Raw genomic sequence first — 57,034 nt, 5'->3', positions numbered from 1 at the left:
AACCAACCCCTATTTTCCCCCAAATTGTAAGATTTTCACTTATATCACCTCGAGCCTAAGTTGCGTCGGTTTATCCGGTGAACCGTAGACCAAATCATATAAACCCGAAATTAAACAAATTATGACTCGATCCTTACCCAGTTACGACCCAATTCCTTACCCACAAATTCCCAATTTTCAAAAATCACGAACCCTACAATCAACTTGGCATTGTTCTTCTTCTTTCTTCTTTTCTGGGTTTCCATTACCGAATTCGAGCTTCAAAATGAGCAATTTATCAACTAAGTCGACCAGATCATCCAGTTCTCGTGCGAGAGGAAGAGTGTTTGGTGTGCCAAAGAGATGTTGGTGTGAGGAAGCTGTTGTAGCTTTGATCTCGAAATCTGATCAGAATCCTTAGCGGAGATACTACCGTTGTAGTTTTGATGCAACAAATAAGGTAAAAGTTATGCTTTTATCCTCTTGTTTCATGATTTTGGTTGGTTCTAAATATTGGGAAATTGGTAGCTTCGGAATGATTAACACACGTTCAAGTGGGTCGATGAAGCTTTGCTGAATGAGGTAGATGCATTGGCTACGAAGAATGCTGGACTTGAGCAACAGCTGAAAGAGCTTAGGACAGAGAGGTTGGAGTTTGAGAAGATGGTTTATGAGAAGATGGAGAAGGAGGTCTTGGAGAAGGTTGAAGATGGTTTAGGTGAATCCAAATCATGGAATAAGAAGATGATGAGTGTTATATTGTTATTTTGTATGGTCATGATTGGACTAAGCAAAGTAGTTGGTTGAAGATGGTGTAAGCTCACGGTTGTAACCTTTTGTGTTAAGACAATTTGTATTTCAAACCTTTTGTGGTAAACATGAAGCTCCATTTGTGTTAAACATGAAGCTATGCATTCTTACAAAATACAAAAGAGATAGGGAGCAAAGAGATGAAATTCAATGTCATAAACGTTGAAATAGATCATACAATAGAGATAGGAAAGACAAGAGTTGATGTGGTCAAAAATACATTATAGGCAACCACAAATTTCACCATTTGAGACAAAAGAAACTAAGCGACCTAGGGGAAGACAAGAGTTTATGTGGTCGAAAATAAAATCTAGGCAACCACAAATTAGCACCCTAGTTAAAAGTAGCTACTTGATCATTCTTGGGTTAGTGAACCTTGACTTGGTTCAACTTGAGAAGGCTGTCGAGAAGGCTGCAAAAAAAATTAGAAATTTAGTTAAACCATCAAAGTTAGAAATTTAAACCAACAAAACAATGCATCATACCTTGGCAAATTCAGACTTATGGAACCTAGAGTTATGGTTAGCTTCCCCACAAATGCCACAATGCATTATTCTTTTCTTCTGTTTTGGTTGCTTCTTAGTAGGTGACTCATTCACACCCTTCTTCCTTTTCTTATCAGCCTTGGTCTGGTTTTCTTCAGGTGGTTCTGCATACATTTTATTCCCATTTGTACAAGGCCAAAACTTTGCACTTCTTTGTGGAGTTAGACCTTCTTCATAATTTCTCCTCCATATAGCTGCTCAGAACCACTGGCAGGCGTAGTCTTCAGCCGTTAGCTTCTTATGAATGATGAGACCATATGCATGCTCAAATGGGATGCCACATATTTGCCACTTCTGACACGTACAAGTCATCTTCTTTAGACAGACACGGTGAGAGTCTCCACTGATTTTGACTTCAGATTTGCCATTTGTGCTTGTTGATACCTTAGCCATAGATGCTTCTTTGTGCTCAGCCGCAAGAAACTTAACAACATATGGAGTACAGATCCCTGCAAACATTTGTGAAAAACATGAGAAGTATAAACACAACAAATAATACATAAGCCGTAATGATAATATATGTTTTACATGTGTGAGAATTTGATAGGGCAGACCTCTTTGCAATTCGCACCATGGCCAGTCGTCTTATTGCCTCTAACATGGCAACAAAAGGCTTCTCTCTTGCCTTGTTGATGGAGCTGTTAAAGGACTGAAAGGACCCAACTTTTTTTTTCTTTTAAATAATAATAATAATAAACTACGACTAGTGGTCCCATACCCACTAGCCACCAAACCACAATCACAAACAACAGCGGAAATAACAATACCAATTAATATCCAATAATCCAATAACCAATAAAATAATATCCATTATTTTCCAATCATAAACTAATGATCCAAACAACATAAACCAGAGAACCAACAATCCTAAACAACATTCTAGAACTCAACTCTAGCAACCTAACAGAAGCCAGACAACCAAGCGAACCAGTAGAACATCCTCCTCTTCATTGCCTTGATTCCATGATCACACTTTGCCTTTACCTGCACCACAAACACAAATTGCAATGCATGAGTATTTTATAAACACTCAGTAAGGAAACTCTCCCATCTACTAGGCTATACACACAAGCAATAGAGACATCTCTAACCATCAACCAACAATCAACAATCAACAATAACAAACCAGGACACTGCATCGACCGACACCAAGCATGCATCGACCGACAACAGTTGGGGGTTGCCTCGACCGACGCAAGATCTGCATCGACCGATGCAAGGTTAAATAACATCGACCGATGCTCCCATTGCATCGACCAACGCATGCTCGACATAGCACGAAAACTCTAGAGTTTTACGTGCCATCCTTGCATCTGCATCGACCGACGCACAAAGTGCATCGACCGATGCAATGCCGAGCATCGTTTTCCCCCGAAGCTTCTCGCCGGATCTTCGTTCCTACAACCACAAAACTCGATCCCAAGCCACAAGAAAGCTTCCTAACATCCCAAATATCAATCTAACAAGCCTAACAACACCTAACAAGCAAATCAGAGAGATCTCCAGCTTAGATAAGCCATGGTCATGCACTTACCTTTGCCAAGACGATTCTGAACCTCAAACAAGCAAGAAAACACTCCTAGCAAGCTCCTACAACATTCTAAGCCTCAGATCTCACCAGGAAACACCACAAATCTCCAAGAATCTCCCAAAACGCTTAAGAACTCTTTTCCTCTCTTATTTTCTCTCAAAAACGGCTAAACTCGTCTAATGAGACAAAAAAAACACGAGTTAAGGGTTTTCCTTAACCCAAAACGCAGCGTTTAACTTATCTTGTCCGTAGAAAAACCAACCATGCATCGACCGATGCAATCCCTAAACCGGGATTTCGGTTCGCGGATGAAACAATTCTCACCCAGCAATCTAGATTCGTCCTCAAATCTCAACAACCATCAGCCAAGGAGTCCCATGCTACCGTCTCTACGGCCCGCACTCCTCCGACTGATCTACGAAAGGTCACCTCTAGGCGATAGACTCACGCTCCAGGCGTTATTTGCTCTCGACTTTTGGACTTTCCTTTACTCATAGGCCTAAACCTTGAGTTTTATTGGCTCATCATCAGACCTAAGTCTGCATGCCATAATGTTGGCTCCTCACCGGGCCTAAGCCCGCATACCATAATATATAAGAAAAATCTAATACTCGTCTCTCGGGTTTCCACCCTACAGCGCGCCCCCGGATCGTCATCCAAAGTCGATATACCAACCATACTCCCAAGCCACAAAGTCTCAGAATATGGCAGTACTAGGAGAACCAAAGTCCCCCAAGAGTCGCGAGCAAACAATTTTGAGTCTTTACAGGTTTTATAGGTTTTCTTCCTGTGGCTCACGTAAGACATCACAATGTCCTACCAACCACATATCCCGTCATTGGAATACCTCATGACCACACAAGGATCATATACATGCCACAAGGTGATATGCTCAAATTAACCCTATAGCTACTCTCTCAAATTAAGAGATCACTGCAGTACTTAGAGGTCGAATTCCACAAGGACTCAAGACTACACAATAAATTATAGAGTTTTATAATTATGCTAAAGAAATTGATTTGAATTAAAATGAAAGCAATGCAAAATCTTAAAATAAAACTGTTGTAAATTCAGGGGATCAAAAAGCTAGGTCTAGGGAATTTCTCAGGAAATTATGAAATATTAAATCAATCAATTAAATTAGGATTCAGGTAATTAAGAACAGATCTAGAACTCTAAACACTTTTGTAAATTAAATCAGTTCTCACTGCAAATAATATCTAAATTTAAAACCAGAAAATCCAAATCTCTTTGTAAAATTCTAGGTTAAAAATCAGCAATAAAATAGGTTTAGATTGTTCACAAAATTATTAAATCAAATCTCTTTGCAAGAAGTAATTTTGCTCATCAAAAGGTTTTATCAGGAAAATCAATTATATTCTCATATCAATTTATTTTCCTAGGTTATTAATTCTAGATGGCCAATCAAAGATTAATATGAAGAACAACCTATGATTAAGATCTAGCAAGATAGTGAATCCTAAATAAACAGATCTAATAATTCATAAAAACCCTATGAAAAACCCTGAACCTAACAAGCAAACTACTCAGACATATTCAATAAAGAACAAAACATAATTCTGAATAATAAGCAATAGATATTAAAAGAGTAAGAAAGAGTTCAAGAATTCTTGTCTACAAAGCAGATCTCTCTCCCCCAAAAGCTCTTAAAATCTCACAGGGTTGCAGAAAGAATAAAACTTGCTAAAATAAAACTTAATGGTTTGGAAAACCTAAATATACTATTTATATGTCCTAAAACACGTCAGGGACTTGTGTTGCAAATATGCAAGACTTCGGGCAACTTTTGTAAAACTTCCAATTTTGAAGTCTTGTGTCGGATCAACTTGGTGTCGACCGATGCTCCTTGGGTGTCGGTCGATGCTCTTCATAAGATCAGACTCCAAATTGATTTCCTTCGGTTAAATGCTCCAAAACGATACAAATTGCTCCATTTTGCTCCTTTCATGCCAAAATCCTATAAAACCTGTAAAGACTCAAAAACATCCTAGAAAACACATCAAAAGACTTTAAAAGACTCCTTATATCATGGTTAAAAACCACAAAAACTATGATATATCACAAGGCCAAACAAATGTCCTAAACAGGACCGCCGCAAAGGCCAAACAATCTGTCCTAAACAGGACCGTCACAAAGACCAAACAATCAGTCCTAAACAAGACCGTCACAAAGACCAAACATTCTGTCCTAAACAGGACGGTCACAAAGACCATCTGTCCCGAAGGACCGTCACAAAGACCATCTGTCCCGAAGGACCGTCACAAAGACCATCTGTCCCGAAAGACCGCATAAACAAGCACTCTGGCTAAACAGCCCGCCACAAAGGTCACACATCTGGCTAAACAGCCCGCCACAAAAGCCACACATCTGGCTAAACAGTCCGCCACAAAGGCCACACACTGTCTCGAAAGACTGCCACACACGGGCACAATGACTCAAAAGTCTGCCACTAAGGCCACACAAGCCCCTCGAGGGCTCCCCACCACTAAAATGGACAAATTCTAACTCACATAAAACTTTCCATTTTTAGCACTTTCTTTTTTTGGAAACTTTCTACATTAGGAAACATCTATTTCAGGAAACTTTCCTCAAAAATCCTGCCTCACAGAAACTTTGTACCCCGAGCACCACCTCATCTTGTTACTGAGTCGCACAACCAACCACCCCAAGCGACCAAGTAAACAAGAGAGATGGGCTGGAATACTCCATTCCCGCTCCAGCCACGGATTATAGATGGGACCAGGCTAGACATGCTCAAGTTGCGGCTTGCTTCTCATACCACTTCTTAAACCTTGCCTTCATCCTCGCCTCAGGCTCCCAAGTCTGCTCCTCCACACCATCACAGTCCCAAAGGACTCTCATCAAAGACATATTCTTCTTCCGAAGTTCCTTGATCCTCCTCTCAAGAACCCTCACTAGTCTTGCCTCCAAAGTCATGTTAGGCTGAAGATCTTCAGGAATCTTAGCCAACAACTGATCATCCTCACGGAGACACTTCCACAACATAAAAAAATGAAACACCTTGTGGAACGCACGCATAACCTCAGGCAACTCCAGCCTGTATGCTACCGGTTCAACCCGCTCAATCACTCTAAACGGACCCATAAACCTCGAACTCAACTTAGTCTCTGTCAATGACATGTTTGGACCCCGCAACATTGCCATCTTGAGGTACACTATGTCTCTTATCTGAAACTCAAGATCTCTCCTCCTCCTATCAGCATAACTCCTCTGCCTATCCTGAGCCTCCTTCATGTTCAGCTTGAGAACCCAAATCTTCTCTAAGGTCTCCTGAACAAAATCTGCCCCGAACATGCTCCTCTCCCCCACCTGAGTCCAGCATAATGGTGTACGACATGGCCTCCCATACAAAGCCTCATAAGGAGCCATCTTAATACTCGCCTGATAGCTGTTGTTGTAAGGAAACTCTACCAGGTTCAGGTGAACTGCCCAATGGCCACCCCAATCCAACACACATATCCTTAACAAATCCTCCAGCGTCTGGATCGTCCTCTCTGACTGTCCATCGGTCTGAGGATGATAAGCTGTACTCATATGCACCTTAGTGCCTATCTCTGCCGGAAATGCCTTCCAGAACACCGAAGTGAACTTAGAATCCCTACCAGACACAATACTCGTTGGCACCCCATGCAAATTGACTATCTCCTTCACATACTTCTTAGCCAAGACCGCTGCTCCATCAGTCTTCTTAATGGGCAGAAAATGTGCTGACTTAGTCAACCGGTCCACAATGACCCATATAACATCAAAAGTCCGAGACGCTGGCAATCCTACCACAAAATCCATCGTGATCATATCCCACTTCCACTCAGGAATAGGTAGACTCTTCAGTAACCCGCCTGGAACCTGATGCTCAGCCTTTACTAGCTGACACCCATCGTACCTCGTGACCCAACTAGCTACATCCTTCTTCATCCCGACCCAGTGATAGTACCTCTTGAGATCACGGTCCATCTTAGTCGCTCCTGGATGATTAGAAAACTTGCTCGCATGAGCTTCTCTTAGGACCTCCTGCCTCAACTCCTTATCCTTGGGCACACAAATCCTACAGTGCACCAATATAGTACCATTATCAGAGACCTGATACTCTGAATCCACATCCTATGAGGCATTCACCAGCCCCAAATCCTTCTCCTGAGCTAACCACATCCTACTCAGAAGATCTGCTCTATCAACCACCTCCAAACCCAACGGTTCTTGTGAAACAGCATACAACCTCAAAGCACTAATCTCTCCTACCAGAAACTCCATTCTCCTGCTCCTGAGCCGAAGCTACCCTCTTCCGACTCAGAGCATCTGCAACCGTGTTAGCCTTACCTGGGTGATAAGCGATCTCCAAATCATAATCCGCCACAAGCTCCCACCGCCTCTGTCTCAAATTCAGCCCAGGCTGAGTGAATATATACTTCAGGCTCTTATGATCTATAAACACATGCACCTTTGCACCATAAAGATAAGATCTCCAAATCTTCAGGGCAAAAACTACAGCAGCCATCTCTAAATCATGAGTAGGATAGTTGCCCTCATGCTTCCGCAACTGCCGCGAAGCATAGGCAATCACCTTCCTATGCTGCATCAACACACACCCTAAACCAACTCTAGATGCATCAGTGTAAACCACATAGAGTTCTCCCTGCTCATGCAAAGCCAACACTAGTGTAGTAGTCAACATCTCCTTAAGGCTTGCAAAGCCCTTCTCATACTCTTGTGACCAACCAAAAGGAACATCCTTCCCTGTCAACTTAGTCATAGGGCGTGCCCTACTTGCAAAGCCCTGCATAAATATCCTGTAGTAACCTTTCAAACTAAGAAAGTCATAAAACCCATACATCGTCCTTCTTCTACTCTTACAACACCGACGCTCCCCACGGTCAAGTTATAGGACGAAAGAGTCCCATGCTCAACAAATCCTCTGGTTACTTCCTCAGCTCTACTAAACTAATAATCAAATATGCCAACATCAACTCGCTGCCACATGAAATCACCAATCAAAGATCCTTGAGAACTGATCATCTCATATGTGACCCCTCTTCAGGTCATCCATTAAACATTTCGCCTCTCCGGCATTTCAAATCCCCTTTCCAAAAATAGACAAGTCCTAACTATTCATAGAACTTTCTATTTATGGAAACTTTCCTTTTCTGTAACTTTCTATTCTTCCTTTGCAACGACACTTTCCATAAATAGCAAAACTCTAACTCCCTCAACACTTTCCATATTTAGAATCACATAATCCCTTAACCTATTCAACATCAAGATTTCATAAGAACTAATCATCTTATTAAATCTCTTCCAACAACATTGTCAGTAAATCCGCAATACGGTCATCCCGGTCTTAGCAAAACCTTTCACCACACTCACAGCACCCGCTAGACCTCCAGCAACACCAGTAAGCACATCGGCTAAACAACTAAAATCAAAGATTAGACCACATCAATTCTAGAGGTCTACATTCTGTTGTTATGTTTATACTCATGCCTAGGCATTGCTTACTCCAAACTCCTCCACCCTTAGGTCGCAACCTTCAGGCCCTACCAATCTCACTTTCAGACTAGCGTCTTCGAGTTATACTATCTCACTCTTGGACCATAATCCTCAAGGTCTCGGTATCAGGGGAACTACTCATCCCCTCAAGAACATAATCCCCTGCGCCACTCTCGGAGCCCCCAGCCCCTTGAGCTATCGGTATTCAGGGGAATCACCATCCCCTTAGGAGCAACAATCCCTAACGACTATAAACATTTCTCGACAAAAAGTACCCCCTGAGGTCCGAGTATAACATTGCAATGTTACACCTGCCCACACAACTTCTAATATCCAACTGGATTAACCACCAAAGAGAGAAATATCTGCTCTAACAGCATATGTCCATCTATCCGCCTCTCTAGGCCCGATACCTCTTGAGAATAATCTCATATCGGTCATCTACAACTGCTCATCCTCTTAACATAAGATCGAAACTCCTCAACATCCGCAGCCCTCGGCTGCACCCCGCCACATGCGGTACAACTGGAGCCTGCACTGGTACCCCTCTCGGTAACTGCTCCAACAGCACGCCAACAGATCCGCCAAGCGATCATATCGACCCTGGGCTCCACCTGCTGCAACCCCACACCTGGGTTCCTAGCACCCCCGGCATTCTCACCGTCTAACCCTCTATGGTCCCTCCTGATACGCTTACGACCCTCTAACGTACCTCCTCGTGGAACTTTGTACCACACACTCGCTGGCCTCGGGACCCGCCCGACCATGACTATGACCACGTCCCCGTCCACGACCAACAACTCAAACACCTTTAACCACTGCACTTCTAAGAACAGAGGCTAACAAGCAATCTTAACATAACACAAAAACACAAACTCACCGTGGAATCACACTGTAGGCTCAAAGAAGATGTTCTAGGACTCCATGCCACACACAATTGACTAACTCACATAATCAATCAAAGCATGCAAATCACAAAAATCTACAGCACAAAGCCTAGTGAACCCAAACCTAGAACCGTAAGGGCTCTGATACCAAACAGAAAGGACCCAACTTTTTTTTTAAATAAAAAATAATAATAATAATAAATTACGACTAGTGGTCCCATATCTACTAGCCACCTAACCACAATCATAAACAACAACAGAAATAACAATACCAATTAATATCCAGTACTCCAATAACCAATAAAATAATAACCTGTATTAATTCCAAAGTTTATTGTTTTTTTTTTAAACTCAAATTTTTAACTATGTGGCATTTCTCCACTTAATAACATACAACATTCGAGGTATATATGTTATGTCAGTTTGCTTTCATTTCCATGAATGTAAATCATCCTTTTCTACTTATTTTTTTCTTAAATTATGACTTTTTCTCTACTTTAGGTTTGTAACTACTTATGTAAATCCACTCTGTTTATTAATGTTATTGTTTATTTATGAATTATCTTTTCTCTATTTTATGTTTCATAGAGAAAAGATAAGTAGAGGCACATCGCAATCATGAACGTCATAATATAAAAACTGTTTAATTTCGATATATATACGAAATTTGGTTGAGTTGTTTCCAAGTATTTCATCGTCATTCTCCTTTTTACATAAGTGGATTTGGATTTAAACTCGATGAGTTATTGATAGTTTCGTAAGACATGTTTTCTTAGACACGAGTTGGGACCATCAGGTATTGTAACTGAGATCGTGGTCTCATATGCTTTTTGATCGGCCCGATATTTTGTGGGAAACGTCGTGACGTCTAGGGCTAGCTTTTCACCGGAGGGATTCAATAGTTAACGGTTTTTTTGTTTTTTTTTTTGACGATCAAAATTTTAAGATTTTTAAGATTTCGTCTTTCAGACTGTTCTTTTCTAATGTTTCTGTCCAGTTTGCTTCAAGGTTGGTTTTGGTTGTGTGACTTGTTGTAGGACGTTTCTGGACTGTTTCAGACACAAGGAGAGTCTCTCCTGGTTATATTTGTTGTTAGAATCAGCTTGTTGAGGTGAATGCGTGACCATGAGCTTATCTGAGCGATTGAGTTGTACGATTGAGTCTCTCATGGTGAATATGTTATCGGATGTTCTTATCAATGATTGGTTTGTTATATTTTATTTATGGTTTTACTCTCGATTTGCATGTGTGTATAGCTCGTAGATGGGAGGATCGCCTCAATGGGTATTTCTGGTAATACTCACGCATCTCATTGTGTTTGTGGTGCAGGTAATGTGTAGCGTGGAATCATGGCAATGATGAGGTGGATGATCTAGGGTCTCGGTTTTGTGATGTTGGTTTTTAATATTTGTGTTGTTGGAAGCTGGTTTAGAAGTATATTAGGTTGATGGTTTTGATTGGTTATAATTGATATGGTATTTATATTATATTGGAGTTGGCTTGATATGTCTTCCGCTGTGTATGTTGGTTAATTATTGATAGTAATCTTTTTTTTTTCAACCTAACATTAATTAAAAGAAAACTCCTAGATTGGTTGCCCAAAATTGATAGTAATCTTATGGGGTATTTAATTATATTTTTATTATATATTATTGTTATTAAAAAAAAATGGGTCGGGTTGTTTCAGTTTGGTATCAGAGCCCTTACGGTTCTAGGATGGTTAAGTGGATTGTTTAGAGCGGTTTCAGAATTTAATTGGTTGAATTATTTTCCTGTTGTTGGATGCATGATGTTGTGTGATGGAATTGATTATGAGTAGGTAGTCAATTTGTTGTGGTATTGAGTCCTAGTATCATCCTCTTCGAGCCTTCAATGAGATTCCACGATGAGTTGTGTTCTTTGTGTAGTTAGGAATTGTTTTGTTTGCTTAACTTTCTATTATTGGTGGTACAGATGGTTAGAGGTGTGGGTGTTGCTGGACGCGGGCGTGGTCATGGTCGTGGTCGTGGTCGTGGTTGTGGTCGTGGTCGTGGTCATCGGCGTGGTCGTGGATGGGGTCATGTTCTCGAGGCCAGTGTGAGTGTGACCCAGAGCATGGCCAGTGAAGAGGTGGCAGAGTCACAGGTTCATCCTAGAGTGTTTGGAGACCAGGCTAGTTTGGGTGTCGGCAGGGCTGATGGGCCCGGTGTCGATCACGGTGTTGCCTCCGGAGAGGGGATTTAAGCGGAGGGTGCTCCAGGTAGAGAGGATGTCCTGATGGGCTTGCTAGCTCAGGTGTTGGCGCGGTTTCCAGCAGCAGTGCCGCCAGTGGTTGGTGGACAGGTTCCAGCAGTGCCGCCAGTAGTCGGTGGGCAGGTTCCACTGGTGCCGCCAATGGTTGGTGGGCAGGTTCCAGCGGTGCAGCCTGTGGCTGGAGTGTAGGCAGGCGTGCAGCCGGGAGCCGGGGTAGTGGATGCACAGTATGTTCAGATGCTAGTGCAACTACGACAGGTGGTTGTGGGATCTTTCTCGGGAGCCCTGGATCCGTCTGTGGCGGATGAGTGGAGGGAGTGGATGGAGGATATTTTCTAGTCGCTTCGGTGTTCCCACCATTATAGGGTAGATTTGGCAGTGCACTACCTGACAGGAGATGCACGTGTGTGGTGGAGGTCGGTGACAGCAGGGAGGGTGCAGCAGGAGATAACTTTGATGGATTTTATGAGGGAGTTCAACTCCAAGTACTTTCCACAGGAGGCGCTTGATCGCATGGACTCGCGGTTCTTGGGGTTGAAGCAGGGGAACTGTACGGTGCAGGAGCTGGATGTGGAGTTCAGTCGGCTTGTGGTGTATGCAGGCCGGGCTTTTGACCTAGAGTCGGCTCAGGTGCGGAGGTTCTTGTTGGCTCTGCGTGATGACCTGTGGACTCGGTGCCGGCTGAGGAGCTACACTACGAGAGTAGAGCTGGTGGAGACTGCAGCTGGGATAAAAGATGACTTGAGGTCACATGTAGAGGTGGTTAGCCCTACTGTTCAGACAGAGGAGATATTTGAGCAAAGCATTCCGAGCAAGGGTAGCAAGTCGGAGCAAAGGCATAAGAGGAAGTGGGAGGACACGTCGGTGACGAACCAAGGTGGTCAGGGATGCTACGGGACGCAAGAGAACATTCAAGTGTGATTTTACTGTAAGGAGGTGGGACATATCAGGCCATAGTGTCCGAGGTTGCAGTAGTTGACAGTGGGAGGGGTGCTGCCACAGGAAGGGCTGGGCACCAATCCCGGAGTTTAGATTCTTTCTGTTTTGATTGGATTTGTTAAGTTTTTCCTTTCGTTTTGGAGTTGTAAACGTTTGTTGCACTTGAGGATTTAATAAGATGATTAGTTCTTATGGAATCTTAATGCAAAATGGTTTAATGTTTATGCGATTCTTGAAATGGAAAGTTTCCATAAATAGAAAGTTTCTTAAAATGGAAAGTTCTATGAATAGTTAGGATTTGTCTATGTGGAATGCCGTAGTGGTGGGAATGTTGAGTGGATGACCTCAAGAGTGGTCACAGATGAGATGATTAGTTCTCAAGGATTTTTGATTGGTGATGTCACGGTGCTAAGAGAATATGCGGGTTCTAAAAATGGGAAGTTTATGAATAGTTAAAGCTTACCTATTTATGGAAAGTGCGGTTGCAAACAAATAGAAAATTCTATGAATAGTTAGAACTTGTCTATTTTTGGAAAGAGCCTGTGTAAACGCCCCAATGGTTGAGATGTTTTAGAGTTGGCCTGAAGAGTGGTCATGGTGGTGGTGATATTCCGGTGAGGGAATATGGTGGTTGGTAGAACATTGCGTTGTTTTATGCGAACCACAGGAGGTAGTCCCGGTCGGGAGATGCTTATAGACGTTAGGACTTGTTTGCTCATGAGGAGATGATTAGTTCTCCTGGGGAGATGATTAGTTCTATGGAGGAGTCGATTAGTTCTCTTGGGGAGATGATTAATTCTCCTGAAGGTGATGATTAGTTCCCCTGGTGCACCGCGGGCTTGACGGGTTGCGACCCTGAGAGCAGCAGAGGAGATGATTAGTTCTCCTAAGGGATGATTAGTTCCCCGGAGAGGATGAGTAGTTCCCCTGGTACCGAGATCTCGAGGGTGACGATCCGAGAGTGAGACAGTATTGCTCGAGGACGACGGTCTAAGAGTGCAGGTGGTGCAGTTCGAAGGTTGCAACCTGAGAATGTATCAGTGAGGGAGCAAACAATGTCTAGTACGTGGATATAAGCATAGTGACTGGATGTAGACCTCTGTGGTGGAGAGTGATATCGGGTTTTGGGTTGTGCTGACCAGTGAGGTCAGGGTTTTTTGGACCGTTGGGTCATGGGAGTGTGTGGGCTGTTACGACAGTTGCATGGGGAAACCATGGCTGACGTTGTTCAGTCCGGTCAGAGGATTTGCGGCCGTGGTCACGGTTGCACATAGATCCTTGGCGGATGGACGGTGTTGCGGGATTCGAGGACGAATCCTTGTTGGTGGAGGAAAATTGTAACATCAGTGTTCCAGAATTATATTTTGGCTAAAACACTTTAAGTTTTTAGATAGTTTGGGTGTTTCGAATAATTTAGACAAATTTGGATACTAAAATTTTGGATTTTGAGAACTTCAGTTAATCAGAATTAAAACCTGAAATATTTGATCCGAATCTTAAATCTAGAAATATCCAAACAGGTCCTATACTTCTAACCCGAAAATCCAAAATACTTGATCCAAACCCAAATGCCCAAGTGTAACTTTAAAGTAGGAAAATAATATATATCTACTTATAATGGCAAAAGAAATAAATAATATATATTGATCAATACGCAAAGGATTTGATTATCTTTATGGAAAAGTTATGGCTATGAATGGATGCAGATTTTTAATCCAGTTTTTATATTTGGTGTTTTTCTTAAAAACTCAGAAAAATAGATTTTGGTTTTTGAGAAAATTAACATAGAATGATTACCTTAATTCAAGGATGTGTATGCATGTTTTGAGTATCAAATAAGTTATAGTGCTCTAATTCAAGGCAAATGAAACTATAAAATATTGAAATCTAGTATCTGATCAGTTGAAACTAATAATTTATTTCTTGTTCCTGCTTAATTTTATTATAATTTATTTATAAATATTTTCTGTTGCCCTTCTCATAAATCTCCTCTTAATCCTACAAACGGCTCATCAGAATATTTTGCGTCTTACGAAAAAAACCATGACAACAAGTCAAGCTACATGTGTAATTTCCGAAATTTTTATGTCCACGAGGAATGCATCCATCATTCCTTCTCGTCATAAACATCCTCTTGATATCACATTGTATATCAACCCATGCTATTGTTATCATATTTATCCCTTCTGTGCATGAGAAACCCTATGATTATTACCGAACCTGAGGCCCAGACGCATGAACTCCACCAAACAGTAGCGGTTTAGTTACAAAGACGAGTAATGCGACCGATGTATATCAAAGGTCCAAATTTTTTGTTTGTATGAACAAAAAGAGGTAAAAAAAATAAATAACATGAATAAAAGGATTTTTTTTGGTCATCATTGAATCAACAAGATCCGATCTACAGCTAATCCCTACTACGTGGGGTAACGCGACTTACTGAAGTCGAACTCCGACGGAATAGGTCGTAGAGGTGGTGCTGTAACCACTTGACTAAATACACTTCCAAAAAAAAAGGAGAATAAGTTGGTTGTCAGGGACATGAAAAATATCTGGTTTTGGAGGGATAAATAATCGATTCATATGCCACATTGTAAGTTGGTAGCAGGTAATATACCAGAGGATCAATGTGACGTTAAAAGTTGGAATTTACGGAGGAATGAGTCAGGTTGGGATCCGGAGAAGATCACTCCGTACGTTGTGGATAGTATGAGGCTCAAGCTCAGATCAATGGTGGTGGATACGTTTATGGGCATGAAAGACAAACTCTCTTGGGGGAGTGTTCAAATTAGCAATTTACTGTGAAGTCAGCAATCCAAATAAAGCATGGGTTTTTTTTTATCGGATATGGCGTGTGGTGGCTCCAGAGAGGGTAAGAGTATTTTTTTTGGTTAGTAGGACATCAAGTCATAATGACTAATATGGATCGTGATCAAAGGTCAATTAAAACCTAATGTGCACTCTATCACGATCTAGTGGTGTCGTCGTAACACTTCAGGATCGAATCCACAGAGACCAAGCAATTGCACTATGAAATTGTGAAGATTGAATATAGCTAACACAAAATAGGAAGTTTGTGAATCAAATAACTAATCAAAAACGGAAAGTAAATAAGTTGTTTCTAAATCAAAAAGGAAATATTGGGCGCAGGGAATCTATAGGGAATATGATCTCAGACTAAAGTGGTTAGATGGGGATGCATTAGACACCGTTCTAGAACTCAAATCAGTATTGTAAAACTAACCTACTTCCGCAGCGTTAACTATCTAGGAAATGAATTTACTAAACCCTAAACCGTCGTTTGGATCTAGCAAACCAAGCAAGCAATAAAAGTTTAAGTTTGATCTGTTCACAAGGTGCCTTAACTTCAACTTCCATTGGCTAAGGATCACCTTGCTCACCTAAGTTCTTTTCTAGCAACTCAACAACACTTTTGGTGCCACGATGAATTAAACCTAAAATCCGAAACTACGTAGCTAATATAGTTTAAGCTTTAAGAACAAAAATAGGTGAAGAACAAAATAGATCAATCCCAAATCCAAAACACCATCGTTAGAGAATCATAAACCCCTTTGAAATCCAAACCCAATAGGTAAACTACTCAGACATGGAGATAAAAGAACAACAAATCAAAGATGAAGAAAACATAATTGAATTGCAAAAGAATAGAAAATAGGGTTTAGAAATCTTTTCCAAAGTGTCAAAAAGGATTAGAGATCTTCTCCCCCAGCTCTCAATACAGAATAGTCTAAGAAAATAAAGCTTATGTCTCGGGAGGTCGAGCCTCTAACTTAAATATCAAAATAAAACCCTAAAAGTCGGTTTAAAACGAAAAAGGAAAAGTTGCTTCGGGTACGGGACTGGTCGATCCCGAATGAGGACCAATCGATCCTGAATGCTTTTTCTGTGTTTGCTCCATCTGCTTGCTAGTCCAATCAGTCTTCACCAAATTGGCTCCAGATGCATGTTTTCATCCCAAAACACTCAGTTTCCTTCCAAAGTAGCCTAGAACTTGTACAAACTCTCAAAAGACCAAAAAGACTCTAAAAGCACACTTTGACTCAATAAAAGACTCAAAACAAACCTAAAAACTATGGTTAAAACCTATAAAATACAGACACATCAATTCCCCCAGACTTGAATCTTTACTTGTCCTCAAGCAAGAACAGACAAAAACTCAGGAACAGAGAAAAGTTTTGAAAGTGGAAACTCACATATTCTTGGGAACCTCTTCTTTGTACTCTTCATCACATCAAATTAAGAACTACTTATTGTACTCTGCCCATGATTAGGATCAACACTCCCTACTCTGAACTCCACAACCTTATAGAACCTTCAACATCCCAATTGTTGTCTCTCTAAATCAAATTAGTGAAAATGTGTGTTCTTGCCGAGGGAATATCGATCACTAAACTTTTTGACTCCTTCAACCCTTTGAATGCCCAAGACTTCTGATATATCATGGTTTTTGTGGTTTTTAACCATGATATAAGGAGTCTTTTAGTGTCTTTTCATTTGTTTCTAGATTGTTTTTGAGTCTTTACAGGTTTTTAGCATGAAAGGAGCGAAATGGAGAAATTTGGATTGTTTTGGAGCATAAATCTCGAAGAATCAATTTGAAGTCTGATTATATGAAGGGCATCGATCGACACTAGAAGAGCATCGGTCGACACCCATTGCAAATCGAGACAAGTCTTCAAATTTGGAAGTTTTACAAAATTGCCCGAAGTTTTCCATATTTGCAACACAAGTCCCTGACGTGTTTTAGGACATATAAATAGTGTTTTTAGGTTTTCCAAACCCATAAGTTTTATTATATCAAGTTTTATTTTTCCTGCAACCCTGAGAGATTTTTGAAAGCTATTGGAGAGAGAGATCTGAACTGCTTTGAGAGAAGAATTCTTAAACTCCTTTCTTACTCTTTTAATCTCTATTGCTTATTATTCAGAATCATGTTTTGTTCTTCATGGATTATGTCTGAGTAGTTTGCTTGTTAGGTTTAGGGTTTTTCACAGGGATTTTTATGAATTATTAGATCTGTTTATTTAGGATTCATTATCTTTCTAGATCTTCATCTTAGGTTGTTCTTCATATTAATCCTTGATTGGCCATCTAGAATTAATACTTTAGGAAAATAAATTGATATGAGAATATAATTGATTTTCCTGATAAAACCTTTTGATGAGCAAAATTATTTCTTGCAAAGAGATTTGATTTAATAATTTTGTGAACAATCTAAACCTGATTTTATTGCTGATTTTTAACCTAGAATTTTACAAAGAGATTTGGATTTTCTGGTTTTAAATTTAGATATTATTTGCAGTGAGAACTGATTTAATTTACAAAAGTGTTTAGAGTTCTAGATCTGATCTTAATTGTTTGAATCCTAATTTATTGATTGATTTAATATTTCATAATTTCATGAGAAATTCCCTAGGCCTAGCTTTTTGATCATCTGAATTTACAACAGCTTTATTTAATATTTTGCATTGCTATTTTTAATTCAATTTAATTTGTTTAGCATAATTATAAAACTCTACAATTTATTGTGTAGACTTGAGTCCTTGTGGAATTCGACCCCTAAGTACTGCAGTGATCTCTTAATTTGAGAGAGTAGCTCTAGGGTTTAATTTGAGCATATCAAATTTTGGCGTCGTTGCCGGGGACTCTCTGATCTACCATTAGATTTGAGTTTTAGATTTTGTCTAAACTTTTCTTTTTTTTTATTTTCTACTTACACGTTTTTGTTTTTCTTCTCTTTGGTGTTTCAGGTGCATGCCTCCTAGACCTCACACAAGGAGCAGTAAGTCTGGTCCTACTGTGAATTTGTCAAACCAAGAGTTGGGAAAACTTGAGCGTGAGAACAGAAAAGCAGCTAAATCTTTGAAGATGGTTAATATGATCATTCTGATGTGTGATGAGGCTGGTGTTTTGAGGGATCAAGAGGGCCACTTGCGCAATGAGCAGGGCCAAAAGCTTGATGCACAAGGAAATGTGATTCCTGAACCTGTTGTCATCTAACAGGCTGTCGTGAACCAGCAAGCTGGTGTTGTTGATGATCCGGATCTTGGTGTTGATCGACACCAACCAGGTGGCATCGATCGACACCCAGCTGCAGACGTGCGTGGAGCTGCCAACCACGTACAGAACCCTGTTCGACGACAGGAGAACAACCGGGATCTGATCAGGACCATTGCTGACTACAATCGAGCTGATCTGGTGTATGAGAACCGGTCTGCTATTGTTCCTCCCCCTTTTCAGAGGAATGATTTTGAGTTGAAACCTGCATACTTTCAACTAGTTGGGCAAAGACCTTTCTCTGCTTTGCCCAATGAGAAGCCCTTGGATCACATTGAGCATTTTGAGGATCTGGTGACTAGCATCAAGGCTAATGGGGTGACTGAGGACTACATCTTCTGCAAACTCTTCCCTTACTCCCTTGCGGGAGAGGCATCTCAGTGGTTGAAACAGCTGCCTGCTGGATCATTGACAAGCTGGCCTGATGTCAAAGTGGCTTTCCTCAACCATTTCTATGATGATGCAATGTCAGATGAGTTGAGAATCAAGCTGTCTTCTTTCAAGCAAAGACCAGATGAAGCCTTCAAAGCAGCTTGGGTGAGATTCAAGGCTTACCAAAGGGACTGTCCACACCATGGTTTCTCAAGGGTTCAATTGCTAAGTATCTTCTTCAGAGGGTGTGATTGGGAGTATCAATTAGCTTTAGATGCTGCAAGTCATGGGAATTTCAAAACAAGATTTCCAGAAGATGTTGAAGTTTTGATTGAGAATTTGGCTTCTAGCAATAGCACTAAGGGAGCAGATGCTGAAAGGAAGAGATTACATGGAGGATATGATTCAAATCAGCTAGCTTCTGTTAATGCTAAGCTTGATTCAGTGCACAATCTTCTTGTGGGAAAGAAGTCAGTCCAATTTGCTGCTGAAGTTGAGACATTTGAGCCAGAGCCAGAGAATTCAGAGGAGAATGTCAACTATGTGTATGGAGCTGGGTATCAGGGACAGAGATTTGGTAATCAGCAAGGAAACAGACCTTACAATGGTGACCAGAAGCAGCAACAGAACAATGGCTATACAAGAACCTATGGGAATTCATCTTATCACTCTCCACCTCCTAAGACTTCTTCTGAGAGTAGAATGGAGGCCATGCTTGAGCATCTTCTACAAGGTCAAGAGAATTTGATAGTGACATTCAATGGAAAGATTGACAATGTCTACACTGAGCTGAATGGAAAGATAGAAGCATTGAATGTTCATGTTAAGAAGCTGGAGGTTCAAGTTGCACAGACTGCTGGGTCTGTAAAACGGCAAGAGAATTATCTTCCAGCAAGAACTGAGTCAAACCCCAGACATGCTTGCAATGCCATATCAGTGAGAGATGAAGATGCTGTTGAAATTGCTTCTGCCGAACTGGGTGAAAAATTGGCCAATCTCTCGGTTTCAGATGATGGTGTCGATCGACACCACCTGGGTATCGATCGACACTCATCTCAGACGGAACCAAAAGCTGCGAAATCTCAGGTTTCAACAGTTGAAAGGGTCTACAAGCCTAAGGTTCCTTTTCCAAGCCAAGAAAGTCTAAGCAAGAGATGGAGGAAGCTAGATGCAAAGCAATGATGGACAAGGTGATGATTGAGATGCCTTTAATTGATGCAGTAAAGCTTTCACCACCTTTTAAGCGGTATGTGAGGAGAATGGTATCCAATGGTTTGAGCCCTGAAGAAGGAGCACTTCTTACAAAAGATGTCAGTGCAATTCTGTTGAACCAGCCTGTACAGAGGAAGAAAGAGAAGAAGCAGGAGGTGGTTGTCTCTAAGGAAGTGAGTGCAATCATTCAATGTAAGACTGCTAAGAAGTTACCAGATCCTGGAAGCTTTGTACTTGATTGCTCTATCTCCACAGGAAGGTTTTCACACTCACTTTGTGACCTTGGTTCTAGCATCAACTTGATGCCACATTCTGTTGCTGTGAGACTTGGGATGACAGAATTCAAGCCAACTCAGATTTCTCTAATCCTAGCTGATCGATCCCGAAGAATTCCTGAAGGTGTTTTAGAGGATATTCCAGTTAAGGTTGGCAACTTCATGATTCCCACTGACTTTGTGGTGCTGAAGTATGATCAAGAGCCTAAAGATCCTCTCATCTTAGGAAGATCTTTCTTGGCTACAGCTGGTGCCATCATAGATGTGCAGAAGGGACACATAACACTGAATGTGGATGGATTGAGTATGCATTTTAAGATGGATAAGCTGAGGAGGGCTCCTACTATTGATGGACAGACTTTTTCTGTTGAAAAAGTTTCTACAACACGAGCATCAGGCTCAGTGTCGATCGACACCAACCAGGAGGCATCGATCGACACCCCACCACATCCGAGACAAAGCTTGTCCAAAGTTGAAGCTCCAAGACAGAAACCTGTTCCCAAACAGAAAGTCTCCCATTCCACCCTCCAGAGTCCTCAGGTAAGGCAAAGGTACACCTCTTCTGCACCTAATCCTCCTCCTATCATCAACAAGAATTTCAAAGAGAGAAAAACTGTTTTGCAGTTAACCAAGCCACAAGATTATTGTAGAGTGCTTGTTTCTTCTGTTGATGATTTTGCAGGACATAAGAGATACCCTCCCATACCTAAGTTCCGCCATGGTCCTGTTCCTCACATTCTTGGAAGACCTCATGCACCTAAAGCTTATACACCACCTTGGATGAAGAGGACTTCAATGCCATGTTTTGCTCCTACGGATGCCTGAACTCCACCACAGTCAAGCTAATGACTGAAAACAAGCGCTTAGTGGGAGGCAACCCACTGGTAGGTTTTTATTTTTCTTTTGATTTTGATTTTTGTTTATTTTTATTTTTGCTTACCTCTTAGTTGATAACACTGGGGACAGTGTTGTTTAAGTCTGGGGGAGGTTAGTTACTAACTATGTTTTCTGTTTTTGAGTTTCAGTTGTGTCAGTCAAAACCATAAAGTTTGAGTCAAATTTTTCAAAATTTTTCTTTTTTATCTTTGGGAATTATGATCTTGACTAATGATTTCTCTTATTTGGCTAACACTCTAATGATTATTTGTTTGTGCTTGATCTCAGAACTGAAGCTTAGAAAGACTATGAGCCTTATCAACAATCCTGAAAGCCCTTATTCAATGGATATCTGATTGATCTAACGTTGTCTCAACTTTTATCAGGATTTTAACCGGACTTAATCTCTTACTTTGGGGTTGGAAATCAGTGGACTAGACTTCTTCTTCAGGCCATACAAGACAATGCAATTTTTCAAAGTATGTTTCCCCTCTCTCTTCCCTTCAGTGCTTTAAAAAAAATAAAGAGAATAAAAGATGAGATGATTTTGATCAGTTTAGAGAGGTAGGTAAATTACCAGTGACCTCATTATTCTACTCTTGAGTCAAATGATCACACAAAGCTTGGAAGCGAGGGGTAGGTAAATTACCGATGACCCCGGTATTCACTTACACCTTTGATTTAAAAAAAAAAAAAGAAGAAAAAAAATAATGGAAGTGAGAAAAGGGAGAGGAAAGGAGATGTAAGAAGAATGTATTGGCCTGAAGAGAATCCATATGCCACTATTCGATACACCCAAGGTAAGAACTCACCTGTACTTGCTTTAATTTATATATTGAGATGACAATGGAGATTTCAGAGATTCCAAAGGATTGTGGGATTTGAGTAAGGAATGTTGATGCTTATCATGGTTAAGTATAAGAAGTAGGTTCTTGAGTCAGCTAAATGAAGAGTGTGAATAAGAATCATCATGCAGTTGAGTGAGTTCCCTGTTTTCAAACCTCTTTCACAGGTCTAAGCTTATGTTTTGCTTGAGGGCAAGCAAAGGCTAAGTCTGGGGGGAGTTGATATATCATGGTTTTTGTGGTTTTTAACCATGATATAAGGAGTCTTTTAGTGTCTTTTCATTTGTTTCTAGATTGTTTTTGGAGTCTTTACAGGTTTTTAGCATGAAGGGAGCGAAATGGAGCAATTTGGATTGTTTTGGAGCATAAATCTCGAAGAATCAATTTGAAGTCTGATTATACGAAGGGCATCGATCGACACTAGAAGAGCATCGGTCGACACCCATTGCAAATCGAGACAAGTCTTCAAATTTGGAAGTTTTACAAAATTACCCGAAATTTTCCATATTTGCAACACAAGTCCCTGACGTGTTTTAGGACATATAAATAGTGTTTTTAGGTTTTCCAAACCCATAAGTTTTATTCTATCAAGTTTTATTTTTCCTCCAACCCTGAGAGATTTTTGAGAGCTATTGAAGAGAGAGATCTGAACTGCTTTGAGAGAAGAATTCTTAAACTCCTTTCTTACTCTTTTAATCTCTATTGCTTATTATTCAGAATCATGTCTTGTTCTTCATGGATTATGTCTAAGTAGTTTGCTTGTTAGGTTTAGGGTTTTTCACAGGGATTTTTATGAATTATTAGATCTGTTTATTTAGGATTCATTATCTTTCTAGATCTTCATCTTAGGTTGTTCTTCATATTAATCCTTGATTGGCCATCTAGAATTAATACTTTAGGAAAATAAATTGATATGAGAATATAATTGATTTTCCTGATAAAACCTTTTGATGAGCAAAATTATTTCTTGCAAAGAGATTTGATTTAATAATTTTGTGAACAATCTAAACCTGATTTTATTGCTGATTTTTAACCTAGAATTTTACAAAGAGATTTGGATTTTCTGGTTTTAAATTTAGATATTATTTGCAGTGAGAACTGATTTAATTTACAAAAGTGTTTAGAGTTCTAGATCTGATCTTAATTGTTTGAATCCTAATTTATTGATTGATTTAATATTTCATAATTTCCTGAGAAATTCCCTAGGCCTAGCTTTTTGATCATCTGAATTTACAATAGCTTTATTTAATATTTTGCATTGCTATTTTTAATTCAATTTAATTTGTTTAGCATAATTATAAAACTCTACAATTTATTGTGTAGACTTGAGTCCTTGTGGAATTCTACCCCTAAGTACTGCAGTGATCTCTTAATTTGAGAGAGTAGCTCTAGGGTTTAATTTGAGCATATCAACTTCCTTTATATGCTCCCTTTCCTCTCTCTTTTCTCACTTCCAAAGGATCGATTTTTCCCTAATTTTCTAGGGTATCATTGTTTTGTTTCTATCGATCCCTTGCTTTTTTTTTGGACAGGTTTCCATGAATTTCGAAGGATGCACGGGTTTAGGCACAACCCTCGGTTCACTTCTTTGCCACCTATATCCTCTTTTTTTTTCTTCTCTTCTTTTGTTTCTGATATCCTTTTTTTTTTATTGAGTATTGAAGGGAAGAGAGAGGGGACGCATACTTTTGTGAGGAGATGCATGTCTTGTAAGGCTTAAGGGAGGAGTCTTGTTTGATGTATACCATGTCCCAAGGCAAGAAGTTAAATCCGGTTAAGTCCTTTCAAAGCTAGAGACAACGGCGGATCAACTTAATGTCCTCTTCGGTGAGGGTCTTTTGGGGTGTGTTGATTCTGCTCATGTTTGTTCCAAGCTTCATTCTAAAATCGAAAGTGCTAAAGTAATCATAAGAATGTTAGTTCGAAGCAAAAGATTCCTAGAAAAGCTCATAGTTTCCAATTTTTTACTCGATAAAATGACTCAATTAAAAGAAAAAATCAAAAGAAAACGACATTAGTAACTTGGAGACATCCCTCACCCGGACTTACTTCATACCGTCTCGGTGTGAAAGCAAAGCCAAGAAAAGAATGAACCCCACAAAGAAAATAAGAAAACATAAAAAAGAAAAAGAAAGGAAAAGAAACAAAAACCTGTGATCTCGCATCTGTTGTTGTAATGGTGTCGGCAAGGGTGGGGACTGATCGGTCTCGGGATGGGATAGACCGATCTGCAACATTATTGATCTTTGAGACACCCGCAGAAAACCACCAGGATCGATCGATCTGTAAGGAGGACTGATTGATCCTAAGCTCCTGGACCAAAAAAGTTTTGCATCTTGTGCGTTATGTACCTGATCCTGAAAATACTTAACACCTGACGTGATTTCACCGTAATAAATTCTAAAACAAAACCAAGATCCTAAGACAAACAAAATTAAAGGATAAGCCAGCACAAACCCCATGGGTTGCCTCCCAGAAGCGCTTGTTTAAGGTCTATAGCTTGACCGCTCAACACAAAATATTAATCATGACTATCAAAAGGCTGAGCCAAAGGACCTTTAGTCCTTCTCTTGTTAGTGCAATAAACAATTTGTGTCAAGTAACACACAAATTATCCATGGCAAAACAATAAAATTCACATCAAAAGGAAGTTTACTACAAATGTAGCATATACTTTGAAATATTCCTTGATGGTTGGATGCTCATGAGAATCAAATGCATTTAATGGGAAAATAAAGTCAATTTCAGGTTCAAACGAGGTTTTCACAAAATAATCAACTTCATCACCATTAATTTCATAAAACACAATATCCTCATTCATATAATCAACCTCAGGGTCTTTTGTTTCATTCAAAATTGTATCAATATCAAGAACACACCCTAGGTAAGATTCTTCAAGAAGAGAACTAGATACATCAAGCATTGAAAACTTAAACTCGAGATCATGAATATTCAAAGCACAATGATATTCAATATCAAAACATATCTCATGATAATCCCTAGCAAGTTTTTCTGCTCTTAAAATGTCTAGACGTTGAGGCTCACATATCAAATCATAGCATTCATCAATGAGCAATGGAGTATCCAAACTAGAAGTCACATCTTCAATGCTTGGCATGTGAACATCCTCAAAATCATCAATTTCAAGGGTGGAAACGCATGTACTTTATATTTGGCTTGGTGGAACCCAATATATTACCTTCTCGCAAGCATGAGCTTCCCTAATCTCTTTGAAAGTGGGCTCCCTCCCTTCAAGTACTGCTCGATGTGAGATGAGATTCAACCGGATCATTGCTGCTAAGTTCCTCCTTGTCGTTGTTGGATGCTCCATATAAAGTTCATCCAACTTAACTTTTTGATCCAGTGTAAGAACATTCTCATCAAACGGTGGCTCCACATAAGGCTCATCTAAAATGTCTTCATCAAATGTGGTCTCCTCTTCCTGTGGCCAGTCATCGTAATCCATGGCTCCAAAAACATTTTTCATTTTTTTTAATCTACAAAAAAAGAGAAAATAAAAATAATTAGTAAAAACAAAAAGAAATCTTAGACTATACTCCATTCTAAAATCTCAAAGGCAATCGTTTTGGTCCCCGACAACGGCGCTAAATTGATCAAATGTCAATTAAAACCTAATGTGCACACTACCACGATCTAGTGGTGTCGTCGTAACACTTCAGGATCGAATCCACAGAGACCAAGCAATTGCACTATGAAATTGTGAACATCGAATATAGCTAAGACAAAATAGAAAGTTTGTGAATCAAGTAACTAATCTAAAACGGAAAGTAAATAAGTTGTTTCTAAATCAAAAAGGAAACGATCTATGGGGATGCATTAGACACCGTTCTAGAACTCAAATCATTGTTGTAAAACTAACCTACTTCAGCAGCATTATCTATCTATGCAATGAATTTACTAAACCATAAACCGTCGTTTGGATCTAGCAAACCAAGCAAGCAATACAAGTTTAAGTTTGATCTGTTCATAAGGTGCCTTAACTTCAACTTCCGTTGGCTAAGGATCACCTTGCTCACCTAAGTTCTTTTCTAGCAACTCAACAGCACTTTTGGTGCCACGATGAATTAAACCTAAAATCAGAAACTAGGTAGCCAATCTAGTTTAAGCTTTAAAAGCAACAATAGATGAAGAACAAAATAGATCAATCCCAAATCTAAAACACGATCGTTAGAGAATCATAAACCCCTTTGAAAACCAAAAACGCAATAGGTAAACTACTCAGACATGGAGATAAAAGAACAGCTAATCAAAGATGAAGAAAACATAATTGAATTGCAAAAGAATAGAAAATAGGGTTTAGAAATCTTCTCCAAAGTGTCAAAAAGGATTAGAGATCTTCTCCCCCAACTCTCAATACAGAATAGTCTCAGAAAATAAAGCTTATGTCTCTGGAGCCCGAGCCTCTAACTTAAATATCAAAATAAAACCCTAAAAGTCGGTTTAAAACTAAAAAGGAAAAGTTGCTTTGGGTACAGGACTGGTCGATCCCAAATGAGGATTAGTCGATCCTAGATGCTTTTTCTGTGTTTGCTCCATCTGCTTGCTAGTCCGATCATTCTTCACCAAATTGGCGCCAGATGCATGTTTTCATCCCCAAAACACTCAGTTTCCCGACCAAAGTTACGGCAGAAGCAAAACAGTCGCACATTTACGACGAAGAAAATATAGTCGCAAAAATATCGCAATTTTAGATGGTTCAGTGACTGCAATTTATCAAAGACAAAGAGTCACAAATTAGCAACCTTTTTGCAACGTATATTCCGGTCACAAGTTTATTTATCGATAACTTGTTACAAATTTGCAAATCCTACTTTTTGCGATGAAGTTGCTACCACTTGTGCGACTACTTTGCAACTACTTTTGCAACTATTTTGCATCTAACACCTGAATTAGATACTGTTTTGCGACTGTTTAGCAACTTTCAATTTTGAATTTGAAATTTCACATTAGAGAAATGTTAACATGTTTCTATACATATTTCTACTCTAAATTGATCAATATCAGTCATATAAACTTTGTCAAAGCTTTCCATTTTAGTATTTAGACACAATAATTTCATAATATCTAAATCATTCTAAAGAGTTATATGTTATTTCATAAAAAGATTAGTAATTTTATGAAAATTTCAAAACAAAGATATCAAAACAATATTTTAAGCTCATAAACTATTTGATATACTCTATAATACAATCATGAGTCCTTATTGTTAAATGATATCAATACAACTGGTCAAAAATTATAGATTTCAAAAATTTTTTATTGTGACTATAGTCTAAGAGTTACAATAGAGTAACAATGTGCGACTAACTTGTTACGACTTTTGCAACTCTTATTTTTGGCGACGAAGTTGCTACCACTGTTGCGACTACTTTGCAACTACTTTTGCAATTGTTTTACGTCTAACACCTGTATTAGATACTGTTTTGCGACTCTTTAGCGTCTAACACCTGAATTAGATATTGTTTTGCGACAATTTAGCAACTCTCGATTTTTTGAATTTGAAATTACACATTAGAGAAATGTTAACATGTTTCCATACACATTTCCACTTTAAATTGATCAATATCAGTCAGATAAACTTTGTCAAAGCTTTCTATCATAGTATTTAGACACAAAACTTTCATAATATATAAATCATTCTCAAGAGTTATATGTTATTTCATAAGAAGGTTTGTAATTTTATGAAAATTTCGAAACAAAGATATCAAAACAATATTTTAAGCTCATAAACTATTTGATATACTCTATATACAGTCATGAGTCCTTATTGTTAATTGATATCAATAGAACTGGTCAAAAATTATAGATTTATATTGTGACTAAAGTCTGAGAGTCACAATAGAGTAACAATTTGCGACAAACTTGTTACGACTTCTGCAAATCCTATGGTTTGCGACTATTTTGCGACGGTGTTACAACGATTTCAATACTCCTCTGTGACCATTGTGTTACTCTATATGATAGTTGTCTAATTTTAAGTATTTTTTGCTAAGGTTTAGGCGCGTAATATCCCCACCCCCATATTTTTAGTATGTGTCTCTTTTGCGTCTACTTTGCGACTCCTCTTTGTTAATTACTAGGCAAAGAATCCATTTAAGGTTTCTTTACCTCTTTCTAATTTTCGTGTAAGTGCCAAAAACTCAGATCCGCTGGAGGTTTTAGGTTCTAATAGCAGATCCACTGGAGGTGTTCGGGTCTTCAATGGTGCGACTACAAGGGAACTCAGATCTGGCGCAGGTAATCGGGCCTCCAATAGTGAGACTTCACGCGGATGTCGAAGTGGTGTCGGAACGTCGTCTCACTCTTCGAATCCATCAGGCTCTCAGTCCGTGACTAATTCAATTAGAATTATGCCATCCCAGTTTCCACCGAGGACACAACCATTGCCTCCTGCTTCTCAACTACCGCCTCCTGGTTCTCAACCACTGCGGGGTTGTTCTCAACCACCGCTTTTTGCTCCTCAACCACCGGTTCCTGCTCCTCAACTCATATCAGAACAACCAAACCTAAATATGGAAGAGGATTACAACAAAGAACCCCCTAATCCCAATCCTGCCCAAGAAGAAAACCCTAATCCTAATCCAGCCCAAGAAGAAATCCCTAATCCTAATCCAGCCCAACAAAACTACCAAGATTTGTTAGATTATATGCTAGCTCTTCCAGGCCGACAACATCTACCACTTCTGTATGTTGAACCCATCCCCAGTGTTGAGACTCTATGGTAATTTCCCTTTGCTCTTAGTGTTAGGTTGAGACTGATTGTGTTTGGTTGACTAAGTTTTTGGTTGAGACTGATTGTTTGGTTGATTAAGTTTTTGGTTGTGTTTGATTGTTTGGTTGAGACTGATTGTTACATCAGCTTAGTGTTTGTATTTGTCATGAAGGATTGCTATGTTTGATTAAGTTTTCTTTACTTTGTTTGCTTAGTTGTCTTTAAGTTACATCTGCTTAGTGTTTGTATTTGTCTTGAAGGACGGATTGTTGCAATGTTTTTATAGAGACTAATACTCTGTTTTTGTTTTGTGACAGGTTTAACAGGCACAAAGGAAAAAATTCTCGGGTGATTGCTGGAATATTTAGAAGGAAATTTGATGGTCCTTACTACAGTTGGAAGGTTACTCCTACACCCATTCAAGAGAGATATTTCAGGACATTTGCAGTAATGTCATATAGCTTTCAAAGTTTTATTATCTATCATAACTGACTTAGTATCATTGCTAACTTAACTCAATTGTAATATGTAGCGGAAGTTCAATTGGGATAATGGGATTACTGAGCTTGTTAGAGAGGGGTTCTTAAAGATAGCCAAGAAACGAATGAAAGGAATTGTTAGTCAAGCTAAAAGCAGTGGTAAACAACCTGTTTTGATTAGTGGAGAACTGTGGGTTGAGATGTGTGCTCATTGGAACAAACCTGATGTAATAGAGAGGAGCTCAAATGCTTCACAGTGCAGAAACTCCGATCATGGTGGTCTTGGAGTCCACAAACACCTTGCCGGTCAGAAATCATATGTGAAAATTCATGAAGAAATGGTAATTTGAGACTTTGTACTTAAATCCACTTACATCCGATATTGCTTCCATGATTTTAACATTTTACAATTTCTTTGTAGGAGGAAGAATTGGGCCGTCCGATATCATTTGGCGAAGTGTTCATGAAGACACATACTCGTGCATACGGATCGTTTGTTGATCAAAAAGCTAAACAAGTAGCTGAGACTTATGAGAAAATATGAGAGGAGAGACTGTGTAAAGTGGACGATGATGGTCCAGAAAATTCAGGGAATTCTTCTGAACGTTCAACTCGTCGTACTCTCAGTATTGATGAAAAAAATGAAATCTTTCTTAAGTTAACTCCTTAGTTTCTTTATTTTGATGACTGTGTATGATTATTCTTAAGGTAACTCCTTAGTTTCTTTATTTTGATGAAAAAAATGAGTATTTTGCTTTCTTAATCCACATTTTGGTTTTCTTAATCCGTGTGGTTTCTTTATTTGCTGACCATTTTGGTTTCTTAATACTTGTTTCTAGCCTTGACTAACGAAATGCTTTTATTTTTCTTTGTTTATGTGTACTCAAACAGATGAGAAGGGAAACCTTTTTGGCCTTGGATATCTTGTTGAGACACTTAGGAAAGGGAAAAGGAAAGAAAGCTTTGCAGAATCTTCTCCATCAACATCAACACTTCGAGCTTCAGGAACAATTTCACCGCAAGATAGCTCATCTAGATGCTGAGAATGCACGACGTGATAAGGAGCATCAAGAAACTCAAACGAAGACCGATAACATTATCATCTACATGAAAGATAAAGATCCAGGATTTGCAACTTTTATGGCTTCCTTGCATACACAAACTGTACCAGCAACCACACCAGAAACCGCACCTGAAGACACCATACCTGAAGACATCATACCACCAGCCACCATGTTAGACACAACACCAGCCACCACATCCCCTTTCTCCACTTAATCCAAGTTCTAAACATTGTCTTTCTTAAAAAAACATGAATTGCTTGTTTGATGTTATTTCTTGTTTTGCTTTAGGATGATCTTTTTGGTTAATACAATCATTATCATAATCTTTCTGGTTAATGAATGATTATGATATCTTTCTTAATGATTTGGTTTTCAATTTTAATTTATTGTGATTCATTCCATATTTGGTAGATAAAACAGGTTTATTATATGCCAAAATATCACCAAATTGTGACCAAATTTATTTCTATGAAACTATCAGATTAGTGGCAAAATGGTTACTAATATACGAGGACTATTTTGCGACGACAGCTAAGGAGTCTTAAATTAGTCACACAATTTAATCACTAACTTGCGACTGACTTGTAACTATGTTTACGACCGAAGGTTCCAAATATAAAAAGTCTATAAAGAGTCGCTTATTGGCGACTATATAACGGTGTCATAATTCAGTCGTAAATTTGCGACCATTTTGAGACACGTAAATTTTGCGACCATTTTTTAGCGACCATCTGAAATAGTCGTTTATTAGTCGCAAAATAGGTATTTGCGATTGTTTAGCTACTATTATTGGACTCAATAAACGCAGGTTTTGTTTTGTTTTTTTTTTTCTGTTAACTCAGAGAGTAAATCCCCAGAGCTATGGAAGGGTCCGAGACTAATCTCTCTGGAGGAAGGGCATCCCACGGGTAGGATCCTCCCGGTTATGCAAATGGGTCGTAAGCAATGGGCCCATACCCATATGACCAAAGGGATAAAGCTAAATGATTCTTGCGTTTGGAGAGAATCGATCCCTGGCCTAAAGAAACAGGGCGACTTTTCCACCAAGACCTAGACCAACGCAGGTTTTGTTGTAGTGAGATAAAAAACTATTTCTAATTTCCTATGTTATGAATGTAGCCTTTAAGTTTTAACTGAATTTGATGACTAGAGTGAAAGGTATTGCGACAATAAGTACTGATACTGTCGCCAAAAAACGTCTCTTAATTTATACTACACATCCATTATGCATTTGCTAATCTACAATCATATGTAATTGGGTCAGTAAGTCATGTACAATCTAGGATTGACAATCTTTATATTTGAATCGAATCTGATGTGGTTATTATCTGCCAATAGCAAATTAATAATCTCCTTGGATTGAGTGTATTAAGGCTCATAGGATAAAATATGGGAACATCTACGTTTAAATCTAGGTTTAATCTCTAAAAGCTAGGTTTCCCATCATAGCAGCAGATATGCTTCAAATATCATATTTACATGACATCACCTACATCACTAAGTTCTAATCTAGTGGATTTTTTTGCTTAGATTTGATTGTTTTTTTAAAAAACGTGTAATCTTCAATGCAATAAGTCTTTTGGATACTGTTATGGCCGGAAAAAATAGATATGACCTCCTTATAAGATAATGACGTGCATAGCAAGAATTTTGTAGCAACGGTGGAATAACAATAAATATTAAAGTGATCTAATTTTTTATTGATTATAAGTCCTGTACAATCTAGGATTGAGAAACTTTATGACACATACGCAGACTGGAATTAACTTATTAAAATACACACAATGATTGAAAACAAGAAAAATAAAACTCTGAAACTTGGATGTGGTAACTTCATGGATATGCTTGTTTAGGCAGTCTCAACTTCAGTTGTAGAGCCCTTAGTGCAGAAAGTAGAACATGCATTTGCGCATTGTGCTAACGCTCCATTCACAATTTCACTCTCGTCTGCTCACCGAAACAAAATAGAATGGGTTAGCATTCTCTTATCTACCATTCCAAGATAAATAATAATATTATAATTAGTAAGCTTGGATGTTTCGTTTTACCAGAGCTTTGGAGTGTCTCCATGGCAGCGCACACAGAAGATGTACATCCCAACTTGCAGTATTCATTGACAGCATCACCTTGAGTAAATATTCAAAAACATTAAACATTGATGAAACAGAATAAAGCACATACAAAAAAATATATATACCTGAGTTTTGGAGAGTGTCATGTGGATATCCGTTGGGACATTTGCTAACGATTTTGCATCCACTGCGTGATGCACACATTGGTCGGGAGCCTCCTGCAAAACGGCAGACGTTATATATATTTCTAGCAGCCCTAGTCGGGCAGCAACTCTTTGCCTCCACATGAATTTGTGCCATGACCAAACTCATTATGAGCACACTTAGAATAACAGTTTTTCCTTCCATCTTTTGATTGATTACTTGTTTGATCACAATATATATTTAGCCTGTGTTGATGAAATGTGATGAAACAAGACTTGCTTATATACTAGTTGTTCTACAGTTTTCTACCACAAACTTTAGTTCACACCTTTCTAACAAGCAACATATTGGCTGGACCACCTTATCCCAATGACTACCACAAACTAGTTTACCATCGGCGAATTTGCTCAAAATAACCTTTTATGTTTGTTTCTACAAATTGCAATGTTTGGGAAAATAATAATTTATTCGTGAAATATTCTAAACATCTAACTATTCAATTTTTGGTTTGCATGCTTGCGCTAAGTATGATGTGTATGTTCCTAGAGTAACCGTATAATTTTTTCGTCACACTCTCATAATTTGGTGTATGAGAGAACATAAGTGGAATAAGGCATAGTCTTAACTCTTAAGTGATAGTGTTTGAAAGTATATTTTTATTTATATTTGATTTCTTGTATAGTTAATAGTTATTATTTTACAATACTATTTAGCTGTTAAGATTTCATTGGTACTTGGATCACATGAATTATTGTGTGATGTTTACGGATGAATGGGTTAAAAACGTTTACGGATTTATTGTAAGAGCCAAAATATCCGATAAGATTTTTTATGTTTGGCGTTGATACACTGGAAGAAGAATACGAAGGGATTAAAGAGGAAGGGACAAACTAGTTTTATCACAACGTGTTTTATGTTACCTCTTATAATTTACCCAAATCTTTTGTGGCTGTGGTATTTTTAAGGTTCAAAATCAATCTATACGAGTTGAGCTCAAAGGGAAATAAAAGCCTGGCCTAACTCATTACAACTACATAATCACTTATGAATGTAAATACATTATGTAACTACGTAACGTATTAATTAAATGAGATATGTTTATGCTGTTGTAAAACACTGGATTGTGGACTCCATAACCAAGCCCATACTCGGTCCATAAGTGTTTAAGACTTTAGGCCTGTTCGGCCAAGACCCATCGGCCATTACTTATTCTATGTTGGTTTAGACTTTGTCTTAGGGAAACACTATATATATGTAATCTCATTCATTGTTTATCAATAACAAGAACAAGAGATTTCGTTCCCTAAATCCTCTAGTTTACAACACATTTTCAGCACGATAGCCTCTAACCCTAAAACCCTAAGGCAGCCGCCGATTCTCTTCTCTCTTCCAAAACCCTAAACCGCCTTTGTTCTTTCTTCGAGAGACTTATCTCCTTTGTCTCTCGAAGTTCTCTTGGTGATCTACGAGCATCATCTAGCTCGTGATCGAGTTCTTCTCAAAACCCCATCGAGGTTCGCGGTTCCTAGACGTATCCGGACGAGAGCGGTACGAAAATCCGGACGATAGTGGTATGAGATTCCAGACGAGAGCAGTACGGGATCGGGACGAGAGCAGTACGCGAGCGGGACAAGAATCAGGTCGATAGCGGTATGTGGATCGAGATTTGTGAGAGATATCTGAGGTCTTTAGCTCCCAGATCAAAACCAGTCAGACCCTAATTGGTGAAAGGTAAATAAGATCTAAAATCCTCCTTAAAACCCTATAAATCGAATCTGAACCTTTAAAGCTATTGCACCCTAAAACATCCATGTACACAAACAAACAAATTTTAAGAGTCTCTGATCCTATAAAACTTTAAAATCGGTTGCATAGGATTGTTAGATTGTTTGTGAATTGCACCAAGAAACATCAAGCTTAAAACCTATTGATTGATTGTAATATTGCTTGATTGATTGTTGCATAAGAACCTAGAACTAAATTTGTTAGATTCATAAGAAAGATATTAATCAAACTGTTCTAGGATGATTAAAACTTGGTTGTTCATGCATCATATTAAAATCGGACCTTGTAGAGGATATTATAGAATCGGCTGCATGAACTAATTCTTAGGATTCCTTAAACATAAACTTGAACATAGATTTCTGTAAACTTCGGCCATATGAAAACATAAATCTCGAGCATAAGCTTGTTCTAGGATTATTAGGATAACTTCCATAAACCTTAGTCATTATCCTAAAATTTATGTAAAATTAACTTATTGTTCTAAGAGTAAATCCGATTGAATCAAAACTTTTGTTAAAATTCTATAAATTAAAACATTGAAATCAGAATTAAAATATTGATTAGGATAAGTTCCTAATTAATTATAGTAATTATCTAAAACTCTTAAAACAAAATTTACTAAATCCTAGAATGAATAAGAAATCATAAGAAAAGGAAATCCTATCTAGAAAATAAGAAATTTGTTGCATGCATGCTAGTTCCTATCTAGCTTTGTTGTTCCTCATGCATAATAAGCCATGAAATTGAGTATAATAAATGGCATGTTTCGGTCTCAAATACTGCATGACATAAGTTCGAAATTATGAGTAAAGGCAAGGCATGTTTCGGTCTCAAATACCGCATGGCCTAAAGGTTTAAATATGAAGGCATGTTTCGGTCTCAAATACCGCATAGCCTATGACTAAAACAATTCCATGGTTTGGTCTTAAATACCGCATGGCATGATCCAAATTAATTATATGGTTCGGTCTTAAAAACCGCATGATATAATTAGGTGCATGTTTTGGATTAAAATCAAAGGACCTATGTGAGTATATTGTTGATTATAATGATTGCACTAAGAAAATATAGACATCAAATGATTATCATGCTGAGAGCTTAGAAAACCAGTACCTCACGATAGATAATCTTATTGACCCTTTGGACAGAGCTTAAAAGCAAATATGGACACCAAAAGATGGTGTTCCTACCAAAGGCTCAATTCGATTGGAAAACCTAAGGAACCAGGACTTCAAATCTCTGGATGAGTATAACTCAGAGCTTTTAAAGATTGTCTCAATCCTAAGGTTGTGTGGTACTAAGGTCATTGAGAAGGAATTGTTGGAGAAGACATTCTCGACATTTCACACAAATAACATTGTGCTCCAGCAGCAATATCGCGAGAAAGGTTTAAAACCTATGCAGACCTAAAACTCTTGTTTAATGCTAGATGAGCAAAACAATGAGATATTATTGATGAAAAGTGCAATGAAGCCCACAAGGTTGATATGACTAAGAAAAATCCTCAAGAGCCTAAAGAGCCAAAAGAGACTAAGGAGTCTAACTATGTCCGTAGAGACAAGAGTGGCCGTGGCCGAGGAAGAAGTGGACATGGTGGTCCTGGTCGTGGGACTTACCAAAAACATAATTATGATGGTCAAGGCCGTAGAAACCGATTAGGCTTCGGCCGTGGTCGGGGTAGAGGCCGCGGGTTATCTAAACCCGCAACATAAGACCAAGTGCACTTGTAATAATAATTATGGTATAGAAAACCATTAGATAAAGACATGCAGAACTCCTAAAGCACCTTGTTGATCTCTATTAAGAGAGTTTGAAAATAAAGAAAATAAATCCAGAAAGCTAACCTAGTTCATCTCGATGGTAAAGGAAATTTCAACCATGAGAATGATGACTAAATTGGATTATGAGATTTGTAATTGCCTAAAGAAAAATATTTAAACTCATGTGGTGTATTAATTTAATTTCTATGCTTTTGAATTTGATTGAATTATTATTTTGGTTTAAATTCAATTATATTATTTCCTTCATTATATATTTGCTTGTTTAAAACATAAAATCTTGTCCATTATTGGAAATGGCTAAGGACAAGAACATAAGTGTGGTGGATAGTGGATTAAGCCACACAATTTTGAAATATTTTATGGCACACATTTTGAACTAAGTGTTGCATTATAATCACCCTGCTCTAAGAGAAGCTTATTGAGCTTTAAGGACATTCATTTGAATGGTTTCCATATTGAAATAAAGGGTGAAGGAAACAGAGAGTTCCTATATATTGAAATCACCCATGGACATAAGAAAGTCCTAGAGCCTATACCTGCACTAGCCACTGGTTTTTACCATGCTAAGATTAAAATAATAGAGGCTAATATGGCAATGAACAAGATGTTCAATAATTCACTTTATGGCATGACTGGATTGGCCATCCGGGTCCTAACATGATGCGTAAGCCGATATTAAAATGGGCACACTCCTAAAAGAGAGAAGAGTTATCCCTAAAGAATCTCACGTGTGTAGCATGTATACAAGGGAAACTCATTATAAGGCCATCACCAATAAATAAAGAGATTATCCACTTAAGACTATAAGTCTAGTCAGTGTTGGTGAATTTATATCCCAAGCGTTTAATAATTATGGTATGTCCATGGGGGGGGGGGGGGAAGTGTGGATCACCCTGTGACACATGAACATACAGAGAGTGGATTAGATGAATCCCTCATTAAACGTATTGCTCGACCATTACTCATGAGGTCGAAGCTTCTTGTGTCGGCTTGGGGACACACAATATTACATGCAGTAAAGCTTATACGCATCAGGCCATCTAGTGAGCATAGAATATTCACTATCCCAATAACTAACGGGTCATGAGCCAGACATATCCCATCTCAAATAATATTCGGGTGTGCCGTTTATATTGTATCATCACAGAGAACAAAAATGGGATCTTAAAGAGGATGGGAATATATGATGAATATGAAGTCTCCCACCATTATTAAGTATCTTGAGCCAACTATGGGTGATTTATATGTGGCCAGATACACGGATTGTCATTTAGTTGAATCCGATTTTTCTATGTTGGGTGGAGAGACAAACAAGCTGGTCAAGAAAATATTATGGAATCAAACATCCTTAAATTGGCAAGATCCTCAAGACTCTAGCATGTGATGTAGAGGTCCAACGATTATTCATTTACAGCAGCTAGCTAATCAATTGCCAGATTCCTTTGCTGACCCAAAGAAAATAAGAAAATCGTACATACCAGCTTGTAATGCACCAGTACGTATTGATGTTCAAAAGGAACACAATAATCAAGTTGCTACAGAGTCTAAATAGACCAATATGTTCCATAGAAAAGAACCTTCGGAAATTCTAAGAAAGGTGTAAAATAAACCGAGGTTAAAGTATAGACATGGCCGCGGCAAATCCTAAGGTACTAACAAGAACCTCAAGGTCCTTAAGGTATTGATAATAATAAGAGCTCGATAAACTATATCATGTCTAGAATAAAATGGAACTGCAAAGATGTCGACATTAAATGAAATATTATGCATACAAGGTAGCACTTAAGATAAATGAGGATCTAGAGCCCACGTCTATATTAGAGTGCACTCAAAGCAAAGATTAGACAGAAGCTATCAACGTGGAGCTTAACTCTTAGAAGAAGTGAAATGTGTTTGGTCCAACCTTAAGGACAACACTTGATATAAAACCAGTTGGACATAAGTTGGTCTTTGTAAGGAAGAGAAATGAGAATAATGAAATCGTGAGATAAGGCACGGCTTGTAGCACAAGGATTCTCTCAAAGACCAGGAATAGATTATGAGGAGACTTACTCCCTGTGATGGATGCAACGACTTTAATAAGTCTGGCTATAAGAGAAAAACTGGATTTACGGTTAATGGATGTTAAAACCCCATACTTATATGGTCCACTGGAAAATGAAATTTATATGAGATTACCAGAGGGTATAGAGCTCAAAGATAAGAGTAGTTCTCGAGAAAATACTGCATAAGGCTAGACAAATCCCTTACTGGACTGAAACAAAATGGGTGTATATGGTACAATAGATTAAGTAAGTACCTAGCCAAAGAAGGCTATAAGAATGATCCCATCAGTCCATGTTTTTATAAAGAAGTTTGCAAACAAAGGGTTTTGTAATCATAGCAGTATATGTGAATGATTTAAACATCTTTGGAACCCCTGGTTAAATCGCCCAAACAGTAGAATATCTCAAGAGAGAATTTGAAATGAAAGACCTAGGCAAGACAAAATTCTGTTTGGGGTTACAACTTGAGTACATAAATGATAGAATCCTTGTGTATCAAATGGCATATACAGAAGAGTACTCAAGAGATTTAATAAGGACTAAGCTCACCCATTGACTAGCCCAATGGTTGTAAGGAGCATTGATTTGGATAAAGATCCATTAATCCAAAGAAGGACAATAAGGATGTTCTCGGTCCTGAAATGCCATACCTCAGTGCTATAGGAGAGTTAATATTCTTGGCTAGCCACACTAGACCAGAGATAAGTTTTGCCGTGAACCTCCTAGCAAGAATTAGTTCTTGACTAACCCAAAGGCACTAGAGTGAAATTAAGTATTTGTTACGTTACCTACAAAGAACTTTAAATTTGGGTTTATATTATACTAACTATAACAAAGAAGGTTTTAGTTGGTTTTGCTGATGCAGGTTATAACAAAGAAAGTTTAAGTATGTATGGTTGAGGTTGAAGACTCAACATATCAGGATGGATTGCAGTATGGTCAAAGACAAGGAAGCAACGGTCATACATGAAGGCAATGCCGTCTGCATCGCACAGCTTAAGGAAGGTTACATCAAGGGAGATCGGACGAAGCATATACTACTCAAGTTCCGTCTAGCAACAACTCAGCCGATCTCTTCACCAAGGCATTACCGACAACAACATTCAAGAAGTTCACGCACCAGATTGGAATGCGGAGGCTTAAGGACTTAGAGTGAATCTTGGAACAGCGAGAGCAATGTGTGCTGTACTCTTTTTCCTTCACCAAGGTTTTGTCCCACTGGGTTTTCCTGATAAGGTTTTAATGAGGCAGCATCCCAAGCACATTGCGTCGATCCCTTCCTCGCACTTGCATGGTTATGTCATCTAAGGAGGAGTGTTGTAAAACACTGGATTGTGGACTCCATAACCAAGCCCATACTCGGTCCATAAGTGTTTAAGACTTTAGGCCCGTTCGGCCAAGGCCCATCAGCCATTACTTATTCTATGTTGGTTTAGACTTTGTCTTAGGGAAACACTATATATATGTAACCTCATTCATTGTTTATCAATAATAAGAACAAAAAATTTTGTTCCCTAAATCCTCTAGTTTACAACATATGCAGAATTATGAACGAAATGTGTTTTTCACTACAGTTTCATATTTGAGGGTTATTTTCATTAATACTTGAGGATTTTTTTTTTCATTAAAATATTTTTCTTAAGGTCAAATTTTAACCATACTATTTAGCTGTGTAATATTTCGTTGTTACTTGAATGACATGAACTATTGTGTAGATATTTAGTATTTCAAAAGATCATGTGAATCCTTCCTATTTTCTCAGTGACTGTGAATTACTTCTTTTGCATCTAATAGTTAAATTTTAACCATACTCTTTACCAGTTAAGATTTCGTAGTTACTTGGATGACATGAATTATTGTGTGAATTCATCATATAAAGAGTAAGGTGTGTAATGAATCGTTTTAAAATGAATGGTTTGAAAACGTATTTTGTGTTTGGGATTGATTCACTGGAAGAAGAATAGCTGAGGATCAAAGAGGAAGGGACATTATCACAACGTACGTGTTTTATGTTACCTCTCTTTACCAACCTCTCTTGTGGTTGCGGTATTTTTAACCATACTCTTTACGAGTTCAGATTTCGTAGTTACTTGGATGACATGAATTATTGTGTGAATTCATCATAAGGATCAAGATGAGTAATGAATGGTTTAAAAACGTACATTGTAAGAACCAGAATCTGGGATAAGATTTTTGGGTTTGGCTTTATTCAGTGGAAGGGACAAAAGGTTGGTTACAAAACGTGTTATACGTTTCCTCCTGCTAACCAACTCTCTCTTGTGGTTTAGCTTTCATGTTCAATTTTGAATGTTTTTTTGGGACCAATTAAATTGATTATTTTGAACGTTTTGAAGGTGGATTGTGTCGCTCTGTCGTCCAGATCGTTAATCTCTAAATTTACTTTTGTAAACTCTCTTCATCCGTTTTGGACTACAAATCTTGGAGTTCTGTTTCAATTAATGTTCGGTTGACAAAAAATAATCAATAATTAATTATATTTCACTTATATGCTAATTTATCTCATATTTGTCTTAAACTAAACCATAAATTAAAGAAAAAATAATTGCCAGCTAATTAAGTAAATGTTGACATATAGTAACACATGCAAACAATACAAATATTTTGTTAACTACACAGAATCTAATTTCCTCATATAAAGACATGCATAAACAAATATAAGTTATATGTACAAAATGATAACCATCCAACTTCAATGTTTTGTGTTGATAACAAAAATATTCAAGAAAATAAGTTTTTCCATTTACCTCAAAAAAAGAATATTTTTTATTTATATTTATTTTTTGATAAATAACTAAAAATAATAAAGTATTACATAATTTGAAAAAAAAATATATAACAACATATTATACAAATAAATATACCACATGACATACCAAAAAATTATATACCAAACAAAAAGTTTAACATTATATAACAAACAAAATTTTTGGTGTATTCGGTTAGATAATTTTGGTAACAAAAATATACCCAAAATGATAAAATAGAAATATACCACAAAATTTCTGTATGGTAGATTTTGTTAAATTTTGGTACGATAACATAATATACTTTTTCCTGTAAAAACGTTTTTTCTTTTTGCAAATTCAGAGGTCAATAAATTTTTTTACTTTTTATTTATTTATAAAATGTATGTGATTATGTCATTAGAATATATCTAAGCCATTGCTAATATATATATATATATATATATATATTGTTTTTAATAAGGAATAAAAAAGAAGAAAATAATCAAAATTCTATTTATTTACATAAAAGCATATATCTCGACCAATCTTGGAGTTATCTTTTAAATTAATGTTTGGTTGACACAAAAAAAAAAGCATATATCTCGAGAATAATTAAAAACTAATCTTTAAATTTACAAAAAGAAAATGAATATATGTTATATTATTCTGTAGTAAAACTTAATTATATAGTTTCTTGTGAAATTATGAAATTGTTTTTTCGGTTGTTTGTATATCTTATATCTTATATAATATGAGAACGTTTTTCTCAACTTTTGCTAAGGAGATGACACTTGGCTTACTATATTTCTGACACCTGTATTTTTTTGTTTGGACCTAATTAACTATAGTTTAGACCTAATTAATTACATGCCTATAAAACCAAAAAAAAACCATCTACATTTTCTTTCTTCTTTAATCAGAAACATATGCAACCTCCAATAATCTAAAGCCATCTTATATCAGTCTATGGTTGGTTTCATCTTGGAACTATATACCAACATTTAATTAAATTTATAGGTTTGAATTCTTGGGTTTAATTTTATGTGTTTGAATCTTATATAGTTTTCACGGGCAGAAACGAAATCAAATTTAAGTAAGATGGTTGGTAGGTATTATTTAAGTAAATTAGATTAAATTTTTTTAAAAAATTGTTTATATAAAATTTAAATTTTGAGCATACTTTCTGGAAAATTACGTAAGATTATGAGATGGTTTTGATCTAATTCTATAATTATTTTGTTCGATTCACACTTATTATTTCAAACATTATGATATTTTTGAATTACATAAAATTTAAAAGTTTTCATATTAGGAATTTCAGAATAAATTATGAACATAATCAGTTATGTTTTAATTTGAAATAATATCATCATTTTATGCATTGCCTTATACCCACTATTTTCCTCAATTTTCATTTTTGTTTATATTACTTCTCATTTTTAACTTATTATTTTTAAACACTTGCGAATTTATAATTATTAATATTTGATTTCAATCCCTTCTCCTTCTTAAAGGCTCAAACATTCTATAAAGTTTAGTTTTCTAAAAACAACCTATTACCCATACAAACACATCATCTTTCAGACTATTGTGAAAACTAAAACATTTACTTTCTATTCTATCCTCGATTCAATCTCTAACGAACAACAAAACACCGGTAACAATAGTATTGTTGTTCGGATCATCCGTTTTTGGGAAGTTCCTAACTTTAGAAGAAACATTGTCTTACTAAGTCTTGAATATTTTATCCAAAAATGTAAATTATATTTTCTATTGTTCATCTTTTGATGATTTATGCAATCAATATTTATAAAAGAAAATAAACAATGTCATGTGTATTTGATTTTAAATGAATTTTAATATATAATGATGTTGGGTATCAGATTCTTAGAGTAAGAATTGAAAGAAATCTTACTATATTATATCATCTAATAATAAAGTAAAGTTTTCTTTTGGAAAGCTGCAAAAGATTGTCAATTTAATGTTCTCTTCTTTCACAAGTGTCATTTTGTTTCTTTTAATTTTTAGTGTAATAAATTTATTCAATTGAATTTACATAATAAAATTTTCACTTAACAAATAATTTGATGATTAAATAGTTTAAGGATATAAGATTATAATATATATTTGTGTTGTATAGGATAATGTTGAGTAATAATTGGCTGTTTTATTTCCACACTTTAATATAAATAATTCACATGATCTTGGTATTACAATATTTTATTTCATTTTCAATCCATTTAAATTAAATTAAAGTATATTTTAATATATAATATCTAAATAACTAAATGAGAATTGAATATATTTTTTTGATAAAGAGATAACTGTACATATTTCTGTTTAAAGAGAGAAGTGAATATATATTTAAATTCATGATTTGATTAGCTAAAATACCCGTTCATAGATCTATATTTATAATATAAAACTTTTGAATATATATTTAAGACAATAGAAAATTTTAATTATTAATTCACAATAATGTATTATTATAAACCTGAGTCATTTTTATTAATTTTTCTATTATGTCTCATCATGTTGTACTAATTAACTCTCATTTTCGTAACTTTCATAATATTTACAGTAATGCAATGAATGATTTATAGTAGTATTTAGAAATATTACATATATAAGAAAATATATTAATATGTAATGATTGCATATCTATAACTCTCACAAAGTTTATGTGACTCCTATAACAATGAAATACTCCCTCTGTTTTAATTTATTTGTCGTTTTAGGTTTTCAATGAAAATGCTCTCTCTCTATGTTGGGCCATGGAAAGTGCTCTCCGTCTCTGGGATATGATATGGTTCATTTTGAGACAGATTGTCAAGAGATTTTAAGTGTCATAGATGAGTCAAAAGACTGGCCAGCTTTTGCTTCGGAGTTAGATTCTTTTCAATCTTATCAAAGGAGGTTTTCTATGTTTTCTATTGGATGTATACCTAGATTGAATAATGTCTGTGTCATCCGTCTTACAAAAGCGGCTCGAGCAAGAGGATTTTTCTTTTTCTATGTAAATCTGCAGGTTTCGGACGGGTTAGCTCAGAAGGCTATCCTATTTGAACCGGCTTAATAAGATATGGTGTTTTGAGAAAGTAAGTGAAGAAATGTGAAATAGTATTTTTGACAATTTTTGTTAACGAATTCAATTATTGTTTCCGTAAAAGAGAAGAGAGAGAGAGAGAGAGAGAGAGAGAGAGAGAGAGAGAGAGAGAGAGAGAGAGAGAGATTCATGGCGACTTGTGGAGTGAGGAGGATGAAGCTGGGAAGCCAAGGCCTCGAGGTTTCAGCACAAGGCCTCGGTTGTATGGGCCTCTCTGCTTTCTACGGTGCTCCGAAGCCGGAAACAGAAGCCATCGCTCTCATCCACCATGCTATTCACTCTGGCGTCACTTTCCTTGACACCTCTGACATTTACGGTCCTGAGACCAATGAGGTTCTCCTCAGCAAGGTTCGATCTTCGATTTGAGGTTTTGTTTCTCTTTTTGATTTGTTGAAATGATTTCGATGTTGAAAATGTCTGGAGTTTAATTTGTCAGGCACTCAAGGATGGGATGAGAGAAAAAGTGGAACTTGCGACGAAATTTGGAATCACCTATGGGGAGGGAAAGATAGAGGTGAGAGGAGATCCTGAGCATGTGAGAGCTGCGTGTGAAGCGAGTTTAAAGCGGCTAGATGTTTCCTTCATTGATCTCTATTATTCGCATCGGATTGATACTCGTGTCCCTATCGAAATCACTGTAAGTAAGCACTCTTCTTGTCAGTTTTTCTTTCATGGTTTTGCAACTTTCAAATGAAATCTCAATGAGCTTCACATCTTGGTTTAGTAGATAGGAGTACTCTCCTAATTAAATGATAGCTTTTGACGCAAGCCAGGGCGCCCTTTAGACTTATTAGCCATTTTAGTCACTTAGTGTTTTATCATCTACTCTTATGATTTTTCTTTTGCATAGACTCTGTTAGGGTCGGTTCTAATACCTGACCTTCTTAGAAAGCTGGCATCTTTTGCTGAACTTACCTTTTTTGTTTTTTTGTTTTTTTGTTTTTTTTGTTTTTGTGTCAATGCCAAGATGGGAGAACTGAAGAAGCTGGTTAAAGAGGGTAAAATAAAGTATATTGGTCTGTCCGAAGCCTCTGCTTCAACTATCAGAAGAGCACATGCTGTTCACCCAATTACTGCCGTGCAGTTAGAATGGTCCTTGTGGACTCGAGATGTGGAAGAAGAAGTCATTCCCACCTGCAGGTATTCATGTTTCATCCTACTCTCCTCGTGCAATAATCTATCAGTCACGTAACTTCATATTCTCGTTCCTTCAGGGAACTTGGGATAGGTATTGTTGCTTACAGTCCTCTAGGACGAGGTTTCTTCGCATCTGGACCCAAGCTTGTTGAGAACCTAGACAAGAATGACTTCAGAAAGGTAAGTATATAGGCTATGTAAGATTTGTTTGTTGATGAGCCTTACCTCAGCTGTGGATTAATTAAAGGAATTTATTATATAACCGCAATTATTATTGCAGGCTCTACCAAGATTCCAAGAGGAGAACTTAGACCACAACAAGATTGTTTATGAGAAGGTTTGTGCAATCTCGGAAAACAAAGGATGCACTCCTGCACAATTAGCGCTCGCTTGGGTTCACCATCAGGGAGATGATGTTTGTCCCATCCCGGGAACCACTAAGATCGAAAACCTTAACCAGAACATTGGAGCTTTATCGGTGAAACTCTCACCCGAAGAGATGACTGAGCTTGAGATCATTGCCCAACCAGGTTTTGTGAAAGGAGAAAGATACACGACCACGGTACTCACTTTCAAGAACTCTGAGACACCATTATTGTCTTCTTGGAAAGCTGCTTAAAACCAGCTGAAGTTTCTGCAGTGTACAACTACATGAGCGGTTCTCTGTCCAAACAGATAGTTATAAGAGTTTAAGGTAGCTCTGGCCAAAGGATGATATATGTATACAACATATTATGTTCTACCAATATTATATACTGTGACCAGTCTCCGATCTTCATAGTCTTAGTAAATCAGCATAATTTAAACGTCCCACATTGACATTGTCTTAGGTTTAGCGTTTACGCACATAATGCCAATGAATGAGTGATCCCATCCTTATCTGAACATTTTTGTCTTTGTCCATAGATCTAAAGGAAGTTAGAGCCAATGATTTGGAACCCTTTCTTAGCTTGCTTCAGCTGCACATTATACCCCAAGAATAAACTATGTATAGAATTCCCCAAGTGAAAACGTCAACATTTGAGACCACACCATTAAATAAAGGATCTGTTGTGATAACAAAACTTCAATAACTCTTACAAGCTAAAAGCTTAATTACCAAAACAAAGGCTCTGTGCGACGAATTGTATCGGTTCCATCTCCTCTGTCGATTATTATTTATAAGTTTTTAATATACTAGGTAAAATTATTATGAGTAAAATTATTATGTGGTGGGTTCAACATCCATTTGTGTTAAAAAACATATAAGTAAAGTTTTTATTTAATCTTATTTAAATTTACGTTTATTTCTTGTAGAATTAAGTTTATGCTATCATGTAAAAACATTTAAACAGAGGGATATTTTGGTATATTTTTCACTCCATAAAACTTTATTTGCCCATAAAATCTTGTCAAAAGTTATGTACTTAAATCTTTTCTCCTCACTGGTGACTTAGCAATATTATCAAACAATTTAATGGCATTTTCGTAATAATTTTTTTTTTCTCACAAAACTTGAAAAAGGTATTTTAGGTGTTTTAAAAAATGAAAACACTCTTGTTTTTTTTTTCAAAAAATTGAGATTATCGTCTTACAGGTTAGTCTCGTTTTTCTCTCTATACCATTTATGGAAATGTCTTTTTGTGTGTTTTCAAAATCAAATTCATATCTTTTATTTTCTATCAAGTAATCAGAACAAATTTGCATGTTTTTTATGGAACTATAACAACAATTCAGATCTAAAGGAAACTGGAGGCATTGATTTGGAACCGTTTCTTGGCTTGCTTCAGAATAAACTATGTACAGAATTCCCCACGTGAAAACGTCAACATTTCAAACATCGAGACCACACTATTAAATAAAGGATCTGTTGTGATAATGATGCAGCACATCCTTGTTCATGGCCTTATGTCGTTTACTTGCGTGGGCTTTAAGTAACCGACATATGGGGTTTGTTTTTATCTTTCAATTTGTTTCTGTTTTGTTTGGATATTAACATATCCTAAGGTTTGTTTTTTCGTTGGGATATTAACATATCCTTTGAGTCGGGATTTGGGTTTATTGTTTCGTTTGGTTCAAAGCTATAAAAGCTTGATTGAGTCTTTGTATGAGTCAGTTTTTGAAGAAATAAAAGAAAAGCCAAAAAAGAGGCAATTTAAATTGCCCAAAACTGCTTGTGTCAAGCAAGAGAGGAGGACTCTCATCGTTTTGTTACTGAGATCATTACTTTTGATCTCATCGCTATCTCGTTACCCTGTTTTGCTTCCGCCTCTGCATTAGTTGGTATCCGATTAATCTCGTTCCTGGTGGGAAGAATTTTTATCAATCATTACTGATGGCTCCACCCAGCAAAAAGGTGGACAGTGATGCTATGACGGCTCACGACTGGGCTGAATTCCGCGATGCTCTTATTTCATCCCAAAACACTCTTCAACGCTCTCTAACGGATGCTCTGCAAACCTTGATGGAGACGTTAACACAACATCTGGGAGAACGTAATCATCGACAGGGTGATGAGGAGGCCAGACTACAGGAGAACCCCTTTGCTCGAGACGACAGACCGCACCGTGAGCTGGTTCAGTATCAACCACACGAGAACCGCTTTCCTGATACACGCTGGGAGGCAAGTTTCAAGGTTGATATCCCAGAGTTTCATGGTGGAATTCGCGGCGATTCACAGTTAGATTGGTTGGTTGTTGTGGAGGAGATTCTTGAGTTCAAGAAGGTGCCTGACGAACGCAAAGTCGCCCTGGTTGCAACCAAGTTTCATGGTCACGCAGCATCCTGGTGGCAGCAAACAAAATCGACGCGTGCCCGTACTGATAAAAGTCTGATTCGTTCGTGGAAAAGTTGAAGAAGAAGCTTCGCGAGACATTTCTTCCACACAACTATGATCGTACAATGTATAATAAACTGCAGAACCTCAAACAAGGCAGTCACACCGTAGATGATTATGCGGAAGAATTTTACCTGTTGGTGACATCGCTGACAGTCAGGTGCAACTGGTCTCGCGCTTCATTGGAGGATTCCGTGTTCAACTCCAGAATGCGATGTCTCATTTTGATCCTGCCTCGGTCACAGAAGCTCACCGTCGTGACGCGTCATTCGAGCACCAATTCCATTCTACTTCATGGTCTGCGTCCAGAAGCAAACCTCGTCCCCCTGAGCAGAATTCGTCGCCCCCTACTGTGACTTCATGCGACGCAGGGACTGTGGTTGAGTCATCGTCGCGGGGATAGACTGACGACCAGGGATCCCGCCGCTCTACTCGACCTAACGCCCTACGGTGTTTTGTGTGTGGAGAAACTGGTCACCGTCAGACCGATTGTCCGAACCAGACGCGTCGAGGGTTACTGGTGGATGAATTTCAGGAAGAGAAAGAGCCCCTCTATGACTCGCCTATTGAAGAAGATAGCCCAGAGAGTGATGAGCGTGTCTTGCACACTAGTGGAGATACAGGGCGGTTGTTGGTGGCTCGACGGACTTGTTTGGCTCCTCCTAGTCATACTGATGCGTGGCTACGTACGAATATTTTTAAGTCATCTTGTACGATCCAAGACCGTGTTTGTAGCTTTATTATCGATTCCGGAAGCGCTCGCAATATTGTCTCAGAGTATGTCGTTCGTAAGCTGGGCCTTCCATGTGAGGCTCACCCAGTACTATACTCGATTGGCTGGATGCATGATGGAGTTTCGATGCGCATCACGCACCTTGCTATGGTCGCTTTCTCTATCGGACCTCACTACAAGGACCAAACATACTGCGATGTGGCCCCGATAGATGTTAGCCATCTTATCCTAGGTCGTCCTTGGGAGTTTGACCGCAAGATATTTCACGATGGCGCCAAAAACACCTACAGTTTCACCTGGGAGACTCATCGTATTCTCCTCCTCCCCACCCAGGAATCACTAGACCCCGCAGTCGCTCCTTCAACTCCGGTGTCATCTGGTCCTCCACCTTGCACACCGTTGCTATGCTCTTTTGCCACTTTCGAGGAAGAGCTCCGTTTGGAGGGAGTGGCTTTTGCTTTAGTGTCGTCTCTTGCTCGCGAGGTTTCCTCACCAACGCCATCTGCTTATGATGATGTCCTGCAGCATTTTTCGGATGTCTTTCCCGGTGAGTTACCTCCAGGATTGCCTCCCCTAAGAGATATCCAACATCACATTGATTTGGTCCCTGGAGCGACCATACCTAACCGCGCACACTACAGGATGAGTCCACAAGAGCATGAAGAGCTTCGACGTCAGGTTGAAGAACTGTTGCAGAAAGGACACATTCGGGAGAGCCTTAGTCCGTGCGTTGTACCGGCCTTGTTGATCCCCAAAAAATATGGTTCTTGGAGAATGTGTGTGGACAGCCGCGCAATTAACAAGATTACAGTCCGGTATCAATTTTCAATCCCTCGCCTTGATGACTTATTGGATCAAATTGGTACAGCCATCGTCTTTTCGAAGAATGATCTCAAGAGTGGCTATCATCAAATACGCATACGTCCGCGAGATGAGCGGAAGACAGCCTTCAAGACACGGGAAGGATTGTTTGGGTGGCTTGTCATGCCCTTCGGTCTGTCAAACGCTCCAAGTACGTTCATGTGAATCATGAACCAAGCACTACGCCCATTCATTGGAAAATTCGTTGTTGTGTACTTTGATGACATCCTCATCTTTAGTGCATCGGCAACGGATCATGCGACTCATCTCCAGGAGGTCTTGAGTGTTTTGCAGAGCGAGAAGCTCTACGCTGCAAGACAGAAATCTGAGTTTGGCATCGTTCAAGTGTTGTTCCTTGGGTATGTCGTGTCGGACAAGGGTTTATCCGTTGATGTATCGAAGATCGAAGCAGTCCGCTCCTGGCCAGTGCCTCGTACGATGACTGAGGTCTGCAGTTTTCATGGTCTTGCGTCCTTTTACCGTTGCTTTGTGCCTCACTTCAGTGCCATCATGGCTCCTATTACCTGTTGTTGGGTTTGGAAAAATCACATTATTGGGCCTTAATGGGCCAGGAGAAAATTGACATTAAGAAAAGTGGTGAAGGTTCTAGAGCTCATGTACATATATATATTATTGTATCGTTGGATCAGAGAGAGAGAGGAGTTGAGAGAAGTTACAGAACATCAAAGAGAGTTCTAGAGAGTGAGTGACAAGGAGTGTCCTTTCTTTCTTGGTGAGTCTTGATCCTTGAGTGAGAACCTGTAAAACAGAATAACACCACAAGATCAGTGGTGTGTTGTAATCTCTCTTCATATAGTGGAAGTTGTGGGAGACGGTTCCCACCCGAGACGTAGCGGTTTGAGGCCGTGAACTCGGTGATCAAATTTCTGTGTGTGTTCTCTTTTATTTGCAACCTTTACTTCTCAATTCCTCAACATTACCAGTTGCATGAAGGAAGGCCGGTTCAAATGGACTCCGGACGCAGATGTTGCATTTCAACGAATCAAGACATTGCTGACCACAGCCGCCATCTTGGTGCTCCCTGATTTTTCTCTTCCTTTTGAACTACACTGTGACGCTTTTAATCTTGGCATTGGGGCTGTCTTAAGCCAACAGGGACGTCCAGTAGCATACTTCAGTGAAAATTTGTCCGGCGTGCGTAGTTGTTATAGCACATACGACGTTTAGTTTTATGCCATTGTCCAAGCGGTACGGCATTGGCGACATTACTTGGTGCACAAGGAGTTTGTTATGTTTTCTGACAATGACGCCTTACGACATTTGGATAGTCAGGCTAAGGTGTCATCTCGCCATGCTTCTTGGATCACGTACCTCCAACAGTTCACATTTGCGATCCGTCACCAATCGGGTAAAATGAACAGAATCACGGACGCCTTGAGTCGGCGTCACTTGTTACTCGCGTCTATGCACACCTCGGTCTCTGGGTTTGCAACGTTCTCTCAGTTATATGAGTTTGATCCCTATTTCTCTCGCCTGTTGCCAGACATCAAGCAAGGACGTCACGATAAGTTTACGTTTCAAGATAATTTTATCTTCCATCGCATGCGTCTTTGTGTTCCAGCTTGCAGCCTTCGTTATAAGACCATACGTTGCAGTTAGTCACGTCCTTGTACTTTTGGCCGACTCTACGTTGCGACGTGGAGCGTTTCGTGGAGCGTTGTCGCGTGTGTCAGCAAGGAAAAGGGAAGGCATCAAATGCTGGTTTGTATCTTCCATTGCCGGTGCCGACACAACCCTGGACAGACATCAGCATGGACTTCGTGTTGGGACTCCCCAAGACACAACGAGGGTATGACTCAATCTTTGTGGTGGTGGACCGTTTTTCGAAAATGGCTCATTTCATGGCATGCAAGAAGACTACTGATGCTGTTAACGTTGCCACCCTGTTCTTTCGAGATATATATTGGTTGCATGGCCTCCCGTCGTCGATCGTGTCTGACTGAGACTCTCGTTTCCTCAGCCACTTTTGGCGGTCGCTCTGGAAGTTGTTACACACTAGTTTGGACATGAGCACGGCGTACCACCCCCAAACGGACGGGCAAACGGAGGTTACTAACCGTTCCTTAGGAGATTTGCTTCGTTGTCTTGTAGGTGATCATATTAAGAGTTGGGATTCGAAGCTTTGTCAGGAGGAGTTTGCATATAATCAGGGGTAAACCGGAGCAATGGGATGTGTCCTTTCCAGGTCATTTATGCGTGATCCCTCGTTGTCCATTGGATCTTGCTCCCTTACCTGACAATACTCGCATACATAGTCAAGCTGCAGATTTTGTTGACGACTTGCAGGGTATACACCAGCAGACGCGTCAAAATTTGGAGGCATCCGTTGTAAAGTATAAAGCAGCTGCTCATACCCAGCGTCGCGAGGTACTCTCTGACGTTGGTGATCTTGTGTGGGTGGTCTTGACTAAGGACCGTATGCCGTTGCGTGAGTACAACAAGCTTAAGTCTCGTAAGATTGGTCCAGTACTGGTTGTCAACGGATCAACGAGAATGCATATCGGGTGGAACTGCCGCCTCACCTATACACGTCCGACATGTTCAATGTCAAGTTCCTCTATCCGTTTCGTGGTGATAACGACGTCTCGGATTCGTGGTCGAATCCTTCCCCACCATGGGGACCTGATGCAGCGCATCCTTGTTCATGGGCTTATGTTGTTTACTTGCATGGGCTTTAAGTAACCGACATATGGGGTTTGTTTTTATCTTTCAATTTGTTTCTGATTTGTTTGGATATTAACATATCCTAAGGTTTGTTTTTTCGTTGGGATATTAACATATCCTTTGAGTCGGGATTTGGGTTTATCGTTTCGTTTGGTTCAAAGCTATAAAAGCTTGATCGAGTCTTTGTATGAGTCAGTTTTTGAAGAAATAAAAGAAAAGCCAAAAAAGAGGCAATTTAAATTGCCCAAAACTGCTTGTGCCAAGCAAGAGAGGAGGACTCTCATCGTTTCGTTACTGAGATCATTACTCTTGATCTCATCGCTATCTCGTTACCCTGTTTTGCTTCCACCTCTGCATTAGATAACATAACTTCAATAACTCTTACAAGCTAAAAGCTTACCAAAACAAAGGCTCAGTGCGACGAATTGTATCGGTTCTATCTCCTCAATACCTGATTTCATGTTCTGCATTTTTCACTTTGCCTCTATCGATTATTATTAGGCCTGGACAAATAAGCAAAATCCGAGGAACCGAACCTAACCCAACCCAAACCGATTCAGTTAAAATATCCGATCGGTTTTTATTTTCAAATAACCACAGGTATCTGGTATTACCCAAACTGAACCCGAAACCCGTGAATAACTGTTTATACCCGAACACATTTATACATACATATCACATATGTTGATTTGCAGCAATTCGTTTGCCTTATTCCCCCTCTTTAAATCCTTGTGAATCTTCCTAAAAAAGCATAAACATGTCGAACTTGCCAAGTTTTGTCTGATTTCAAGAATCTTATGGTTTTATAAACCAAAACTCTCAAACTGGATCTCCAAAACCTAATTCCAATGTTAGCCTCATCTTTGGGTTCTCCACAGACAGCTAGAACTTGATCAATTGTAAGCTTCATTCTCCTCTTTATTGACATTATTGATTCTTCATGTCTGAAACTCACATTAATTTTGATTATTTAAGAAACTACAAGAAAGATATTTTTTATTGTTTTGACTTTTAGTTTTATATTTCTTAGGTTTATTTGTATTATTGTTTTGATATTTACTTCTTTTAGATATATATCTTTAAAGAGAAACATATGCCAATTAATTTATGTGTATTCATCAAGATGTTAAGCGATTACAAATATATATACATATATAGCTAGTGAACTGAATGTAATGTTGTGTGTTGTTGTTGCGGAGCTGTTAAGACTGAGACGATAAACAGATGGTTATCTGTATCTCTTGTATTAATTATTTTGTAGCTAGTGAACCGAATGTAATTAACCAAACTCCAATAATCTTTCTTGTAGTTTCATTTATTGAATAAGAAATAACACTGTTTGTTATCCATATATGTTCTGAAATGGATTATCTTTGAAACGCTGTAGATGGATTCTTAAAAAAATCTAGACGCCAATGATGAGACCACACACGGACAGGAAGATAGGTGTAAGACTCCTCTTCCGAATGATAAAAGTAAAGGGAAGAGGAAAGAAGCTCCACGAGGTGATGATGATGTCTGGAAGCATTTCACGAGACAAGTGAAGGATCCGAATATGTGTGATTGTCACTATTGCAAGAAGTCCTCTGTATGTCCAACTAAACAGGGGACTTCAAACTTGAAGAAGCATTTGGAGATATGCAAGCCGTACAAGCCATGGGCTGCGCGTCAGAAACAAACTGTTATTAGTCGGGAGGGAAAGTTGCAAGATGGAAGACTAACAGAGAGTGTCTTCAGAGAGGCTTCAATTGAAATGCTTGTTTTGGCAGAATTGCCACTTGCCTTTATTAAGTGTCTGACATGGAAACACTTTTGCAACAAGTCTAATTTATTCCAGCCTCATTCAAGAAGAACAGCTAGTAGAGATATAATTCAGATGTATCTGGACAGGAAAGCATCTTTGAAGGATTGGCTATCTTCTCAGCAGAATATAGTGTCTCTTACTCCTAACATATGGACTACTAATGTTACACGAGCTAGTTACATGGTGATCACTGTGCATTTTGTGGATGCAGAATGGCGCTTAAGGAAGTTGATTCTTAGATTTAAGTATATCACAGATCTCAAGAGCAACACGATATTAAAGGTTTTACTTGAATGTCTCACTGATTGGGGCATAGAGAAGTTATTCACCATCACAGTTGACAATGCAACTGCCAAGGATACTGGATTAAAGAATTTTTGTTGAAGAGTTTAAGTTATTGAGGCATGATTCTTTAGTGTTAGATGGGACTTACTTGCACATGAGGTGTTTTGCTCATATCATCAACTTGATTGTCATGGATGGGTTTTCTGAAGTGGGTGATAATGAGGCAGCTGTTCGCAATGGAGTGAAATATGTGAGGTCTTTGGGTCCGAGATGTGACTCATTTGAGCAAAAGTTTGTGTTAGGGAAGATGACTAGGGAGAGTTTGCCTATGGATATGAAGACAAGGTAGAATTCTACATACTTGATGTTAACAAGAGCCATGAAGTTTAAGTTGGCTTTCCAGAAGATGGAGGATGAATACAAGTTATATAATGACTACTTCATGGAAACAGAAAATTGGGTGAAACGGAAAGGACAAACTTCTTACACGGATTGGAAGGCAAAAGAGAGGTTAGTGAAGTTTCTTGGCTTGTTCAATACTGCTACTTTGGTTGTCTCAGCTTCCACTAAGACTTGTTAGTACAAGTCTTATATATGGTGAAATTGTCACTATAGAGAAGAATCTCACGACTTTGAGCAATAGTTATGACAGAGAACTAAGCAAAATGTCCACTGAAGTATTGGGAAGGGGTCAAGAATATTAACAAGATGTTGATTGTTGCTATTGTGTTTGACCCTAGACAGAAAATTCAGTTTGCTAAGATGTGCTTTGATAAACTCTATGGAAAAGATAGTCAAGAAGCCAAGGATATGTACATATTTGTTCATGATGTCATGAAGGATATGTTCAAGTAGTATAGTGTCAGCCACAAAGGATCAAACACACAATCATCTCAATCAATTCCATCTTCTTACAACAAAAATAAAATGTCATCGCTTGGATTTGAACCTAGGGATGCACAGTCAATCCAACTAGCATCTTATCCACTAGGACATATTGACTTATACAGTTTTCATGAACAACAATAAAATATATTACTTCCATCTCTCTTCTTCTTCAGTTAGACATGAAAGCACAAATCTGAGTATGAGAGGACGTTTTATTCTTGATGAAGGAATGAAAACCTCTTTACCTTTGCATACTTCTTCCATGGCGGAAACTGAAGTATCAATCCCCTTCACAAAATTAGAGTTTCTATTTCTGCAGATCTGAAATTTTGTAAAATTAGAGTTTCTAGTTATGTAATCTTCTATACAAGAATCGATTCATTTTTTTTCAAATAATGTTGATACTCTTCGATCTATACTTTTTGATTTTAGATTTTGAAGTCCAGATTCTCGTTTTCATGTCTAATTGAAGAAGAAGAGAGACGTAAGATAACATATTGCATTTTTGTTCATAAGGGCCATAGAAATCGGTATGTCTCAATGGTTATGATGGTTGCTTGTGTGACTCTGCTTCCCCAAGTTGGCGTCTGACTCCGTGCCGTTAAACAGTCAACTAACACCGTTTATTAAGATGTTGAAATTGGCTAAATTTATAAAGTATAGGTAGGAAATTTGAATTATTTATCAGGTCAGATTGATAAATGCATGGAGTCATATATTGGATATGAAAAAACGTTCTACAAATAGTTTGGATTGATTTTGGCCGTTTTCCCCTACAGGAACTCCTAAAACTCATTCTTGAATAGAATGGGATGTTTCTTGTTTCATCCATTGCTCAGTGAACATCAACACCTCCACCATGTAATGAGTTAAACAACTCCTATACGGCTCAATGATTCGACCACTAGGCTGAAAGCACTTTCAGAGGCAACAGAGGACACTTGCATTGCAAGAACTTTCTTTGCAATTTAAGATAAAACATGAAACTTCTGACTATTAATTCTCTACCAAGATATGAAGATTAATGAAAAATATTTCCTTGTAAACTCACAGTGCTGATATTGAACTACTAGATAGTCAGAAAGGTAAGTTTTAAATTTATGTTTAAGTGTGTAACACCAGTTTGACCTTTTCAGTTGTAACGTGTACATTTGTTGTTGCTTGTTTTCAGAGTTTCAAAAATGAAAACAACAAGGACTAGAAGACTCATTAGAAATTCATCTCTGTCATAAATTTGTTCTTTCAAATGAGTTTTAGTTTTAAAACTGTTTGCTTTGATGTAACAGGTCATGATCTATGGATAATCTGTTAAATGCTGCCATGCTGGGATGATTCTTTTTTCTTTGTTTCTTTTACTAGACAAAAATTATATTAGTTTCATTTGTTTAGGAATTTTAAGTAATGCTTTTCTTTGTTGGGATGCTTATTTTGCTAGACATTTTACGTGTTTTACTTGTTTTACGATTAAAATGCTCAAAACATGGTTTAATTTGTGTTTTAGTTCATTGTTTCTTATTGATTTTTTTAAATTATATTATTTTTACAATTATATTTCACGTTTTCTGGGTTTTGTGGGTACTTTGGATAGGTGATAGACACGTTTTCACCCAGGGTATCAATTCCCTATGTAGTTGTAGTACAAAGGGTTATCAATCCAAATGGTTGTTTTTCACTAGCAGGAAGGATATGATCAGAACAGTACAAGTCAAGCCAAGCAGTTAAGGGTTTTGATCTAACAATCCTAAAATAAACAAAAGGAAAGA

At 38.1% G+C, this 57,034-nt stretch overlaps 3 protein-coding genes and 3 pseudogenes across 4 annotated transcripts; 4 read left to right on the top strand and 2 right to left on the bottom strand.

Annotated features, from left to right (window-relative positions):
• Positions 1-19,007: 19,007 nt before the first annotated feature.
• Positions 19,008-19,108, bottom strand: LOC147944210 (small nucleolar RNA R71; annotated as a pseudogene).
• A 9,370-nt stretch (positions 19,109-28,478) lies between these two features.
• LOC147944209 (uncharacterized) lies at positions 28,479-30,726 on the top strand (annotated as a pseudogene).
• A 1,332-nt stretch (positions 30,727-32,058) lies between these two features.
• LOC104787220 (thionin) lies at positions 32,059-32,851 on the bottom strand. The gene is made up of 3 exons (XM_010512756.2): positions 32,581-32,851; positions 32,432-32,509; positions 32,059-32,330 (listed from the first exon to the last, which is right to left on the bottom strand). Exons 1-3 carry the CDS (start codon positions 32,801-32,803, stop codon positions 32,233-32,235), a joined length of 399 nt encoding a protein of 132 aa, XP_010511058.1. The 5' UTR covers positions 32,804-32,851; the 3' UTR covers positions 32,059-32,232.
• Positions 32,852-43,351: 10,500 nt separating this feature from the next.
• On the top strand, positions 43,352-45,964 carry LOC104787219 (putative aldo-keto reductase 4). Of its 2 annotated transcripts, none has more exons than XM_010512755.3 (5): positions 43,352-44,411; positions 44,500-44,700; positions 45,031-45,203; positions 45,278-45,380; positions 45,481-45,964. In XM_010512755.3, exons 1-5 carry the CDS (start codon positions 44,193-44,195, stop codon positions 45,817-45,819), a joined length of 1,035 nt encoding a protein of 344 aa, XP_010511057.1. In that variant the 5' UTR covers positions 43,352-44,192; the 3' UTR covers positions 45,820-45,964. The 2 variants fall into 2 exon arrangements, with proteins under 2 accessions (XP_010511057.1, XP_087306720.1); XM_087450594.1 differs by having other exon boundaries at positions 43,615-44,411; positions 44,500-44,704.
• A 2,101-nt stretch (positions 45,965-48,065) lies between these two features.
• Positions 48,066-50,173, top strand: LOC147944208 (uncharacterized; annotated as a pseudogene).
• Positions 50,174-53,518: 3,345 nt separating this feature from the next.
• On the top strand, positions 53,519-54,482 carry LOC147944207 (zinc finger BED domain-containing protein RICESLEEPER 4-like). Its single transcript, XM_087512498.1, has 2 exons — positions 53,519-53,528; positions 53,704-54,482. The coding sequence occupies exons 1-2, from the start codon at positions 53,519-53,521 to the stop codon at positions 54,480-54,482; spliced, it is 789 nt and encodes a 262-aa protein (XP_087368624.1).
• The last annotated feature ends 2,552 nt before the right edge of the window (positions 54,483-57,034 follow it).

Source organism: Camelina sativa, chromosome 5 (assembly GCF_030686135.1).
Source record: "Camelina sativa cultivar CO46 ecotype springtype chromosome 5, ASM3068613v1".
Lineage (NCBI taxonomy): Eukaryota > Viridiplantae > Streptophyta > Magnoliopsida > Brassicales > Brassicaceae > Camelina > Camelina sativa.
This window is presented reverse-complemented; position numbering and strand designations above follow the sequence as displayed.

Excerpts from the sequence above, each read along its gene's own strand:
- LOC104787219 (XM_010512755.3), top strand. The coding sequence starts at position 44,193 with ATGGCGACTTGTGGAGTGAGGAGGATGAAGCTGGGAAGCCAAGGCCTC. Across the intron at positions 44,701-45,030 it reads GTGTCCCTATCGAAATCACT|ATGGGAGAACTGAAGAAGCT; the intron begins GTAAGTAAGCAC and ends GTCAATGCCAAG. Across the intron at positions 45,381-45,480 it reads ACAAGAATGACTTCAGAAAG|GCTCTACCAAGATTCCAAGA; the intron begins GTAAGTATATAG and ends TTATTATTGCAG.
- LOC104787220 (XM_010512756.2), bottom strand. The coding sequence starts at position 32,803 with ATGGAAGGAAAAACTGTTATTCTAAGTGTGCTCATAATGAGTTTGGTC. Across the intron at positions 32,510-32,580 it reads TGACACTCTCCAAAACTCAG|GTGATGCTGTCAATGAATAC; the intron begins GTATATATATTT and ends TATTTACTCAAG. Across the intron at positions 32,331-32,431 it reads GGAGACACTCCAAAGCTCTG|ACGAGAGTGAAATTGTGAAT; the intron begins GTAAAACGAAAC and ends TTCGGTGAGCAG.